This window comes from Salvia miltiorrhiza, chromosome 6 (assembly GCF_028751815.1).
Source record: "Salvia miltiorrhiza cultivar Shanhuang (shh) chromosome 6, IMPLAD_Smil_shh, whole genome shotgun sequence".
NCBI lineage: Eukaryota > Viridiplantae > Streptophyta > Magnoliopsida > Lamiales > Lamiaceae > Salvia > Salvia miltiorrhiza.
In genome coordinates, this window is record NC_080392.1 from 18020056 (window position 1) to 18079362 (window position 59307).

A 59307-nucleotide genomic window follows, 5' to 3' on the forward strand; every position below is an offset into this window, starting at 1 on the left:
CAGAAATCCGATTCAGACGAATCAGGCGGCTACGGAAAGCTCTCTCGAAGACGAAGAAGTCGTATTTCTGGGCGAAATACGATTTGAGGACGTTTGAGGCTTCAAACGAAGGCTTGAAGCTGACTGACCTGTTCAGCGACAGATTGACGAATTCTTAGGAATTCTTCAGGTATTTTCTAACTCCAACGTGCAGTTGTTAAATTCATAGGAGCATGTTAGGATTAATCGTTGTATGATAAATTAATAATAATCCAAGAAACGATCATCGGGCAAACGGAGCATTAATTCAGTTTAATATTCCTTCAATTGGTATCAGAGCCCAGGATTAATTTCTTAGCTCTATTATTAATTTATGTACGATTAATAATGTGCGTTGTTTTTACTGCTGCTGTTCTTCGTGGTCTGTTGATTCGTGGGATACGTCGTTTTGACGTTGTAATCGTTTTTCACCACGAGAAAATCCGTGGTTAGATTAGAATTTCAAATTATATTTGTTTTTTCCGTTGTAATCTGTAAAAATTGAAAATCGTGACGAAAACGACGACGAATCAACATCGAATGGACGGAGGTTGGAGAGCCGAAGGCAGGGCGGGCTGTACGCCGGGCTGCTGCTGTGCGCCGGGCTGTTGCTGTGCGCGCCGGGCTGCACGCTGGGGCTGCTGCTGTGCGCGCCGGGCTGCACGCCGGGGCTGCTGCTGCTGCACGCCGGGGCTGCGCACCGGGAGGCTGCGGCTGCACGCCGGGGGCTGCTACTTCTGCACGCCAGGGCTGCGCGCCGGGAGGCTGCTGCTGCACGCCAGAGCTGCGCGCCGGGAAGATGCTGCTGCACGCCGGGGCTGCGCGCCGGGAGGCTGCTGCTGCACGCCGGGAGGCTGCTGCTGTGCGCCGGGCTGCCGTGTCGGGCTGCTGCTGTGCAGCGCGCTGGGAGCTGTGGCGGCGCCGCCTAGGGGGTCCCAAACCCTAGGTAGGCGCGAGTTTCTACAAACCCTAGGGGGCCCAAACCCTATTTTCAAAGACGGGCCTGTTTTGAAGTGTTTCAGGCCGAGTTTACGTTTTTGAGTTTTATTTCTTTTTCTTTTCTGTTCTTTGTAATAGATTAGAAATATGGGGTTCCACGAATGGGTCACGAAGAACTTTATTGTTTTAATTCTGTTCTTTGCATGTCGTGGTGTTAATCCTTTATGCTCGTTGCATGCTGTTTTTGTCTTTGCTTGTTAATATGTGTTTATTAACTGCGCTTAGACAAGCATGCTAGGTTTATCGTTTTCTTAAGCATGTTTTAGAGCATGTTTTACATGTTGCGTTCTAGATGAGCATGTTTAGGATTATGTGTTGAGCATGATCAAACCTTTTGAAAGAAAAAAGGACTAAGCTGTATTGATAATTTTATAGATGATTAAAAATTATTTAGTTTTCCACATGCGGTCTCTAGACAAAATGATTGACAATGTGAGTAAACGTCCACCCCACGTGGCTTACTTCATGTTTGTTCTTTCATAAGTTTGTCAGATGAGATTTCTATAAAAATATTTAAATCCATTAAAGTAGTGGGAGTTATGCAGTAAACGTCCACCCCACGTGGCTTACTCGTATAATTTTTCACGAGTACTTTAGATGATGGATTTAAATAAGACAACTAAGAAATTAAATTGAATGCGGCATGGTCCGAGTGAGTATGTCAAAATTCGAGAATTTAATTTCAAAGTTAAATTGTGGTTATTTCTAATTAATTTTATTCTTAAAATTATGTAGACCTCCACATGCGGTCTCTAGACAAAATGATTGACAATGTGAGTAAACGTCCACCCCACGTGGCTTACTTCATATTTGTTTCTCATAAGTTTGTCAGATGAGGTTTCTATAAAAATATTTAAACCATTAAAGTAGTGGGAGTTATGCAGTAAACGTCCACCCCACGTGGCTTACTTGTGTAATTTTCACAAGTACTTTGGAGAATGGTATTAAATAAGATAACCAAGAAAATTAAATTGAAAGCGACATGGTCCGAGTGAGTATGTCAATTTCGAGAATTTAATTTTCAAGGTTAAAATGTGGTCATTGCTTAGATATCATATCAAGTACAATGTACAACTCCCCCACGGAGTCCCTTCTTGATGATGATATGGTCTAGTTAAGGTGTCAACTATTAATTTCTTTTGTCAAAAGGTTAAGTTGACATGGAAATTAAATGACTAGGTGAATAGTCTGGTTGAGGGGTTCGTGTGTAAACGTCCACCCCACGTGGCTTGCACATGGGATTCTTTGAGCGGTTGGAGGTTTCATTAATATTGTTTTATCAAAAGGTTACAATATTATTGTTACGAATTATGTGCTTTATGTTCGTTACTTTCAGATATGTCTATGTCTCCTGTTTCTTTATTCTTGCACAAAGTCTTTTAACCGGTCCACATATATAAAATGGAAACGCAATTTTGGATTTTTATCTTATCACAAACTAACACAATTTTTGTGTTGCGTACTACTCCACGTTCTATTGGTCCGAATAATGAGTCAACTGATGAGAAAAATGAATTACATAAAAGGTGACATAAGGCGAATAATGTGGCTATATGCTATATTATGAGTATAATGTCACAAACCTTGTAGCTCCAACATCAGGGCATGGACGATGCTATTAGCATCATGCTGAAACTCAAGAAAGTGTTCGGAGAGTTGGACTGAGCTGCTCATTTAAATTTGATGAGAGTAATCTTGTTATTTTTATGAGTGAGCCCAGCTCAGTGCACGAGCATGTCATGCAATTTTTTGACGGACTTGACTTGCTCAGTGGGAGTATCGACGGTGAGGCAAAAGTCGATATTATCCTGAACTTTCTTCCCAAGTCTTTTAATTAAGAACTTCCGCCTCAATGCTGTTATGAGCAAGAAAGATAATACTTCTTTTGAGTTGTTGAATGCTCTAGTTACGGCTAAGGAAGTTGTGGAAAAGAGATGTGCAAGCACTTGTTATTGCCAAAGGAGAGCCATCTTCTTCGTCGAATGACGGGAAGAAGAAGGGTCCAAGGGGCAAGAGAGACAAGGGAAATAGTGGGAGTAGTGGTGTGATAAGATTGAGTATTGGAGATTTCTTCTTTCAATACTCAAGGCAAAGGGTTAAGGTACTTCACTTGCTATAGTAACTGAGACATGTCAGCTCGTTTTCTACTCAGTTGTGAGTAGTGGATAACGAGAGAAACTGATAAGGATCGTTGCACCTTGCATGGCTTTTAGGCTGACAAGGAAGCTGAGAAGTGATGAGATGATTGTCTTCGTAGGCAACGTGACTAGAGTCGCAGTTGTTGCAATTGGAGACTTGTCTTTAAGTTCTAAAGACATAGTTTAGTTTTTTTAGAGTTCCTTATCATGTTCCAAAATTTTGAATAGATGGATCTTATGTCATTTTTGATAGTGGTGTTCCTATCATAAGAAATGACAAAGTTGTCTATTCTGGTATTTTGAACATCTCTCTTCATACTATAACTTATCTTCAAAATACCTTTATATTGCATTTACATCATCGAACAAAAGAAAGAGAAAAGTTAAGGCTAATCTCTCATGAGGATCTTACACATTTATTGATACCCTAGATTAGGTCACATCTATCTTAACAGGATCCAAAGGCTCGTGTCTAAATAGTACATTGGATTCAATCCAAGTTGTACCATTTGGAACCTGCGAATCCTGTATAGAGGAAAAGATGGAGACCGGGTCATTCATGACAAGGGGATAAAGGGCCAATAATGTGTTAGGAATGATCTTTTCTGATTCATTGTCAGTGTTTGGGATTCCAACCCAGTTTACTACACCGTGTAATCCCTATATAAGATGGTGTGGTGGAGAGAAGAAATAGGTCACTCTTGGAAAAATATGTCCGATGATGAGTTATGCATCTTTGCAATTAGTCCTAAAGAATTAGAAGGTGGTTATTAGCAATGACACACGATTCTTAGAAGTGGACTATGGGAATAATTACTAATCCAAGTCAGATAGTGTGCTTCAAGAAATTGAAGACATTAGACAGGCGATTCCATCACCCAAGCCAAGTGTGCAAGAGTTTTGTACCACAAGACACTGCACGCACTGTTGACACACATGTGCCACTACACATCCATTGTAGTGGGAGGGTTGTGGGACAACCCGATCGATTTATGTTCTTGGGAAGATCTTTGGATTCAGTCCCTGGTAGTGAATATAAGAGAATCGACCCAGATATCTACATGGAATTAGTGGAAGACGAGAATGTAGATTCCTGGCACGCCTCAATGGAGCCATCCATTAAGAATATGGGTGTATACTAGAAAATCTTGCTACCAGGAGGCAGTAAAGCTTTAGGTTGTAAGTGAGTATACAAGATAATGACAGGCCCGAATGAGCAAGGTCGTAGCTTTTGAAGCTAGACTGGTGGCGAAAGGTTGTGCCCAATGTAAGGGTATAGGTTATGATGATATTTTCGCCAGTGCCATGCTCAGAACATTCGGATCATTTTACCCATAGCAGCTCACTTAAACCATCGAGGCCTGGCAAATGGATGTCATATACATTACCTTGGAAAAGGTAAGGACATCCATGCAACAACCTGAAGGTTACGTGAGGGAGGGAGAGAAGCATCTCGTGTCAATCGCTCTCGTGTCATCGGTGATGTGGTTTATCTTGCATTTTATGTAGATAATATCCTCCTAATTGGCGACAATATGGAGCTGTTGTCAAGACATAAAGTAATGGTTATCCGAACAGTTTCAGATGGAAGACTAAGGAGGTACAGTATACATCTTTGTGATCAAGGTTATAAGGGATCACTAGAAAAAGATGTTGGGCTTATCTCGAGTGTCTTACACTGATACTGAGAATACTCGTTTTAGTATGAATACCGCCAAGAAAGGATTACTACCTTTTAGATATGGCGTTCCTTGATCTAAAGACTATGTCTTAAGATCCTATTGAGGTTGAGGAAATGAAGGCTTTTTTTTTCTACATTTCCGCAGTAGATAGCTTCATGTATGGATTACTATGTACGAGATCTTATATTTGCTATGCAGTTAGCATGGTTGTAAGATATCAGTATAGTTCTAGTTAAGACTGAACTATGGTAAATTATATTCTCAAGTCCTTGACTAGAGAATAAGGGTGGTTTACCAGTTAGACAGTTTAGTTCCCTTTTTGGATTATACGGTTTCGGATTTTCGGGCTGACCGGAATAAAGAATAATTACCTCGAGCTATGTGTTTTCCTTGGGAGGTAAAACCTTTTGGTTTGACCACTACCTCCAGGGTCTAAGAGTGATTCCTAGTTTGCGTGAGAGCATCACCTTCGTGGTACCTCAAGTGCAGTTGCAAACTCTAAGGAATCCAAGAACCATAAGGGGTCAAACACATGGAGAGTAAGTACCAAGTTATACGATTATTCGTAAATCGAGGTTATGTGCTCAAAGAATAAATTCTCACATATTGGAGAAACCTACTGATCTTTTCACAAAAGGCTTATCGCAAATGGTCATTGAAAGATGGGAATGCGATTGATGCCAGATTGATGCCACCCACTTAGGAAACATTAAGTATAAGTGGGAGAAGTGTTAAGTGATTGGTAAATAGACGCATTGTATACTAAAAGTTTGCTTTAGTATAAGTGGGAGATTGTTGGATTTGTATACTGAAAGCAAGAACGTTTTATGCTTGTATACAATGTTTCCTAAGTTCACTATCTAATCTCCTATCTGATTGTGTTCATGATTGCATATGTATGTTCTTTATCTCTATATAAGTAGATTATATGGTGTGTTGTAGATCACAGAAGACCATATAATTGGAATAACCTTAACAGATATAATATGATCACAGCCGAAATAACTCTAGGACAAGTTACTGGTTTAGGCTGCAGTATAGATGGAAGTAGTTTGTCTTGGCTACTTGTCTATACTGGTACGTCATTACGTATTGATAGGACCACAGTTTGAGATGTATTCTTCTATCTGACTTAAGTGAAGAATCAAGATATCGGTGACTTATAAATCTTAGATATATATATTAATTCGTATATCACTTTGACTTACTATGGGTGAAAGTTATATACTAACTCGAGTACTCTGTATCTTGGGTGATAGCGGTTAATATATGATATTTGATTATCTGTATTAGTACCCGTATCCGGTATAGGATAATGACATCCCCTTAAGGAGCTCAATAAGGTTTATTACGCTAAACCCTGCAGGTTGATTAAGTTCAGGCGTAATAATAAACTTTGAGTGGTACTGCTTAAGGAATTATTAAGAGATTAATTAATTTAAGCTGTCAGAGCTCTAATTAATTAATGGATGTCGGATATTTTAAATACGGAGATTTAATAAGTCTAAATATAAGCCCCGACTCATCACCGGCAATAAAGGGGTAAGTCAGTATCGGTTCTCTAGTGGAATGAACTGATATTTATAAATTAATTATGGTCTGGGCTGACCATAGATAAATTAATTTATTTGAGGCCCATCTTTATTCCTTGTATCTGGTCCCTGGGCTGGCCCAATGTCTCCTAGCCCAAGTAGGGCAGATTTTCGGCCCTCACCTAGAAACTGGCGCCTCCTCTCAGTTTTCTGTATTTTTAAATACAGTTATCAGCTCTCAGGAAAACACATTGATAAAAATTAGGGTTTTTGAGAGCAGAGAGAGGCACAGGAAAACGTGAGGTGATTTCTGTCTTGGGAATTTCCATAGCTCGTTGTCCATCCAACGTTGGGAATTGAGCGGGATACAGTCGAGAAGATCAGAGCTGGAGTCAGATTTTCGCAGGAAACTAAGTTCTGGCAGTCTCCGTACAACGGCCATAACTTCCTCCACAGAAATCCGATTCAGACGAATCAGGCGGCCACAGAAAGCTCTCTCGAAGACGAAGAAGTCGTATTTCTGGGAGAAATACGATTTGAGGACGTTTGAGGCTTCAAACGAAGGCTTGAAGCTGACTGACCTGTTCAGCGACAGATTGACGAATTCTTAGGAATTCTTCAGGTATTTTCTAACTCCAACGTGCAGTTGTTAAATTCATAGGAGCATGTTAGGATTAATCGTTGTATGATAAATTAATAATAATCCAAGAAACGATCATCGGGCAAACGGAGCATTAATTCAGTTTAATATTCCTTCAGGGCGCCGTTAATGTTTTGGAGAATGGGGCTGGAGCACGCAATGAGTTTTTCTCAGACTCCGGGTGAGCTCGAGTCTGGAGTCTTGGGGCTAGCGCTCTGTTTGTTTCTCTGTGGTGGTTGTTCTTTGCCATCGACGTTGAGTTTTTGTTGTAGACAACTGAATTGTCATTGTGGAGTTGGTTATGAGCATTTCTGCTCGTTTTTCTTTCTTTAGTTAAAGTCCTTGGCTGTTCGTTTTGCTTTCCATTTGTTCGTTGTTGCTTTGGAGAACATAGGGGCCAGGTGTGCTTGGGGGTGATGCGTCTTCGACTTTTGGGCCATTTGGCCCTATTTTTCTCTTTATTTGTGTCGGTACAGGTCTGTCAGGGGGAAAAACAAAGTTGTGGAGGAAGGAAGATCAGTAGAGCAGAAACGGAGGAAATGCGGTCAGAATGGGCATTACCAAGCCCAGATTGCTAAGTCATGTTTACCAGCATGGAGCTTCGGCCAATAAGTACCTCTCCAATTCAACTTGGGGCATGGGAACCTGGAGCAACTACCTGGTATGAGCCACACCGATAAGAGCAATCCGTCTGATCGTTACCAGGAGAAGCAGACAGCCAGAGCCATAAAAGAAAAGGTCAATCTCGGAGATCTCGAAGAAACAACTGAAAGAAAGAAGAAGAAACTGGAAGGATCGAAGGAATGGGAAAGGTTGACTAAGCTTGCAGCTGGACGCCATCTTCAATCAGGGTCAATCAAAGATCGAGCTAAATAAGGAAAGAAGATCCCGGCGAAGATTTGGAACCGGCGCAGCTAGGGTTAGGCCTCTACCATCCGGTAGTATAAAAGACTAACGATGTGCAGCGTGCACAAGCTTCTGGCACCTTGAAACTCTTGTTTTACTTTAGTTATCATTTTAAGTTCGCCGTGTGTGGCATCCGAAACAATTTACATTTCCGTGCTTTTCCCTATTCCGTTGTGTTTTTACTTTTGAACAAGTTCGAAGGCTTGAAGCCTAGGTACTATTTATCTATTTCAGTATTTCTTTTCGTTCTCTCATGTGTTCAATCTATTTTACATTTATGAATTCTGTTATGTGTGAGTAATTCTTTAGGTGAGGTTTTAGGGGTGGAAGTAATTGTTGTTAACATGTAAACATTCGTGAGGCACTTGTTCTTCCGGTTGAATCTCGTGGTTCCGGAAGGATCTGTTCGAAACCATGGACAGTAGGGGCCTAACGGGTGATCTCCGTTCGGTAAAACGCTGTCCATGACAAGCAAAGGCCAGGGTATACCAAGGTACAACAATCGGTATGCCCAAGACCGAGTAGCTGAGCAGCGTCAACAAAAGGCGTTGTAGATCCAGAAGGTGGGGAAAGGGTTGATGGGATACACTGCCCTTCCTCAGTCTTGGGCTTCTCTAGAGGCTATCCATCAGCTGTGACGAGGCATAAAGCCATGGTTATCAAACGAGGAAAGCAATCTCGGCGCCGTAGCATGTCTATGACTGGTCGGCTGACAAAGCCGGAAATAGTTGAGTCCAGGAGGCATGTGTCACTAAAAGCGTGGAGTTGGGGACCTCGGGAGAGAAGGTTGATGAGGGCCATACTTGGTGAGTAACGGGTATGGCTACTATCTACGGAGAAGTGAAGCACTGCCTTGTGACCGGGGATTGTGTGACCTTCGGACCAAGTGACCACAATGAGATCAACCATCCTATATGTGAAGTATAACCCCTTGAAACGCCCCAATATCTTTGGGCCACGCCTTGGGTTTGTATGGATCATAGACGGATCATCAGTGTGCCTATGACCGAATCGAATATTAACAACAGTTATGACCTAACCGAATAACCTCACCCCTTTGTTATTATTGATCTTGTTTATTTCTTGTGCAGAGTATACAGATTGAGAATTGTGACACCTCAGTTTGTCGTAGGAGAACAAAGTGGTTCCTCACTCCCTGTGGGATTCGACCCTACGCTTACCGCTAAGACTAAAGTTCTTGTTGTGAGAAGTAGGAGCGTGTACTGTCTGTACAGGGCATACACAGGTATTTTGTCCACACCGCACGACGGGTGTGTGTCAAAATTGGCGCCGTTGCCGGGGAGTGACGCGCAGCAATTTTGTTCTCTTCTCATTCCATATTCCGCTACTGGTGTATGCGTGGAACTCGTAGAGCTGTAAGAGCATTGGTGTTTGATCCTGATATTGATCGTACAGAAAGACGACTGCGCGCAGGAACATGAATAGCGAGATGCGAAGCTATGGCAGAGGCTGAGCAAGCAGAAGCCGTACCGGAGCAGACCCTCAGACAGTTGGCATACCCAACTAACCTCAACCTGAGGCCGAACGGAATCACCCTACCCGCAAATCCGTTCGCACCTCGTCGGTATGATATGAAGCCCTCATTGCTTCAGATCTTGCCGAAGTTCAATGGATACCCAGGAGATGACCCTCATACCCATCTCCAAGATTTCGAGATGACAATCATGCACCAATCAACTGATGAGCAGTAAGAGTATGTCAAGTTGATACTCTTCCCTTTTACCTTGGTAGACAACGCGAGAAGATGGCTGTATGACCTACCCGAAGGCAGTGTCACTACATGGGCACAACTGCAACAGGCCTTCTTGGAAGAATTCTTCCCAGCAGCACGAGTGGAGCGGATGAGATGGGATATCCGCAGCATCAGGCAAGATGGGCTGGAATCCTTCTACGAATACTGGACGAGATTCAAGAGAATGTTAAGCAATTGTCCTCATCACCAAATCTCTCCAAAAGATCAGGTGGAGAGTTTTGTAAAAGGCATGCAGAAAAATGATCGCAGTTTGGTCCTGGCAGCTTGCAATGGATCGTTGATGAGTAAGACTCCATTGGAGGTCTTCCAATTGTTGGGCACCATGGCAGAAGAATCACGCGATGAAGGACATGAAAGGAATCTGGAAAAACCAAGGAGAGCTGAAGAGAAGGAGGAGATGTCTAAACTGGAGAAAACTATGGAGAAAAGCATGAACGAACTCAAGGAACTTCTGTCGGGCTTGACTATACCGAAGAAGATTCGCCAGTGTGGCCTTTGCGATGCCACAGGACATCAATCTGAAAATTGTCCCAATTTTGGCGAAGATATTGTAGATGTCAATGCCATCGGAGGACATGATGGGAATCCACGGAAGTATGATCCTTATGCAAACACTTACAATCCGGGGTGGAGAGATCACCCTAACTTTCGGTGGAAGCAAGATGGTCAGCCCCAACAGCAAAACAATATGGGCGCACCAGTGCAACGTCATCAGTATAATCAGAACCAAAATCAACAACAATACCAGTTGGGACCACCTCAACACCACAACCAGAATCAGCAACAACCCCCTTACCAGCCACCACATCAGAGAGCACCTTGGGAGGAAGCCATTGAAAGCATGGCTAAGGAGAGCGAGAAATTTTGCAATGAGATTCGAGCCGGCATGAACCAAACTAACCAGCAAATTAGTCATTTGACCAAAGCAGTGGCCAAACTGGAGGAAAACGTTGGTAAACTCCCAGCCATGGGGATCAACCCCAGAGAACATGCCCAAGTGGTGTTGACCGAGTTTCCTAAGGAAGAGGAAAGGGAGGAAGAATTGTTAGCAGAGGCTGAGTTGCTTCGAGGAAGCTGGAATAAGAGTGGGAAAGGACCAACTGATGAACAAGCTGGAGGTAGCAATCCAACCGAGGCACCCTACCCGGGACGCCTGAAACAGAAAGCTAGAGAGAAGGAAGCAAGTGAAATGATGAAGATGTTTCAAAAGGTTGAGTTGAGCATACCTCTACTCGATGCTATTAGGCAAATCCCCAAATATGCCAAATTCTTGAAAGACCTTTGTTCAAGGAAAGTCAAAATGGAGGAAGAGGTCCGCTACGTGATGGGAGAAAGTGTTTCGGCAGTGATCCAACGGAAGCTACCCACTAAGCGAAAAGATCCGGGGATGTTCACTATTCCATGCAACATAGGAGGAACCAATATGGATAAGGCAATGATGGATCTTGGAGCCTCCATTAATGTGATGCCATTGGCTGTATACAAGAGATTGAATATTGGCGAGATGAGGGACACCCGTGTGGTCATACAGTTGGCTGACAGGTCCAACGCTTACCCTGAAGGAGTAGTGGAAGACGTACTGATCAAGGTTGGGGATTTGATTTTCCCAGCAGACTTCTATGTTCTAGATACCAGACCCGAAACTGGAGAGAATGCCATACTATTGGGGAGGCCATTTATGATGACCGCTGGAACTAAGATCGATATGAAAACCGAAATCTTGACATGTGAGTTCGATGGAGTCCAAGTAGAATTCAACATCTATGAGACTATGAAGAGGAAACAAGCAATGGAGACGGTGGACATGGTCGATGTGTTTGAACCCTTGGTGCAAGAACAAGGAATTACTTTCGGTTCCCGGGATACCACAGAGAAGGTGATTCAGTATGGTCTGACTGATCGGGATGCCGAACATATGGAGGACGAGGAAATGAAGGAAGCCATCATGGAGCTTTACTCTCTCCGAGAAAGCACTTTAGAAGCCGAGGTGGAGGTAGACCAGAAGATCAAGGAATTGATACAGGAGGTCTATCTAGCTGGGGGAACAGAGACAAGCAAACCGGAGTTATTGGCTCAGTATGGGCAGAACGAGAAACTGCTACCTTCAATCCAGAAAGCACCCGTTTTGGAGCTCAAACAATTACCTAAGCATTTACAATATGCTTATCTGGGGCCAGAAGAGACGCTACCAGTTATCATCAGTTCTGATCTAACCGTCGTGCAGCAAGAGCGATTGGTCAGAGTATTACGAGAGAATAGGGAAGCCATCGGTTGGACTTTAGCCGATATCAAAGGCATCAGTCCCACGGAGTGCATGCACCACATATACTTAGAAGAGGGAGCCAAACCCGTTCGAGATTCTCAAAGAAAGATGAACTCGGTCATGAAGGAGGTGGTACTAAAGGAAATTCTTAAGCTGTTGGAATTGGGAATCATCTATCCCATATCTGATAGCCAATGGGTGAGCCTAGTCCATGTCGTACCGAAGAAATCGGGGATACAAGTTGTGGAGAACGATCAAGGCGAGCTTGTGCCCACCCGATTGCAGACTGGATGGAGAGTTTGCATCGACTACAGGAAGCTGAATGATGCAACCAGGAAGGACCATTTCCCATTACCCTTTATCGACCAAATGTTGGAGAGATTGGCCGGTAATGCCTATTACTGTTTTTTATTCGGATATTCTGGATATATGCAAATTTTTGTGGCACATGAAGACCAGGAGAAAACCACTTTCACCTGCGTATTTGGAACATTCGCATACCGGAGAATGTCGTTCGGACTATGCAACGCACCGGGAACTTTTCAACGGTGCATGATGAGCATCTTCTCCGATCTATTGGAAAATTGCATTGAAGTCTTCATGGACGACTTCACCGTATATGAGAGCTCTTTCGACACTTGTTTGAAGCATCTAGAGCTCGTCTTGAAAAGATGTGTGGAGAAGAGCCTGGTCCTCAATTATGAAAAATGCCATTTTATGGTAAGGGAATGAATAGTGCTTGGCCATGTGATTTCAGAAAGGGGAATTGAAGTGGACAAGGCGAAAGTTGATTCCATCGCCAAATTGCCTTACCCGACTACCGTAAAGCACATACGGGCTTTCCTTGGCCATGCAGGTTTCTACCGGCGATTTATCAAAGATTTCGCCAAGATTGCCCAGCCTATGACCAGACTTCTTCAACAAGATGTGCCGTTTGAGTTTGATGATGATTGTAAGGAGGCATTCACGATTTTGAGAAACAAGTTGGTGTCGGCCCCCATTATTCAACCACCGGTGTGGGATATACCGTTCGAGATCATGTGCGATGCCAGCAACCACGCCGTTGGAGCAGTACTGGGACAGAAGAAAGGCAAAGAGAGTTGCGTGATCTACTATGCATCCAAAACACTGAATCCAGCACAGTGCAGCTATACCACTACTGAGAAAGAACTCTTGGCGGTGGTGTTTGCCATAGAGAAGTTGCGTTCCTACCTTTTGGGAACGAAGGCGGTGGTCTACACGGATCATGCCGCGTTGAAATATTTGATGGCCAAGAAGGAATCCAAACCTCGACTCATCAGGTGGATCTTGCTACTACAAGAGTTCAATATAGAGATAAGGGACAAGAAAGAAGCTGCGAACCTCGTAGCAGATCATTTGAGCAGGTTGCAACTGAAAGAAGATGACGGTATGCCCATTACCGATACCTTTCCAGACGAGAGACTATATTCCATGAGCATCCTGGAGGAAGAAGAAGAACTGTATGCTCTAACCAAGCAGGAGCCCTGGTATGCGGATATAGCTAACTATCTGATTACCAAAGAGTTACCCTCAGGATTGACAAGATTCGAACAACGGAAGTTACTCGTGCAAGCACGATACTCACTACAAGAAACTGCGCGATCAGCGACGGAAAATTCCGTCGCTGATCCTAAAATTTCTGTCGCTATTTTTGATCAACGACGAACGGCCGACGGAGGCCGTCTGTCGCGGCAAAGCTGGTCGCTAAACCAAATACCGACGGAATTTACGTCCGTCGGTAATTCGCCGACGGAAATAACGACGGCTCCACCGTCGGCGAAAAACGACGTCGAAATCGTCGTCAGTCGTTAGCGACGGAAACAGCGACGGAAAATTCCGTCGCTATTTAGCGACGGACAGAAAATCCGTCGGTATTTGCCTGTCCAACTTTAGCGACAGATTTCGATTCTGTCGCTGATTTTAAAAAAAATAAAAAAAATAAAATTTGCTCTACCCCAGCTTTCGACGCCCTGTTATACACTTTTATTCTACTGGTTCCCATGGATTTTAGTAGAGCGACTCACTTTCCTACTCATTTATTCTACGCTGATGATATTCTCATCTTCTGTAAGGCGTCCCGCAGGAATGCACGCAAGATTAAAGAAGTTCTGGACTTCTATGGTGGAATGTCGGGCCAAATCTGTAATGCTCAGAAGTCTCATGTGTTCTTCTCTAAAGGTGTGTCTCCCGCTATGAAAAGCGGTATTGTCAGTGAGCTCGGTTTTGGAGTTGGCAGCCTCCCTGTTAATTATCTGGGGGTCCCTCTTTTTGTCGGTCGAATGAAGGCCTCTTACTTGCGAGGGATTTATGATAGAATTATTCAAAAGTTTTCTCGTTGGAAAGGACTACATCTGTCTATGGCGGGAAGAATTTGTCTGGTCCGCTCGGTCATTCAGAGCTCGGTCACTCACTCGATGTTGGTGTATAAATGGCCTAATTCCTTGATCTACGCGTTAGACCGACATTGTAGGAATTTTATTTGGACTGGTAATACCGAGCAAAAGTCTTTCTGCCCGGTGAGCTGGTCACGGGTCTGTGCGCCTAGGGAGGAGGGTGGCTTGGGTGTCAGATCGTTTTCTAGCATGAATAGAAGCTTTCTGATGAAAACTGCTTGGCGGCTTATTGAAGGGAAAGATTACGCTTTGGCTATCCTTCGTACCAGATACCTTGATAATTTTTGTCATGCTAAATGGGCTTTGGCTTCTTCCCCTTTTTGGACGAGTGTTCGCAGTCAGGTCGATCAGATGGTGGGGAATTCTTTTTCTTTTATAAGTACGGGAGCCAGTACGTTGTTCTGGAGAGATGATTGGCTCGGCTACAAGCTGGTGGATAAACTTGGAGTCCCCGATTTCATGCACATCTTCCTGAATCAAGCGGTGGAGGATTACTTTTATGATGGGATTTGGCATTTCACGGAGGATTTCATCGTTCAATTTCCGGATGTGGTGGTGGATATGCTACTCATTCCTATTGGTGACGACGAAGATGTTCGCGTTTGGAAGCCCTCGGATACCGGGGCTGTTACCTCGGCGATTGCTTATGCGCATATCAGTCCCTCCTTCCCCAAAGTTGCCTGGGGGAAATGGCTGTGGGAACGATTTATTCCGGATCGCAGATCGCTGACCTGTTGGCGGATAATTCATAACAAGATGCCTACGCTTGATTGCCTTCGTAGGAGGGGGATTCAGGGCCCCAACCGTTGTATTATGTGTAGCAAAGAGGAGGAGACTTTGACGCACCTTTTCTGGGATTGTACTGCTATTCGCTCGGCATGGGAGGAGTTGTTGGTTTGGTTTGATAAACGTGATCTGGAAAGGAGCACGGACATTCACTCGTTCCTCGTGGCCTCGTGGCATGTGGATTTTAGCCCTCTGGTGTCGGCTTTTTGGAAAGCGGCTATAATAAATATGCTTTGGAAAGTTTGGGACTGTAGAAATCAAGTCACTTTTGATGGAAAGACGTTTCATCCTAAAATGCTCTTGAGCTTCCTGAAAGTCGCGTTTAAAGACATGGACTCCCAATTTTCGAACCTTGGTTATTCGAACAACTCTTGGAGTGATTACTCTATTCTTCGGCGCATTGGGGTGGCGACTCGGGCAAGGCCTCCCCCGATGATGATGGAGGTCCATTGGTGGCCTCCGGTGGGAAGTTGGATAAAAGTAAACACGGACGGATCGGCTACGGGCGCACCTGGTCTCATCGCAGCTGGTGGGGTGTTTAGAGATAATTGGGGATGGGTGCGAGGTTGTTTCCATTTTAAAGGAGGTCAGGGCTTTGCTTTTGAGGCTGAACTTCTGGCGGTTATGCATGCGATTCGCATTGCTCATCAGAGGGGTTGGAAGCATCTTTGGCTGGAAGCGGACTCCACGTATGTGGTCAGCCTCCTTCAAAGTCGTTCGACGAAGGTCCCCTGGCGCTTCAGGGCTGATTGGAATTATGTTTTAAAGATTATATCTCAAATCAGCTTTCAGGTCTCTCACATTTTTCGGGAAGGAAACAAGCCGGCGGATTTGATGGCAAATCCGGATCGCAACGAAGGGTGGTGGCCTTATGCCTTGGAGGAGATTAAAAAGGTGGCTGCCCTTGACATGTCAACTCATAGCTCCGTGCGTGTGAAATTCTGATGGGTGCGTTCGAACTTGCTGCGTTGGTTTCTGGGGTTGGGCTGGGCGCTGGCTCTTGGTTACAGCGCTCTGTGGCTTGGTGGTGGTGTTTTTCGGCTGCCGAGGTGCTGTTTTTCGCGGGGGTTCAGATCGTTGCTGGGCTGGCACGGTTTGAAGAGGGCGGGCTTCATGCTGGATGGCTTCCTTTTTGGCCTCGAAGGTTTGCTTTGGACATGCTCGGGCGTTCTTTTGCAGGGAAGAGAGCTGGAGCAGTGGTGGGAAGGGCAGCTTAGCGGTGGACAAAGCTCCCTCGAGTTTGGACTGGTGCGTGGCTTTTTTCGGGTTTTTAGTCGAGCAGTTGGCGTGCTGCTTTCGCTGGTATGTCTTCGAGCAGTTGGTGTTCGGCGGTTCTGGGCTTTGGTCGAGCAGTTGGTGTGCTGTTGTTTTTCGTTTGTGCCTGTGCCTTCGGCGTCGGCGTTATCCCGTGCCTTTTTGGTTTCTGTTTTTGTTTTTGTGTTTGTTTTGGGGCTCTTGGCGACGGCGTCTCACCGGCCTTGCTGCCTTTCTTTCGGTTGTTCGGGGGAGAGCCGGGTTTGTTTGGGGACGATGGTTCGGCCGGAGTTCCTGAAACTTTCCCTTCCGCTCTCTCCTCTTGCGGTTTTTTATTGTAGACGGGTACTCTTTTTCCTTTCTGCGGTTTTTCCCTTTGGGTTTTCCGTGGAAAGGTTTTAACGAGGCTCGGCCCTTAGTCTGCTCTCTTGTGCTTTCAAGGGTTCTTTTAGGTTTTTTCTTTTTCGTTTTCTTAATAAAATCGCAATTTAATAATAATACACCAATCACCAAAAACAAAAAATCAATAAAATATTAAAATTCTAAATCATACATATAATCATACATAACAAAATATTCAAGTGTTAAGAAAACATAATAGAAATAGTCAAGTACTCAAAATACAGAAATACAACATAATAATCAAGATGATGGTCCGGTGGGTGGAGTGGGTCCCGTAGATCCAGATGGAAGCCTAGCCAATATCTGGTCGAGCATACGCTGCTGAGCGTCCTCGAACATACGCTGCTGGTCCTCGAACATACGCTGCTGAGCCTCAAATCGAGCATCGGTCTGCTGTTCTTTCTGCCTCATCTCCTCCTTCTGACGTGCTATCTCTGCTAAGGCATCCTGCAACTGCTGCTCCATGTCCACAAGTCGCTGTGGATCGACAGTATGACCATGGAACTGAGATGTACCACTCGACTGCTCACTGCTCCTATAACTGGCTGCAAGTCCACCGACTCCAAACATTCTCTTTTTCCTGTCGAGTCCACCAACAGCCTCCACATACACCTTGTTCATATCGATCTCTGGTGGATCAGAATCATCATCCACAGGCTGACTCTGAGAAGCAACTAATTCCTGCATCTTTTCCTACAATAATATATATATCACGATTTATATTTAAGAATTAGAGCAATAAAAATAATACTTAAATACGTTTAGAATACTTTACTACGTACTCCAATCTGTCTCGACTTCTCGTCTGTATAAGTACCATCCTTGTTCTTATGAAGGATCTCATAAGCATCGTAGAAACAGTCAGTCGGCTCCACACCTTTCCTTTTAGCCTTTTAAAAAATGTAACAAATATAAATATTATTAATATGACTATCAATGAAAAAAAATAATATGAATAAAATTTCAACGTACCACGTCTTCAGCATACTGAAGAATAGACCTCGAACCTCCTTTGTGCTTCACTTGACCGGTTCCAGGACCTAAAGGCTCAGACATCCTACACTTTTTTGCTATCTCTGATTTGGCTTTGAATTCATCAGAGTCCCAATACTTAAGCCAATTAGGCCAGACTTCCTCGTGAATAAAAGAAGGCCTCTTGTCGTTCTTTTTTTTCTTGATGTCGAAAACAAAATCCTTATACCTCCGCGCAGCAACCTCTAACCAAAGCTTATAGACATCTGCCTCTATCGCCGGATCCCATGTGAAATGTTTCTATTCAAACAACAAACAAAATAAATTTATAAACATTAACTAATATGTATATGTATTTTATTAAACAACTAGAATTAAATTATATTCATACCTTAAATTCCTGAAAGTACGATGTCTTGATAGCAGGTGGAGTGAGTTTCCAATTGAAACCTTCTGGATTTTTGAACTTGCTTGAAAATCGAGATTCAAAGCTCCATCAGGTAGAAAACGTCGATACATCCACTCACGATTTTCACTCATTTCTACAATTTTAGTTCATTTAAGTGTGTTAGAAATTTTATATGTACTGACTTTTAGAGTTTTAATAATCTCTAAGTCTATAGAACATCAAAAGAAACTATGATAATTATATAACACATGTTCAACACAAATTCTATAAATCAAACACAAAAACACATACGCGGCTCCAAGCCATCACCACAGCAACAAAATGGGATGGAACACAGCCATCCCCCAACCTAATCTCCATTTACTACCTAGATACATGCTCATCTAAAATATATATAAAAAAGAATAAAAACACTTAGATACATGCTCATCTAAAATTTTAAAATCTAACCATGGCTACCATTTGAGCCATACTAACAAAACAAAAGATAATGTAATGAAAACTTACTTGTTTTGTTACTAGCTTTTCTTTTTGTTCACCTTAGCTTCTTTTTTTCTTCCTCAAGAAGCAATGGTAGAGTGAAATACTACAAATGAGAATTAATCCAAAACAAAAAAAAGAATTTAATAATTATTCAAGAGCCAAAGTATATAAAATTATAATTTAATAAAATAAACAATCAAGTTTATTTTTCTTAAAAATAATATCATTCAATCAAGTCTATTTTTCTTCATCTCATTAAAGAAAATTTACAGTAAAAAGACATTTTTAATCCAATAAAAAAGACATTTTCGAAGGGAAATTTTACAATACTATAAAACTATTCAATGTTCTTGAAACTATTTGTGAGCATATTATAATTATGTGAGTGAACATATAAAAATTTAATGCAATAAAAATATTATATGTTAAGCATTATATAATTTAATTCAATAAAAAATACAATTTTACAGAATATTAATACAAAATTTAAACTAAAATATAATAGGATTTCAAATAATTAATGAAAATTAAAAAAAAATTACAAACCTAGACTTGAAGGAATCGGAGGCAGCGGACGGTTGCTGGTGGAGGAGGACGTCGGCAGGTGGCTGGCGGCGGAGGAATCGGCGCAGGTGGCTGCGGAGGGCGGCAGGTGGCTGGCGGATTGGGCAGTGGAGGAATCCGGCGCCGGTGAGCCCTGTGGATCCTGGCAGCAGAGGAAAGGACGCCGGCGATGTTGCTGTGGAGGCTGGCGACGCGGCGCGGGCAGCGGAGGACAAGGCGCCGGCGAGGGCGCTGTGGCAGCGGCGACGGGAAAACCTTGGCTGAACCGGAACGCAAGGGAGAACTCAGAGGCGGCGGAGGGGGAGAACGTCGGTGGCGGATGGGGAGAACGGTTGGGGCGAGGTGATGGGCCGAACGGGGTTCGTCGCCGGCGATTGGATTCAGAGGGAGGAATTTTGAAGAAGAAGGGTGATTTCGCGAAAATGGAGGCGCGGAAACTAAAATGGGGGGCTGCCCAATTAAATCCGGATTTTAGGGCTTGCCGATGGATTTTGCGACGGATTTTTCCGTCGCTGTTACCGACGGAACAAAAATCCGTCGCTATCATTTAATTTAATTCCGAAAAAATTTAAAACAAATTATTACCGACGGATTTCAGTCCGTCGCTATTACCGACGGGCATAAATCCGTCGCTATTTATTAATTTAAAAATTCATATAATTTAAAACGAAATAATAACGACGGAATATGGTCCGTCGGTACATGTTCCATCGGTATTCCGTCGTTGATTCCGTCGGTAATGTCGAGAAAAAATGTCCGTCGGTAAATCCGTCGTTATTTCAGTCGTAATGTCTAATACTGTATTTCCGTCGTCGATTCCGTCGTCGATCCGTCGGTAATCTGTGACGGATATCATTCCGTCGGTAAATCCGTCGGTGTCCGATAACTTTTCTTGTAGTGACTATTACTGGGAGGATCCATATCTCTGGAAGACTGGAGCAGATCAAGTCATACGGAGATGCATACCTGAGGATGAGCATGCCCAAATTTTGGACATGTGTCATGGAACAGCAAATAGCGGACATTTTAGAGGAAAGCGCACGGCCCACAGAATCTTGGAGAGTGGATTCTACTGGCCCACCATATTTGCGGATGCAAGGAAATGGGTACAGAGCTGCCCGAAGTGCCAGATGACTGGAGGTATTACCGCAAAGGATGAAATGCCACAAGTTTCGATCATGCCGGTCGAAATTTTCGACGTATGGGGGATTGACTTTATGGGACCCTTCCCAAAGTCAAAGAACTACGAATACATTTTGGTGGCAGTGGATTACGTATCAAAGTGGGTTGAAGCCAAGGCAACCGCAAGCAATGATGCTCATACCGTGGCAGGTTTCCTGAAGGAGCAAGTGTTCGGGAGATATGGTATACCCAAAATTCTAATCAGTGACCAAGGGTCTCATTTCTGTAATGCCATTATCAGAGCGCTAACCAAGAAGATGGGGGTGACACACAAGGTCACCACTGCATATCACCCCCAAGCAAATGGTCAGGCCGAGATTTCCAACAGGGAGATAAAGAGCATCCTGGAAAAGGTAGTGCACCCCAACCGTAAGGACTGGAGTGACCATTTGGGGGACGCGTTGTGGGCATATAGAGCTGCTTTCAAGACACCGATTGGAATGTCCCCGTTCCGTTTACTTTATGGGAAAAGATGTCATTTGCCTGTGGAGATCGAACATAAGGCGTACTGGGAAATTAAGCAAATTAATCTCAGTACGACCCTAGCTGGAGAAACAAGAAAGTTGCAGCTGAGTGAGTTGGAAGAACTTCGGTTGGAGGCTTACGACAATACGGTGCTCTATAAGGAGCGAACCAAAAGGGTCCATGATGCCAAGATCAGGAAGAAGGAATTAGTGGTGGGACAAAAAGTCCTACTCTTCAATTCACGCTTCAAGATGATGGCTGGGAAGCTTCGCTCAAAATGGTCAGGACCATTCGTGATCAAAGAGATTTTTTCAAACGGAAGCATTGAAGTATATGATCACAATGGAGTTGATACGTTCGTGGTGAATGGGCACCGCCTTCAGCCCTATCACGAGCTTGCTGAAGTAGAAAAGGAGAAGGAGGAATGCCACCTTCTCGACCCTGAGTACGAGTGAAGAGTGAAGGAAGGTCGAGCTCAAGACAGGAAACAAGAGCGCTTGCTGGGAGGCAACCCAGTGTGGTTACTTCGGTATGGTCTATACCGAATTTTCTTTTATTTTAAGTTGTTATGTTTTGTTTGGATGCACTAACTTGCAGGAGAGATGGGTCGGAGAAAGCACAGAGGCGGAGGCCCAGTGGTGATTTCAAACCCACTTTGCGTTGCAAAGTGTGTAGGTGGAGGATTTGGAGTTTTGCAAGCAGAAGAGGGCTAACCGGGGAAGGATGACGTTAGAAAGGCGGAGGCAGCAGTCTGACATGATGTGACGGAAACGTTTGGGTTTCCGAAGGAAAATTTGAATTTCAAATTTTGGGAAGATTATTCTTTCCTTAATTCAAAATCTGCCATAACTGTCACCCCCACTTCCCTTAAACACTACCCCCACTTCTCCCAAAAACCCTAAATTTCCATAACTGCTACACACGATCTTCACCACTTTCCACCGCCTTCAATTTCAGTAACTGCTCGTACCACTTTAAAAACCACCCAGTTCCATAATTTCCTACGCAAAACCCTAACCTCTCAAGCACCTTCTCAATCCTAAACACCCGCAATGGCGAAAACCAAAGGCGAGACTGGTTCCGGGAGCACTCGAGTTCCGGCAAAGAAGAAGGTTGCCAAGCCCCAACCTCCAACTAAACGGACCACCGGACGAACCGTATCCGAGGAAACATCTACCAGAGCTACAGAAGATCCGGTCGCGGTCAGTCAAGCGGAGGAGATAGGGCCAGAAGATGTTCCTGTGGAAGAGGAGCGTGAGGCAGAAAAAGAGGCGGCGGAGGAAATGGTCGAGAAATCAGAAAAAGCCATCGAGGAAGAACAAGTCGCACCTACCCCACCAGTGAAAAAGCCTAGGAAAGCTCTTAAGAAGGAAACTCCCGCTCGAACTGCCAAAGAGCGGGAACCCACTCCGATTCCCCCTGAACCACAGGCACCATCTCTCGAAGAAGGAAAGACGGCAACGGCATCCGAAGAGGGAGAAGAAGAAGGAGAGGAGGCCACGCAAGAGATTGAGATGGAGACCTCCACCCCTCAGAGCAAGGTGGCGAGAGTCGGAGCAAAAAGGAAGTTGGACGTCACCAAGCCCCCTCTGCCCACGAAGACCAGACCGGCGGCGGCCGGAAGTAAGACGAAGGGTAAGGAGGTTCAGAGCAGAACTAGGAGAGCAACCCCTGCTGAGAAAGGAAAGAGCAAGCAAGTTGAGGAAGATCCGGAGAGAACTGAGACCGTGGATAGCTCTAAGTCTGAGGAGGTTTTGGCGCCAAAGAAACCCACCTCCAGTACAGCCACTACTGCAAAGCCGAAACTTGCAAAGCAAAAAGGGCTGATACGCACCACTACTTCAGGAGTAGTCATACCGAGAGACAGCCAGCGGTCTGCAGTCCTACAAAACAGAGAAATTACCCCTTGGTACTTTCTAGTTACTGAAGCTTTGGAGGATTTGGGAATCAAGGAGAAAGTAGAGGGATATTTTGAGGGGATTGGTTGGAAGAAGGTACTGGAGTGGAACCCTAAAGCATACCAAAAGTTAACGGAGGAGTTCATGGGAACTGTCGAGTTCAAGCCCAAAGGAAACTACACAATTGAGACCCCAGGAACCTTGCGGTTCCAGATGCAAGGTAGGATATTTCCGCTCTCGATCAACGAGCTTAACATCCACCTGGGGGTGATTGAAACCACAGAAGTCTACGATGAGGAGTACAAGCAAGCAGAAACCATAGCCGCACCAGAGTGGAGAAGTCGGATTGACCATTACTGGTCGCTGCTGTCTACCGGAAGCAAGTATGTCAAAAACATCAGCAAGTCAAATGAGATCCGGGACCCCGCCCTGCAGATCTGCCACAGGTGGCTGGCCTACAACATCTACGGCCGGCTGGAAGGTTCCAATGTGGTCACCCAACAGGAAGTCTTCCTGTTGTGGTGCATGATGGAGAGGAAAAAGGTGAATTTCGGGCTCACCGTGGCACTTCAATTTCAGTATGGGGTGACCCATACCAACAAGTTCCTCTCGCTCTGCTCACTGGTGACCATCTTGGCAGAAAAGCTCATTAAGTTCGACGCAAAGAGCTCAGATGATGCAGCCCTGGCCGAAAGTCGCTTTCTGGACTTAGGCAGGTTCGTGCGCTGGAGGGTGGTCGAGGCAGACGAAGGTGGGAGATACAGTCTGGTATATCCTGAGGGAGCAGCAGCAGCAGCTAGACCAGAACGAGGAGGCCACTGGAGCAAGAGGCACCCCGCCTTCTCAGCAGCGAGAGTGTAATGTTGTTGGCAGAAATGAAGGAAGTAAAAGACGAGCTGCTGATGCTGAGCGCGGAGATCACAACCCTGAGGGAGGCTATGGATGCTGGCTTCAAAGCAATCATGGATCGGCTGAATGCGGAGGCAAGATCCTCCGACCAAAACGACTAAGTCTTTTTCCCCTGAACTCGTAGATTAGGTTTTATTTTATCTTTTTACTTTTCTTGTTTTAGTGTCTGTTTAATCTGTGTTAGTCGAGTCTACTTGCATTGTTTGATGGTGAAGGATTGTGCATGCTGATTTCAGTCTTGGTATGAATTGGTGGATTGAGTATGAAATCCATGATGGTAGCTGTGAGGATACTGAGAGTACCCCACCGGTGAGATCAGGGCCAAATTGAAAAAATGCATGTTTGTGGTGAGAATTTGATGTGACTAGAAAATCTTGACTTTGTTTGAGGACTCATTTTTGCTAGTTCATGACTTGTGTGATTTGGGCACGATTCTTTGATTTAGGGCCCCAGATTTTTCTTTGATATGTAATGCGAAAAATAATCCCTTGTATGCCAACTTGAGCCGAATTCATTCTTTCTTGAGCTTTGTTAATGCTATATCTAGGAGAAATAATTTATGAAGTGAATGAAATGGTGAACAGGGAATTATAAGAAAGAAAGAAATCTGGGCACAAAAAAAATTGGTGAATAAAAATGATTGCCCACAAATAGAATCAAAGAAAAATGAACCCCATTGAAAGCGGGAAATTAAGGGTTGGTTGTAGCTGTACTGAACGCGTATACTGAGTAAGGGTGATACTGAAATTAGTCACTGAACCATATATACCTCACCTTAGCTCCGTATACCCCATTACAACCCAACAAAGACCCTTTGATGAGTCATACTAGTGTGCTTAACTTGTAGTCTTCAATCAAACTCTTAGAGGAACTAGCACAGCAAATCATGAGTGTAAACACTTAACCCGGTGCTTGAGCGAAAAGAGAGACTACCATCACACTTTATGCATGATCATTACTCTGGTTTGTGGTCTGTTTGAACTGAATGATGCATGTTGGTATGATCTGATCCTGAAATCTGTGCAAGTTTCGTGTCTTTTAGTTTTATTCCTTTTCTTTCAACCTTTTCGTCCGTGTCTTCTGTGAATCCACCTACATACTTGAGGACAAGTATGCTTTAAGTGTGTAGGTGTGATGCGTCTTCGACTTTTGGGCCATTTGGCCCTATTTTTCTCTTTATTTGTGTCGGTACAGGTCTGTCAGGGGGAAAAACAAAGTTGTGGAGGAAGGAAGATCAGTAGAGCAGAAACGGAGGAAATGCGGTCAGAATGGGCATTACCAAGCCCAGATTGCTAAGTCATGTTTACCAGCATGGAACTTCGGCCAACAAGTACCTCTCCAATTCAACTTGGGGCATGGGAACCTGGAGCAACCACCTGGTATGAGCCACACCGATAAGAGCAGTCCGTCTGATCGTTACCAGGAGAAGCAGACAGCCAGAGCTATAAAAGGAAAGGTCAATCTCGGAGATCTCGAAGAAACAAGTGGAAGAAAGAAGAAGAAACTGGAAGGATCGAAGGAATGGGAAAGGTTGACTAAGCTTGCAGCTGGACGCCATCTTCAATCAGGATCAATCAAAGATCGAGCTAAATAAGGAAAGAAGATCCCGGCGAAGATTTGGAACCGGCGCAGCTAGGGTTAGGCCTCTACCATCCGGCAGTATAAAAGACTAACGATGTGCAGCGTGCACAAGCTTCTGGCACCTTGAAACTCTTGTTTTACTTTAGTTATCATTTTAAGTTCGCCGTGTGTGGCATCCGAAACAATTTACATTTCCGTGCTTTTCCCTATTCCGTTGTGTTTTTACTTTTGAACAATTTTGAAGGCTTGAAGCCTAGGTACTATTTATCTATTTCAGTATTTCTTTTCGTTCTCTCATGTGTTCAATCTATTTTACATTTATGAATTCCGTTATGTGTGAGTAATTCTTTAGGTGAGGTTTTAGGGGTGGAAGTAATTGTTGTTAACATGTAAACATTCGTGAGGCACTTGTTCTTCCGGTTGAATCTCGTGGTTCCGGAAGGATCTGTTCGAAACCATGGATAGTAGGGGCCTAACGGGTGATCTCCGTTCGGTAAAACGCTGTCCATGACAAGCAAAGGCCAGGGTATACCAAGGTACAACAATCGGTATGCCCAAGACCGAGTAGCTGAGCAGCGTCAACAAAAGGCGTTGTAGATCCAGAAGGTGGGGAAAGGGTTGATGGGATACACTGCCCTTCCTCAGTCTTGGGCTTCTCTAGAGGCTATCCATCAACTGTGACGAGGCATAAAGCCATGGTTATCAAACGAGGAAAGCAATCTCGGCGCCGTAGCATGTCTATGACTGGTCGGCTGACAAAGCCGGAAATAGTTGAGTCCAGGAGGCATGTGTCACTAAAAGCGTGGAGTTGGGGACCTCGGGAGAGAAGGTTGATGAGGGCCATACTTGGTGAGTAACGGGTATGGCTACTATCTACGGAGAAGTGAAGCACTGCCTTGTGACCGGGGATTGTGTGACCTTCGGACCAAGTGACCACAATGAGATCAACCATCCTATATGTGAAGTATAACCCCTTGAAACGCCCCAATGTCTTTGGGCCACGCCTTGGGTTTGTATGGATCATAGACGGATCATCAGTGTGCCTATGACCGAATCGAATGTTAACAACAGTTATGACCTAACTGAATAACCTCACCCCTTTGTTATTATTGATCTTGTTTATTTCTTGTGCAGAGTATACAGATTGAGAATTGTGACACCTCAGTTTGTCGTAGGAGAACAAAGTGGTTCCTCACTCCCTGTGGGATTCGACCCTACGCTTACCGCTAAGACTAAAGTTCTTGTTGTGAGAAGTATGAGCGTGTACTGTCTGTACAGGGCATACACAGGTATTTTGTCCATACCGCACGACGGGTGTGTGTCAGGGGCGATGGTTAGGCCAGAGCTCCTGAAGTGATCTCTCCCTGCGTTCTCGTTTGTTGGTCTATTTTTGTTTCAACTGTATTTTAGACGAGTACTCTTTTTTCTTGTTATGGTTTTTCCCTTTGGGTTTTCTATAACAAGGTTTTAATGAGGCTCAGCCCTGAGTTTGTTTTGCTGTGCATTTAAGGGTTTTCTTAGGTTGTTTTTTTCTTTTTTTTGATCTTTTAATAAAATCGTAATTTAATACTCTCTCCATCCCTAAAAATTGAGACCCAAAGGAGATGGCACGAGTTTTTTAAAAAAAGTGTGGTAGTTGTGTTTAAGTGGAGATTATATCCCACACCTTTTAGTAAATAGTGAGAGAGAAAGTTTGTGGGGTCATTTCCAATTAAAGAAATGTCACAATTTTCAGGGACGTCCCGATATAGTAATAAAGTCACAATTTTCAGGGAGAGAGGGAGTAATATACAATATCACACAATCATAACCTTATAATATGTCGAGATGATATCCAAGATATGTTGTAAATTACGGATCGGTCTCGTTTCCGTCGGTATTTTTATTTTGAAAAAATATTTATTTATTAATTGTTATTATTATTATTATTATTATTATTATTATTATTATTATTTTATCATTCTAGCTTATGTAAATACGAAGTGCAACTGCAATGTTCCAAAATATTCAAAATCGAAACGAATACTATAAATATGCAGAATTTAGGACGATGGGGGAAGACCTAATCAAGTAGGGGATCGAGGACGACCCGACTGCCTCATATATTGCTCAAACATAGCCTTCCGCTCCTCGAGGGCTGCACGCCTTGCTTGTTCTTCAGTCATCCACTGCTCGAGGGCTACACGTGTTGCTCGCTCTGCAGCCAGGCGCTCCTCTACTTCGGAGATTCGTGTCTCGTACATCTGCTGAGACATCCCCGAAGTGACAGTGCAACTAGTAGACCCCCTACTAACTGGCTCACACAGGCACTTCCAGTGCCGTACTGCCATGACCTCCCGGGATGTACGATGTCCAAGTAGTGTTGGATTTGTATACTGAAAGCAAGAACGTTTTATGCTTGTATACAATGTTTCCTAAGTTCACTATTTAATCTCCTATCTGATTGTGTTCATGATTGCATATGTATGCCATTTGTCTCTATAAAGTAGAGTATATAGTGTGTTGTAGATCACAGAAGACCACATAATTGGAATAACCTTAAGAGATATAAACTGATCACAGCCGAGATGACTCTAGGACGAGTCGTTGGTTTAGGCTGCAGTATAGATGGAAGGAGTTTGTCTTGACTACTTGTCTATATGGGTACATCGTAACGTATTGATAGGATCACAGTGAGATATATTTTTCTTCTTTTTTGAAGTATAGATAATATACTTGGAACGAATAAATTATGATTATTTAAGATTTCATACATAATTTATTCTCTATCATCTATATTTGCTTTTATTTTTTGATGAATTTGTTATATTCATTATTAATTAATAAAATTAATTGGTATTTTAACTATTGACAATACAAATTTGATAATGTATACATTTTCGAACTTAGGTTTTTAATTGAGTAATTAATGTGAATTATTTTATTTTAAAAATACTTCCTTCGTCCACGAAAAAACTTCATTGGAGGGAGTGATACGAGTTTTAAGAAAAAATTGTTGAATGTATTAAAAGTGGAGAAAATATTTTTAAGTGTATTGAGATTTGAAAATATATTTTAATTAGAATTGAAAGTGATAAAAAAGTGAAAAATAAGGATAAAGCAACACTTCTAAGACTACCCCCAACCGTGACATTTGGGGAAAGTCATGCGCATAAGACAAAACAAGTTGATAAAAAAAATTGCAAAGTCATGGAAATTGCTCGACCTGGGGGATCTGTCGTCCCAAGTCACGCATCTCCCTTTTTTCTCTTTCCATGCCACATGTCAAATTTTAACTGGTGGATTAAATATTTGGATAAATAAAATTTTATAATGTTTTATCTTTATAAAAAATATATTAAAATTATATTAAAATTTTTCTTATTTTTAGCTCTATAAATAGAGCCTAATTTCACTATATTTTCACACCCAAACAAAAACTCTCTCTTTCTTCATTTCACTATATTTCTATTATGGATCCAAATTATCCCAATTATTATTTTCCAAATTCTCAAAATCATCAAAACTCCCAAGATTATCCTAATCCTCAAGATTCTGCAAATTTTTCATCTTATCCGACTCCTCCTTTTTTTTTCAAATTTCGAAAATCACCAAATTCTCAATTTTATGAATCTCAATTTTCTCCAAATTTACGTCAAATTTCTACCTCTCAAAGAATTTCCACATCAGAAAATATCTCTCGTAATTTGTTTATGGGTGTTCAACGCCCAAACAAAAATCAGAAAGAGGCAAAAAATGTAGCTTGGTGTGTGAAGGAAGATGTTGCCCTTATGTCATCTTGGATCTATGCTAGCGAAGATAGCGTTCGAGAAAAAGATCAAAGAGGGGAATCACTTTGGGCACGTGTTCATAAATTGTATCACAACACTCAAGCAAAAAATCCAAATGAGCTCAACGAACGAAGCATTGAATCGATGAAAGGTCGCTGGAAACGTCTTAACGAAAATGGAAACAAATGGGTTGCTACTTGCAGGGAAGCAAATGCTCGTAGAAGGAGTGGCATGAGCGACAACGATGTTGAGAAAGAAGCTCATTCCATTACGAAGCAAGTGGAAATAAGTTTCTAGACTTGGTTGTATTTAATCAAGTTATGAGTAAACATCCCAAGTAGAATGTTCATGATACCACCCATGTTTTTCGTCGTCAAAGTGAAGATGTTGATGACCAGGAAAGTGGTGGCAGTTCGAAAAGATCAAAGACTTCGGAAGATGGGGGATTTTCTATCCCTTCTAATCCAGAAACTCCAACATCTGAACTGTCAACTGCGACTCGTCCCATTGGAAGAGATAAGGCAAAAAGGAAAGAAAAAGGTAAGGTCTCACAATCTGAATCTACTCATGAATCTGTTGTTGCTGCAGAACTTCGTGCAATGAGACTCACTAGAGATGCCGAAGCTGAGTTAATAAAGACTCGAGCGCGAGAAGTTACAAAGAAACGCAATGAAGATGAAAGAAAAAATGTTGCTTCAATTGTTGGCGAAAGAGCACTTATCTCCAGAAGATGAAGAGATGAAACGTCAACTAACTAAAATTGTGTTTGGAGAGTGAATGTATTTTAATCATGTGCTTTCTATGTAATTTTAGTTTATGTACTTTATATTTTTGTGCTTTTAATTTGTGTGCTTTCTATTTGTCTGATTTTAGTTTTCGCAAATTGTGTTATGTACTTATTTTATGTTTAATTAATGAAAAAGTGTATTTCATGTAAAATTGAATAGCATTGGATCCGTTTAGCTTCCCAAAGCATTTGACCAATTCTGACAAAGCTTTAAATGCATTCACATGCACTTGTCATTTTTTCCTATTCACATGCACTTGTCATTTCTTCCAATTCACATGCACTAGTAATTTCTTCCAATTCACATGCATTTGTCATTCTGACACAACATTATTTCCAAAGACATGCGTATGTCATTTTTGCCAGCCTAGATCAATGCAACCGTATCAATTCTAATCTAGCTATCTTATCCCACTTTTCAATATTATTCTATAAATGCCAGATGAAACATATCTCAATAAAACACAAACACATCTCACTCTTTGCTCAAGTATACCTTTACCCTATTATTTTTCCATTTCTCATACAAATATGTCTGTGAATGAAAACTCTTCAGTTGATTCAGACTCAAGTTCTGATGTTTTCCATTCCAATGAACTTGATGAATGGGAAGAACGAGTTTATCAACAAAATCGTCAATTTGATAGCATCATCCAAAATATGATCATAAACAATCATAATCTGATTGTAGGAAATCAAATTCCAACAGCCAACAGGAGATATTGTGATAGGGAACGCGAGTTTGGTGCAGAGCGTTTGATCAACGACTACTTCAGTGATAGCCCAACGTATACTCCAGAAATCTTCCGGTGGAGTTTTCGCATGCAGAAATCGCTATTCATTCAAATAGTGGAAGCTGTTACTGCTAATGATGAGTTTTTTCAACAGAGACGAGATGCCACCGGCAGAGTAGGTCTTTCATCATTGCAGAAATGTACTGGAGCCATGAGGGTATTGGCTTATGGGACATCTTCCGATGTTGTCGATGAGTATCTACGAATAAGTTCATCTTCCACAAGAGATGATTTAGTCCATTTTGTGAAAGGTGTTATTTCTTGCTTCGGTGGTACGTATCTCAGAAGGCATAATGAACAAGATTTGGCAAGGCAGCTCTATGTTGGAGAACAACATGGTTTCCCAGGCATGATTGGCAGTATTGATTGCATGCATTGGGAGTGAACAAATTGTCCTAATGCATGTGCCGGCCAATATATTGGGAAAAGTGGAAAACCAACGATCATTTTGGAAGCTGTTGCTTCATACGACTTGTGGATATGGCATGTGTTCTTTGGAACACCAGGTTCGTGCAATGATATTAATGTACTCCATCGATCTCATGTTTTTAATGACGTCTTAGAAGGTCGAGCACTAAAGGTTAATTACGTAGTGAATGGTCGTCATTATGATAGGGCATATTATTTAACTGATGGTATATACCCTTCAGGGGCTGTATTTGTTCGCTCAACGCCAAGAGTCTGTCCGAAAAGATGTTGAGCGAGCATTTGGAGTTCTACAAGCTCGATTTGCATTTCTACTACGCCCATGTCTTGTTTGGAACAAAGTTTTGATGGGAAAAATTATGATGTCTTGTATCATCATGCATAATATGATAGTCGAGGATGAACGAAATACCTACCAAAATTATTATGATCCAACAAAATGTTTTATGGATACACCTACAAGAGTACAAACAGAAGATGACGAACATTTTCATTATTCTACTGAACGTATTGCGAGCTTGTCTACTTATATGACTAATAGAGATCAACTTCGCAATAGAGAAGCTCATAGGACTCTTCAAGGTGATTTGATTGAGCACATATTGAAAAAAATTGGCACTGACAATTAAATATGTAATTTGTATTTTTAAATTTCACGTATTATACTTTGATATATTTAATTTCAGTTGTGTGTTTAATTCTTGTAATCTTCCTTTGTGATTGAGTTAAATATCAATTATAATATATGACAACTTTTAATTATAATACAATTATATTTTTTTTAAAAAAATATTTATTTTATTTATTAAATATAATAAATAAATGTTTAATTTTAATTTATACTCCCTCCGTCCACTAATTCAAGGCCTACATGAAAAAACACGGGTTTTAAGAAAAAATGTATTTTTATTAGTTGAGTGGAGAAAGGGACCCACAAAATATATTGTTTATTGATTGAGTGGAGAAAGGGACCCACAAAGTGTATTATTTATTAGTTGAGTGGAGAAAAAGTGTATTGATTATTGGGACCCACCAATTAAAATATGAATAAAAACTTACTAAAAATAGATAGGCCTTGAGTTGGTGGACGGACCAAAAAAGGAAAGTAGGTCTTGAGTTAGTGGACGGGGGGAGTTTTTTATTTTAGATATTAAGATAATTTTAAAATAAAGTGAAAAGAAAAAATATGTAGGTTGTGTTGGTGTCACCATTGGTAGTAAAAATTATGTTAGGTTGTGGGTTGTGTAGGTGGATGAGAGAGAAATGAATATTTTATTAAAAAGTGGAGTAAGGTTAGGTTAGGTGAGTGTCACGACTATGGGTAGTCTAAATATCTCTTTACCCTTATTTTTCACTTTTTCATCACTTTCATATTTACTTATAATATGTAAATATGGGTAGTCTAAAGGTTATTGTAATATGAAGTTTTTTTGTGGATATCACAAAAAATAGGTAAGAAGTTTTTTTTTTTTTTTTTTTTTTTGTGGATATCCAATAAAAAAAGTATGAAGTTCTTTTGTGGATAAAAGGAGCAATTAATTCATATTAGCTTATATTGTAAGAATGTTTATAATTTATATTTATTCATTTAAAATATCGTGCAATACATCGCACCGGTATTATTGAATTAACAATAAACATTGGGCATGTTTGTTTGGCACGGATTCTGGCCTGGGAAAGTAATCTGATTCCAAAATATTAAATTCCTGTGTTTAGTTAAATTTTTATGAGTCAAGGAAAGTAATAAGAATCCTGAAAACAAGGAAAGTAGTGCAACTTTCCAGGATTCTTATTCCCTAGCTTTTCTTAGGTATTCTTTTTCCTCATTATTAGGATTCTTATTTATTTGTATTATTTTATAATAAAATGTAAATTATGATTTTTATTTAGTTGGAATTTAATGTTTCTATTATTATTATTATTATTATTATTATTATTATTATTATTATTATTATTATTATTATTATTATTATTATTATTTAATTAGTTCATAATTTATTTTAAGCAAATTATAATGTAATTCTCGTAACTATGTATCAACTTTATATTATTATTATTATTATTATTATTATTATTTAATTAATTCATAATTTATTTTAAGTAAATTATAATGTAATTCTCGTAACTATGTATCAACTTTATATTATTATTATTATTATTATTATTATTATTATTATTATTATTATTATTATTATTATTATTATTATTTAATTAGTTCATAATTTATTTTAAGCAAATTATAATGTAATTCTCGTAACTATGTATCAACTTTATATTATTATTATTATTATTATTATTATTATTATTATTATTATTATTATTATTATTATTATTATTATTATTATTATTATTATTATCATCATCATCATTTAATTGATTAATTAGTTCATAATTTATTTTAAGCAAATAATAATTTAATTCTCATAACTATGAATCAAATTAATAATAATAATAATAATAATAATAATATTTTAAGCAAATTATTATTATTATTATTATTATTATTATTATTATTATTATTATTATTATTATGTAAGAAAATTTGAATTTAATTTTAGAATTATAAATCATATAATTAACCTTAATAATGTACTTTGTTGTTACTAAAAAAATTATAGAGAAATTTATTATAAAGATTAAATTACAATTTATTTCTTATATATATTGATTAATTATATTTATTTAATGATACAAATCCAGAATACTAATAAATATTTTTGGTATTTCCAAACACTGGAAAATGAATCTATTAGGATTCATTTTCACGGAATCATTTTCCTGGGAATAACAATCTCAATTCACATTACTTTCCTGGCAAACAAACATGCCCATAGGGATAGATTATATGGGTCGGCTGATCAGGCTTGGCCCAAGCCCATAGATGTAGTTGATCGTGCCTGTGCTAGGCTTTTAAAATTTAATTTGGCCCATGATTGCATGAGCACTGCGCCTAGGCCCTGGCACCAGCCTAGGCTGGGCCTTCACTGGTGGATCGAAATAGGCTTGTCTGTAAGTTCTAATGAGTTTGGTGGACTTCAAGAAGGTGGTCTTTGTATAGATTTTTTTTTTCCCCGTAAAAGTTTAAATTTGTAATCTCCCCAATTCCTTTTGTACTAAAGTATTTAAACAAAAATACCTAAATTTAAATGAACATGATATATGAAATGAGGTTTTGAACTTTTTATTGAATATCGCCCGTGGTACACTTACAATATAAAGTGAAAGTATAAATAGTACATGAAAATACTTTATGGGCCGTTTGATTGGAATGAATTCTGTCTTGATTTTTTTTTATATTTCAAAATATTAAATTTCAGCGTTTAATAAAAATATAAAAAGTAATAATAATCCTGAAAGGATAATTTTATTCATAGCCCCCATTTTACTCAATATAGCCCCTCATTTAAAATAATTATAATATTATTTTAAAGGGAAGGGCTAAAATAAGAGCATTTCTTAAGATATAAAATAAGAATCATTTTCAGCCCTTAGATCATCAAGATCTACGGTTGATTCGTAATCCTGTTTGATGAATTTATGGTCCTGAGTTCGAATCCCGAAGGTAACAAAAATTTATTTTTCACAATTCATACCTTTATACAGCGAATTCATACGTGTTCTACATAAAATTCATACATTAAAAATTGCTCTTATTTCTTATTTTAAGATGTGCTCTCACGGTAGCCCACCCCTTATTTTAAAAATATTATAAATTTACTATTTTATAATATGTTCATGATTCAACACGTATTTATTCATGCAGGGACTGTGTTTTGATTCATGGAGGGACTGTGTTTTAGTTATGCTCATGGATTATTTTGTTTTTCATAATTTTTATTTCTGGAATATGTACTTGAATATATTTCCATCTACATTAAGCTCTTTATGATCTCTTTCATATCATTGCAATTCATGAATTTTATATTATGTCTGTATGAATTCTTCACTTAAACAATGCCAATTTCTCTAAAATTTATATTTTTTCATTTTACTTGGCAGAATCGCGACATAACATGAGTCATCCTAATATTTGAATTCATCATTCTTTAAGATGGGCCTCCAATGTTGCACTTATTCACTAAAATGTATAAATATTTATCTGTCAATCGATGAATTAAACAACTCATGATCGACATCAAATCTTACCAACGCATGAATTTAACCAACAGATGGTATGAATTTTTCCTGTTTCAGATTTAACTTTATGGAATAAGAAATATATATATCATGCACAGTGTAGCACGAAAATATTTCAATCACATCAATTATCAAACTACTGAAATGGCGTCACTCCCTGGAATAAACTAATATGTAATCATTGCAAATCTTAAATTTCCTATTTAGTTGTTGCTTGAAGCTACAATAATTCATACGTAAACCAAAAATAATTCGTACGTAAATAAAAAATAACTCGTACGAAAATAAAAAAATAATTCACGCCTCATCAGCCCCAGTTGAACGCCGAACATAGCACCGCCGCCAAATCCAGACGCCGAGCAGCAGTGCTGCCACCACCACTGCTCACGCCTCTTCACATCACCTCACACCAGGTATATCTCTCACGCCTCTCACATCAGGTTTCTTCGTCGTTCATCCGCGCACCACCCGTGTCTGTCGCTCCTGCACATAGCGCCGCCGCCAGATCCAGACGACGAGCAGCAGCGCTGCCACCACCACTGCTAATGTTAGGTCCGGAGGGTCTCGAATAGGTGTATGGGGAGGGGAATACACCTATAGGCTATTTTTGAAAATGAAACTTTGAATACAAACTAATTCAACCTTTTTACTAAAAAGAGTTTTGTCAAAATAAGGTTGACGACTGATATTGAATACTCTTTAGTAAAGAGCTATCAGTTAAGTCAAAGACTTTAACTAATACACGTAGGCTTCAGTCGAGTTTGATAAACAGAGAGATGTTATGAATCTTACTGACTATCAGAAGATAGATCAGTTAGACTAATAACACATGCAGCGAAAAACTTTTATTTCGAAATAGCCTATGATTTTAATCACGTTGTCAGCAGTTAAGTTTCTCTTTGCAACTAATCAGTTTTCAGTTTAGGAATGCAGAAGCACAAGTAATAAGGTAAATACTGAAAGCTGTAAATAACACAGAGATTTTTACGTGGTTCAAAAAATATTTCCTACATCCACGGTTGGTTGATCAGACCAACAACTTCACTGAGCATGTGCTTACGGGTGCACAACAAACCAATGCGTGTGCTTACGGGTGCACAGCAAACCTGAACGTGTGCTTGCGGGTGAACAACAAACTGAGACAACTGAAGAGCCTATCTTCAGTACCAACACACTGGGTTGAATTTATCACTCCTAGCGCACACTGGGCACTAAGATCTCACGGAGACAGAACACTGGTCTGAACTCTTTTTCGACACAAACACTCAGTTCGGTTCGTTGAAAAGAGGTTTGAAAACTTGCCAACTAAACCACAAAGAACAAGTTCTTTGTAGTCAGTTTTACCTAGGCTTTGGATATACAATATTTGCCTAAATTCTAAGATAATGTATGTAATCAGCAGTGACTGATTTTTGGGCTTTGTGATTCTCTTCTTCGATTCAATCTTTGGGAAGGCTTGGTTTTGCTGAGTAATGAATTCGGCAGCGTTTCAGCTTATGTTGTTGAATCGGTGAAGATTGAAGTGATCCTCGAGCATAATTTATAGGAGACGTCTTGGACAGATCCGTTGGCGGAGATGGTCTTCAAGATTTATTCCGTTAGAGAGTAATTTGAACTTGGGTTGAGGCTTCAATCTTCGAGGTTCCTTGTTTGGTGAGAACGGCTACTTTGAAGAGCAGGAAATGCGACATCTCTAAAAAGGTAATCACTAGAAGGAATGACCTCTGCAGAGAAAGGACGATCATGAGATCTCTGCATTTAATGCGGCTGTACTTCTGGAGTGCGTGGCTTCCTTTAAACTTTAGAGGTTCAGTCCGAGGAAGAATGTTTAACTGATACTTGACTTTGGTATCAGTCCGATGAATCCACGTGGCGCGCATTAAGTAATCAGTTGAAGCTGATTCTTCGACTGATAAGTCAAATATCAGTATTTGAACTTGCCGTAATCGTTACATCAGTCGGCATCTTCAGTCATTCGTTCTTCAAACTTCAGTCTTCAGAACAGCAACTAAACTAGAAAACGAATTCTAACACAACGATGGCTGAGTTTCAACGCTCGCTTAAAACTTCATGGATTTCAATTCTCGTGGTTCTTGGCCGGATTTCGCCGTGTGTATTTTTTGGATGAAATCCATGAAAGTCATTCCGGATTTTTAAGTCAATGGAATAACGAATACACCTAGATTTGTATGGATTTTAAAAAGTCTTGAACGAATACACCCAGATTTATATTGACTTTTAAAAGTCTTGAACGAATACACCTAGATTTCTGCAGACTTTTAAAAGTCTTGAACGAATACACCCAGACTTTTAAAATTCGTAGAAATCCATCAAATTCCAGAACGAATACACCCCCTAAGATATTTCATTAAGTTCCCAACATCTTTAATTCTCGTGTCGAAAGTTTTGAGTCACTTATAATGGGACCGAGAGAGTATTTAAACTCTATCACATAAAATTAAATTAATTAAAAAAATAATTTTATTATATAAAAATAATATAAAATAATTTAAATTACAAACAAAATAAATATAAAATTATTAGCTATCGAATTTCAACGGATTACACGCTAATTATCTAGAATAACTAATGAGGCATTTGCAAAAATGCCCTTTTCTTATAAACACTTGTAAAAATGCCCTTTTTCATAGTGAAAAAGGGCATTTTTACAAGTGTTTATAAGAAAAGGGCATTTTTGCCTATTAACACATAACTAATTGCCTAGAATAAGAATATGAGGGGTGTGGATGTGGCGGTGGTGGTGCGCGTGTGTGGGGGGTGGGTGGGGTTAAGAGGCAGCAGGAAAGCAGGCAAAAAGATGAAGACGAGAGATGAATCCCACTAAGAATTGTCTCGCCATGGGCCGACCCAGCACAATTTCGTGGGCGACAACACACACATTTCACATTTGTTGATGCACACATACGAAATAGTTTAATGGGAATTCTTAATTATAATGAGAACCAAAAATTCTTTTCAATTTTTTATTTATTAAATTTACGTTAAGTCGAATTTCATGAAGAGTAAAATATCTATTTATTTTCGAATGCAATGAATTATAAAACGAATATAATAATTTTATATTAAGTATAGTATTTTCAAAAAAAATATAGTTCACGTGATCATCATCCTTTGCATATATATATATATATATATATATATATATATATATGGTGTGGTTCTAGAGAGAACTACATTATTTGTGAGAACGGGAGAACCATCAAATCTAATGCATCCACTGTAAAAATTAATTCATTCGCTGTTAAAATTAATGCACTAAAAAAATAAAAAATAAATGCTCCCTTCAGGATTCGAACCCAGGATCTGCATTCATCCAACAAGATGATGCATCCACCGTAGATCTTGATGATCGAATGGCTGAAAATGGTTCTCCGGTCTTCTTTTATTTATGGTTCTTTCTTGAACCTCTCCCTATATATATATATATATATATATATATTGAGATATAGAATGTGGTTTATATAAGAACCTTCTTATTTATGAAAATAATTATTCCTTCCATCCCATAAAAGCATGACCAAATTCTTTTCAACACGAATTTTAAGAAAAATTGATATTTTATGTGTTAAGTATGATAGATGTAAAAGTGAAAAGGTGAATATAAGGAAACTGATCAAGTTTCGTGGGACAAACCAAAAAGAAAATTTAATCATGCTTCGTGGGACGGAGGGAGTAAAATTTTTTACTCGACAAAAATCGTGAATTCGCTATATACACATATAATTTAAGATATTGGACGTATAAATTACTGTAACTCTCAAAATAAAAAATTTCATAATTTATTGCACATTATGTATAATTTACGACATTCAGGGCGTGTTTGCATTTTATCCATCTAAATAAAAGGATGATATAATGAGATAAAAATTTATCATTTAAAGTGAGAATCACATTTTTTTTTTTTATCTTATTTAGGTTGAATGATAAGTTGGTAAAAAGTTATACCATCCTCATTTAGATACAAAATTATCTATATTCGAAAGAAAAATATGTTGTCCGAAATTTATATCATCCATCCGAATTTTTTATTATTATCAAAATAAACGAAGTATAAGATAGTAGCTGAAGTTTATTCCTTTTTTTATACCTTCAAAACAAACCCACCCTTAATGTATACTATTTTTTTTTTTCTTTTTTGAGGTGGTCTTGGGTACATCCGGGTGTACCGTACAATTGAGTTACGCATGCACTTAAATTTTGACCCGCACTCTGATTTCAACTTATATACTGATCCAATCCATATAAATTAATACTCTCTTGGTCTGCCAAGATTATGTAAAAATTACTATATCGGACGTCCGCCAAGATTATGTCACTTTCCTTTTAAGACAATGGTCCCACCATCCTCTTTAATATTTTATCCTTACTAACACTCTTTATTTACAAAAAAATCAACTCCAAATTCAATCTTCAATCACACATCTCATAAAGTGGTGGGACCCTTTATCCACTACATCAAAATTATCACAAATTTTATTAAATCTTGTGTCCAAACAATTTTACATAATTTTAGCGGACGGAGGGAATATTATTTTAGCGATCAAACCGCAATCGGTACACTTAAGATTTTGTGTTCTTTTTTCGAGGAAACCCTTAATATATAATTTACTGAAACTATTATTGTTCTCCTGTAGGAAGATGATCATTTGGACATTTTTATATAGATATATACGTGTACATATTTATCTCTCAAAGGCCCCTAGAGAGATGAAGATAGTCCATTTGGTTTTGATATGGACAACTACAAGAGTGACGTTTGGGAGTTTTACGTTTGGCAATCTGTCAAGTCGTGATTCTCCATTCCTCCTCGGACTGGGAGTGGGTCACCACCAAGGTCGACTGCGTGCTAAACTCCCACTTTATATTTCTTGCCTCTATGAATTCTAAATAATGTAAATATTCTCTCCGTCTCGTAAAGCATGATCAAATATTTTTTTGGTTTGTTTTATGAAGTTAGATCAATTTTTTATATGGTGAAAAATAATATTTTATTCATATTTTCACTTTTACATCTACCACACTTAACACACAAAATATCAATTTCTTAAAACTCATGCCGAAAAGAACTTGATCATGCTTCATGGGACGAATGAAGTATATTTTATGTATTTTCTAGAATATGAATAATTTTTTTATAACAAACACACTACAAGAAAAAATTTAACAAAGCGAAATTATCTCGATAATTAATTAATATCATTAGAGGTTGAATAGCGATCGAAATGACTTTTTTTAATTCATTTAATGACCAAAAATTTCGTTCGATAGTTAATATTGTTATTTTTTATTTTATTTTATATTATTTAAAAATTGATCATTAATATTATATTTTATTATTATTTTAAAATTGATTATTATTATTATTTTAAATCATTCATTAATTCGGATGTTAACATTTTTTTTATTATTATATTGTAGTCGACCGTTAATATTTTTTTTATTTTAAAAAATCAATCGTTAATAGGTGCTAGTCTTTTTTATTAAAATGCAATTTTATAAAGGAACGAAAAAAAAGGAAAAAACGAGAACGAGAAAGCTAAACCCTTGAGAGCACAGAGATGCAAACTAAGGGTCGGGTCTCATTAAAACCTCCTACAGAAAACCCCATGGGAAAAACCGTAAGAGGGAAAAAGAGTACCTGTCTAGAAAAAGAAAAAAAAAGAAGAGCGGAAGAGAAAGTTTCAGGAACTCCGGCCTAACCATCGTCCCTAAACCATCCCGGCTCAGGAAAAAGGAACAAAAGCAAAACACAAGACGTAGCCAGAAGGCCGGTGAGACGCCGTCGCCAACTGACCAACGAAAGAAACACACAGAAAGAGCGAAAGGCCGGTGATACGCCGTCGCCCAATGCTCTACCATCGAACCGTGAGGAGTATGGCCGGTTAAACTCCGTCGCCATAAACAATCCCACGACCCTAAGTCCAAAAAAAGAGGGAACCGAGGAGAGTCAGCGAAGAAAATCCAGTTTAGGCCGGTGAGATGCCGTCGCCTAAACCGAGATTGCCGAAAAATCCTCATCCAGTAATCAAGCCGGAAGGTTGTTGGACCGGTAATATGTCGTCGCCTCCAACCTTCCCTCCGCCTACCCGCCATCAGCAAACATCGAGACCAAACGAGAGGTCCCCAACGAGCATGCAAAGTAATGCGGCCAGTTATACGCCGTCGCCGCAAAACTTCCTTATGCCCTCCATCTCCAGACCTCCCGTAAAACCTCCAGCACCTCCAGTCTGCCTGACGTCCAACCTAAACGGGAGCTCTCTCAACGCAGCAACTGCACAACCACCACGTGTTTGATAAAATGTCCGTAAGCTTAAACCCAAGGCGGAAACCTTTCGAATGCCAAAACTCGCTCTTATTCCGAACAGAGGCCATGAACTCACGTAAATTCAGTAAAGAGCACCATCCATGACCGAATAAAACCTCCACCCAACTCCAAAACAGCTCCACATAGGCTAATCCGCCAAGTGTTTGCCGAAAGTCCCCACCCAAGAACACAAACACCCTATTTTTGCCGTACATAGCTATGCACCGATAAATCCCTAATGACAGCATCATGAATCAGCGGAATATTGTGAGTCCAACATCCCTCGGGAGTGTGAGGAATAACCATAATGTCCGCAGGAACATTCCCTTCTCTAAAAATATGAGTTATTCTAAATTCCATATGATCAAGAAACGAAAGAGCTCTTCTCCACATAGCTTGAAATCTCCAAGGAACTTTACTTGATTTAGTCGGCAGAGTTTTAACCATGTAGGCAGAATCCGCTTCAAACCAGATCTTGGACCAGCCGGAATGATGAGCAAAATCGATAGCAGTAATAATACCTAAAAGTTCCGCCTCAAAAGCATACCCCGTACCTCCTTCCACATGGAAACAACCCCTTACAAAGCCTCGCCAATCTCTGAAAACTCCCCCTGCACAAATACGACCTGGCGCCCCAACCGCCGAACCATCCGTATTTGCTTTAATCCAAGCAAATGCAGGCGGCGACCAATAAACCGAAGTGAACTCCGGCGGCGGCCGTTGATGAACTTTAACACCTACCTTTCGAATAATTAAGTAGTCCGCCCAGGTGTTGTTAATACAACCCAGCTTGGAAAAAGAAGTATCCACCTCCAAGAACGTCGACTTGATAAAGCTAAGGATAGCACGGCTCTGAAAATAAACGCCATCAAAATAACTTTTATTACGCGCATTCCAGATCGCCCAGATCACCGAAACAGCTCCAAGTTTCCAGAAAACATTAATTTGCGAGCTCCACTTTATTGACCAAGAAAAGATGAGAAAACTATGAATGTCAACACAGTGTCTCCCCTCCAGCTGATTGAACCAACCCAGGAACTCCATCCAGACAGGTTGAACTTTGTCGCACGACCAAAAAACATGACTCATATCTTCTGCCTCGTGAAAACAAAGGAAGCAATAGTTGGGTGAAACCAGACCTTGTTGAATGAGTTTATCCCGCGTAGGCAGCCGGTTTAGAATAACTCTCCAACAAGTGATGGACCGACGAACAGGGATGTAGTTTTCCCACAACCAACGACCCCAAGAGACACAAGGGAAACGATGACATTTTGAAACAAAAGCAAGGGCAGACGTAACGTCCCCATGCACAGAAGGTTTCCATAATCTGACATCCTCCTCATCGCCGATTTGCAGGAGTAAAATATCACAAACAATGTAAGGGAATTCTTCAATAAAATCTTGCGAGAAGTGCCAGAATCCGTCATAGAAATAATTTGCCACTGTTTGATTTAATCTTGAGCGCATAAAATTCGGCAAATGAATCCTATCGCCGATGTTGTAGCCGAGCCAGTCGTCATGCCAGAAGTACACCGACGAGCCTTTTCCAAGCAGACAGTAGGAGTCTTCAATGAGGTCAGGTATGAGACGCCTAATTCCAACCCAAATCGAGGAAGTTATGAAATCCGACTGTGGCCTATCCACGTCATTCAGGTATCTGCTTCTCATCAGATCGAACCCAAAATGGCTTCCCACAATCACCTTCCAAGCAAGTTTCATAAGAAAGGATTCATTCATCATTTTAAACGAGCGAATCCCAAGACCTCCTTCCTTCTTAATCGCACAAACACGCTCCCAACTAACAGCACAAGACGGTTTTTTGTTAATGTTTCTCATCCAAATGAAATTTCTGCAGGATCTATCCAACTCCTTGATAAGAGAGCTAGGCCATTTATAGAGCATCATCGTATGCACGAGAGAGCTCTGAATGACCGAACGGACGAGGCAAATACGCCCAGCAATAGATAGCTGGGAGCCTTTCCAACGAGAGAATTTGTTGATAATTCTATCCTTTATAGCAGCGAGATGAATAGCCTTAGGTCTTCCAACAAACAAAGGGGCTCCCAAATAAATTAAAGGCAGTTGTCCCACACGGAAGTGAAGAATCCTGCCAATCTGTCTTTGATAACTTAACGGGACTCCTTTGGCGTAAAAAATATGCGACTTTTCCTGGCTGCAGATTTGTCCCGAAAGCTCCCCATATCTCTGTAAAATATTACGAATCATTCGAGCATTCTTAGTTGTAGCCTTGCAAAACAAGAGAATGTCATCAGCGTATAACAAGTGAAAAGGGAAATAGCTCGCACGGCTCATTTTCATCGGTGTTAGACAACTATCTTCGACCGCCTTTATGAACATACAGCTAAGAACGTCTTCAGCAATGCCGAAAATAATAGGCAAAAGTGGGTCTCCCTGTCTTACCCCACGAGAGCAGGCAAAGTAACCAAAGAGTTGCCCGTTGTACAGGATAGAGAGGCGGGCAGACACAAAGATAGTAGAAATCCAATCCAGAAAACGCTGGTCAAAACCCATAGCCTCCATAGCACACCGAATAAAACGCCAGTTCAGCGTATCAAAGGCCTTTTTAATATCCACTTTACAAGCCATATTTTTGCCTTTGCACGAACGATTCATGCAGTTAATGCCTTCCGAGCCGAGCATAATACATTCATGAATCAATCGACCACGGATAAACCCAAATTGATTCGGCGAAACACACTCGGCCGCCACAGCAATGAGTCTAGTCGCCAGAATCTTAGAGAGGATTTTAAAGAAGAAGTTGGACAGGACAATAGGTCTTAAGTCCGCCACCATTTCGACCACCTCTTTTTTAGGTATAAGAATCAACGTGTTGGAATTAAGGCCATGAGGTAGATAATTCTTGTTGAAGAACGTTCTAACAGCTAAACAAATATCCTCTTTGATGATCTCCCAGCAATGTTGAAAGAAGACTCCTGTGAAGCCATCAGGGCCGGTTGCACTATCACCCCCCAAATCAAAGACCGCGGCCTCAATTTCCTCATCCATCGGGATGCAAGTGAGAAGAGTATTTTGCACTTGAGAGACCGAATTATTCACCAAATACCTCACATCATCAGTTGTGACCGCATTACCAGCCGAATCGACAAACAGATTGGAAAAATAACGAACAATGTGTGCTGCAATCTCATCTTGATCAAAAGAATCCGTCCCATCAATTTTTAACTGCGGAATATGGAGCTGCTTAGTTATATGTATGAATGAGATTGCATAATGAAGAAAAGTTTGAATGTATTAATAGGTGCTAATTATATCAATAATATACATCTTTATTATCGATGATCATTTAAAAGAAATTTCAAAGTTAATCGTATTTAACTTAAAGCAACGAGAAAAGACTTGTAAGATAATCATCAATTTGGAGTTGGATTATTATAATTAAAAATATTTTTTTAATGATCGAATTTTTTATCGTTAGTTTATTGCAAAAAAAAAATCACCTCCAATTTTGATCAATTTGTCAAACTTTTGGTTTCGAACAAATTCATGTTACTCGAGACTTTAATTCGAGAAATTAAAGATTGGATTTTCATGGGCTCGAGAAGAGTAATATTTTGATATATAATTTGATGTTTAAACACTTAGTTCTGTTGCTGATTACTTCTATGATGGGGTGTGGCATTTCACCCAGGAATTTATTAATGCTTTCCCTGAGATTGTTGGTGATATTTTGGTGCTTTCTATTGGCGAGGAGTCTAACACTTGTTACTGAAAACCTTCTCTTCATGGCACGGTAACTGCTGCTCTTGCATTTGCTAATCACTGTCATCGTTTTCCTCGCGTAAGCTGGGGGTTGGATCTGGAGGCCCTACATTCCAGTTAGACGTTCTTTAGTCTGCTGGCTGATTCCTCATGATCGTTTTCCTACCTATGATTGCCTGATTAGATATGGTATGATCATGCCCAACCATTGTGTCTTTTGTTTCTCCTCGGGTGAAACTATGGATCATGTTTTATGGTCTTGCGGCTACGTTAGACCTATTTGGATGGAGTTCTAGAGTTGGTTTCAGTTAACTGAGGCTGCTATTGCTGTTGATATGCATAGTTTTTTAGTTAGGGCCTGGGGTTATAAGTTCAGTTCTCAGCTGGATTATTTTTGGCGAGCTGGCATTATCACTATTTTATGGGCCATTTGAACTCAGAGGAACTCTTGCATCTTTGATAACAAAGAGTTTTGACCAAAGATGGATCATCCAATTTGTCAAAGTTGCTTTTAAGGAGATGGAGAATAACTTTAATCTTGGTCATATGAATAATTCTTGGAAAGATTATACTATTCTCAGATCGATAGGCGTTGCTACTCGTGCTCCTCCTCCACCGGATTTCATCGTTGTGCATTGGTGGCTTCCGGTGTCTCCTTGGATTAAAGTTAACACGGACAGCTCTACGATGGGGGCACAAGGAAATATTGCGGCTGGTGGTGTCTTCCGTGATAATTTTAGTTGGGTTCGTGGTTGTTTTCATTATAAGGAAGAAGTTGGTTTTGCCATTGAAGCAGACCTCCTTGCTGTTATCAAAGCCATTCTCATTGCTCATGATCGGGGTTGGCTTCATTTATGGGTTGAGTCAGATTCTATGTACATTGTTCATCTGCTTGAGAAGCGTTCTGCCGCAGTGCCTTGGCGTTTCATTGCTTTATGGAATAAGGTTCTTCGTCTCCTTCCTGATTTTACTCTTCAGATTTCTCACATTTATCGGGAGGGAAACAAAGCTGCAGATATTATGGCAAACTATAGCAGAGAAGAAGGCTGGTGGCCTTATGCTATTGAGAAGGTTAAAGTTGTTGTGCGTCTTGATATGGCTACTCACAGTCATACTCGTATGCGCTGATGGTTTGTTTTGGTGGTTGTGGTGTGGGAATGTTCCATATGGTTTTTTCTCAGTTTTCTGGTGCGCTAGATACTGGGTCATACGGGTTCCGTTGGATGCGTCGTGTCAATGTTTTTGCCAACGACAGGAGTCTTCAGGCAAGACCTTTTGTTTGGTCTTTGCTTCCGCCGTTTCCTTCGTTGATGATGGTGGAGCTGCCTTTTGGTTTGTTTTGTTGCTGCTTTAGTTCTTGTCCAGACCGATCGGTTTGGCCTTTCGGGTTTCGGTTCTTTCCTCTCTTCTTGGGGATTGTCTGTTCATGTTTGTTTTCTGTGGTTTTGTTTTGCTGTTTTTTGTTAGGAAAACGAGCCGGGTCTGCTTCAGGACGATGGTTAGGCCGGAGTTCTGGAAGCGGTCCCATTTTCGATTTTTTCCCTCTTGCTGGTTTCGTCTTAGACGAGTACTCTTTTTCCCTCTTTAAGGTTTTTCCCTTTGGATTTTCCTTACAGAGGTTTTAACGAGGCTCGGCCCTTAGTCTGCTTTCAAGGGTTCTTAGGTTTTTTCTCTTTTCTTTCTTTAATAAAATCGCAATTTAATAATAAGAATTACTTTCGTTAGAGCACCAAAATATATATAGGATGTGCTTATATTGAGGAACCCCCTCCCCACAGAGTTAGAAGTTAGAATAAATATACTCTTTTGATTAACTTATAATAGATGATTCAGATTAAATCAAATTTGTCATTTAATAATTAATAGTATCAGTAGTAAATTGTATTTTTCGTTTATATGCAAAGAGAGAAAAATCCGCGATTTGATTATTCTTCATTCTCTGGCATAAATAAATCAGATGAATTTAACTTATGCTCAATGCATTTTTCAATATATTTGAATGAACTTATAATTATTTGTGTCGAATTTAGTGTGCGTGGGAGATTGTCTAGACGACTTTATTTTGAACTTATAGTTATTTTGAACTTTATCTTAATGAATTTATAGTTATTTTGATGAAACTTATAAAAATTTGTTTTAAACTTTATGCTAAACATAAGAATATATCTCACAGTCATTATAATTTTGTTGAACATAATAAATACTTTTAATGGACTTTATTTAGAAACGTAAAGAACGTAATAGAGAAGAAATAATTGCTTATGAATTCCTAACATATCTTCCATAAACGTATATTCCATAAACGTATCCTCCAAAATTATGCAAATTTGATTAAGATATGATATGGTCTGGCAGCCGTTAGATTGCATCAAATAAATGGTTAGGATTATTTCTCAATTCTACAAACATTTGCCTCTTTCAGTTGAACCTCTCTCTCTCTTTCTCTCTCTCTCTCTCTCTCTCTCTCTATATATATATATATATATATATATATATATATATACACACACACACACACTGTCACGACCGGCCTTAATTAAGGATAATTAATCCGGGAAAACCATGACTGGGGAAGGGAAATTAAGAAGCGGGTTTAGAAAGGGGCGCATAAAAGAATACTCAAAGAGCTTGAATACGTGTGAAATATTCCTTAAAAAGGAAAAAGGCATAGTTCGCATAAAAAGGGTACTCAAAGAACTTGTATACGCATTATATTCCTTAAAAGGAAAAAAAGGCATCGTTAGGGCTTGGCTAAAACATTATCAGAGTTTGCAACGGAAGGCGTAACTGAAATAATCAGTGTTTACAGCGGAATGCATAACTGAGATACATGTATGAAGACATGTATCCTTTCTGAGCCTACTTTAAGTTCGACAAAAACTCCACTCAGCAACAACACTTCATCGCCCATCACAGCTCAACCTGCACAATCATAAACATTGAAGGGCTAAGTACAAAAGTACTTAGTGGGCAGTTGCCAAGCATATAACATAACATCATTAACAATTTTACAATATCGCATAAGAGGCATGAGTTTCTTTCATATCCTTTACTCATTAAACATTTCCAAATTCATAAATAGCATAAGGGCATTCTTCGTCATTAACAATCATAAACACGCATCGTGTCGTGGAGAAGGCCTTTTCCAACGAACACGGGCATCGCACCGTGAAGGGGAGCCTCCCTCAGCGGTCACGGCATCGTACTATTGAGGGAGGCCTCCCCCAATAGACGCTGTAACACAGGCATACTGGCATCGCGCCGCGAGAGAGGCCTCTCTTAGCGGACACGGGCATCGCGCCGTGAGGAAGGCCCTCCTCAGCGGACACGGCATCGTACTGTTGAGGGAGACCTCCCCCAACAGACGCAAGCATCAAATATAAGCATAAACTTATCAGCGTAAAACATTCAAGCGTAAATAAGCGTAATCATTTAACGTGCATCATAATAAAGCTTAACTCATTTAAGCGTAATAAAGCATACCACACTTGAAGATCCAATTTGCATTTTAAAGCATAACACTTGCATAGCATTTTATTTACGCGTAAGAAATTGCCCACCTGATAGCAAAGTTTTGCTAAGGTATTCTAACTCCTTGTGTAGTTCTTACTCTCGCGCTTGACCTTAATCACGAGAATATAAAATAAGACATTGCCTCGAGGAAAAATTCTTAATTAATGAGAAAGCGTAATTTAACTATGCATGAATCTGGTATGCATGAACTAATACTCTGAGCGATAATCGGGAATTCTACTATTAATCATCGTTAATAGATTTAGCTAATTCTCGTCTAGCGCGGTCGAATAAAACTGTGATTCTTCCTTCCTCATCGGAATATTCTAGTCGTGAAATAAACCTCGCATTTGTACTTGATTGAAAAAGGACTAACTCGGCTTTAAACGAGGTGTGACCTTGTAGAAATTATCGGGCTTTTCGATAGAAGCATCATTACTAGCGTAACCTCAAATAATTAATAGGCTCAAAAGAGAGTAGCCAATTAATTAAATAAACCAGTGGCTTAAATGAAATAAACAATAATGGCTTGCTTTAAAGTCGGAAGTCCAAAAACATTAATTAATAAACTGGGCGGCTCATTATTGATAAATAATTGGGCTCCATCAAAAATTGATACTGCTAGGCTTAGCTCAAAGGAGTAACTTCAGCTCAAGCTTTAAAAGAATTAAAGCCCAACTTAAAAAGTCTTCGACCCAAAACAATTAAAATAGGGGTCCAAATAATAATTAATGTGGACTTAAAAGAATTAATCTTAGCCCAAAAAGGCAATTTAATCGGCCAAAATGATGAATTAAACTGGCCCAACGAAATATAAATGGGACTAGAATAATAGCCCATCATAAAATATGCATCAGCCCAACTCCTTAATTAAATCGAGCCCAATAGAATTAATGAGAAGGGCCAATTAAATAAAAGATTGGCCCAATTCGAATTTAACTGTGAAAGCCCAAGCAATTAAAATCAAGCCCGAACTTAAAAGTCTTTGGCCCACAACAATTAAAAGGTGAGGCCCAAATAGAAAAGCCCAAACTTAATTAAAATAGCATCAAGCCCAACTCTCTCTCTCTCTCAAACTATCGGTCCTCTCTCTTTTCTCTCTCAAGGAGCCGATACTCTCCCTCTTTCTCAAGTGCCGATCAGCCTTCTCTCCTCTCGGTCAATTCTGGTCGGCTGCACTTCCTCCGGCCGTTCAACTGTTATCTGCTCCGGTCAGCTTCGACCGGCGACGCGTCCAACCCCGGCGCCGTGCTCTCTCTGTTCTCTACTACTTTTGCGGAACCCAAACGAGCCCTGAAATCTCAGGAAGTAATCGCCGCTGTCGCACCTCCATCTGGAATCCGGCGGGCGGTCGTCGTCTGGTAGCGGCGCCGTCCAACTATCGTCCTCATATCCCTCTCCGACGTCGAGCCCTAGATTTCAGAAAAGGGAAAATCACCCCTGTCGAGCGATTGCTGCTCCGAGCCCTGGTGTCGGCCGTTCTCTCTCGGCCATGGTTCCAGTCGGCCTCAGTGATTCTCCAGCTCCGACGCCCTGAATTTCTGGCGAGTCGTCGCTGCTGTCACGCCCTTGTCTCGAAGCCCTAATTTCTTCTGAATCTGGAAGCGTCGCTGTCGCAGTTCTCTGGCCATCAATCGGCGAAACCGGCGTCGTCTCGCCTCCTCCACCGAGCCGTTCAGGTCTCGATTCAGACGTTAAGGTGGGCAGGGAGTCGAGCCCTGTCTTCCTTGAGAGAGGAAAATCGCTATCGTCGCAACGGGGAGGCCAGCGAGCGGCCGAGCTTCGTCCGTCCTCTTCTCCTTCTCTCTGGTCCGCTCTACGCGAGCTCCGCCGCGAACGGCTCTGGCGAGTAGGGAAAGGCCCGCTGTTACTGTTTTTTTCGGGGTCGACTGGTTCGAGCCACGCCAAGCTGCTGCTGGGTTCGGGCAAAGGGTACGCCTCCGCTGCTGCTACTCCAGAATCAGCGAGGGCAATTGGTGAGGTTGGGACTTGGGAGTCGTCTGGCTTTCACTGCTCGGTGCGCTACTGTCCCCGCGAGTCGCCGCCCACTCGACATCTCTCGACCCGACCCAACAGGGCAGTAGCCCTGCCCCCTCTAAAGCTATGTTCTCGTGTCTACTTTATGCAAATTCTCGTTTCATTTTTAAGCTTCTAGTTGCTAAGGTGAATGATGTTAACAAGATTCATGTTTGATATCCATGTGCTATGCTTGGGTATTATGACAGTGTATGTGGCTTGAATAAATTGAGAGAATAAACTGAGATAGTATATACCTTGAATGTTCTTGTGTTTTTGGTTGGTAGCTCTGGTGTTCAATGGATAGAAACTGAAATAAATTGGTTATTTGCTTAACAATTGCAGGATGAACTTAATCAAAGGAGAAGAAAGCATTGAAGCCAAGCCTTACCTTGAGAGCTTCGGCTGAAATGAATTGGAACTGATCCTCTGAACTTTTGGATGAAAATGAAATGAGAGTGAATATTGCATTTGTTGGGTGGGGAGCAAAGGGTGGTGGCTGATAGTATAAAGGGAATGAATAATTGAGTGGAGTTGGTGGAGTGGAGTTAGTGGGAAGTTTGGTGGTCGGCTCTTTCATCTAATTTCCCTACTTTTGAATTTTCTCTCTTATTGACTAATGTGCCTACACTTGAGTGAAGGCATTAAGTGAGCCACGTAGAGTCCAATCCTTTGTAATATACTAAACGATTTTCCCCAAGCTGGGAACTAGCCTGTAATCTATAAACTGTAAATAAATACTGGCTTCGATTTTAAATCATCGCATTTCTGTATCTGCTTGATATTTTTTTTTTCCTTGCCTGCTAACTTAATAAACTGTAATATAACTTAAATTAAATCCGTAGATTTAATCTGCGTTGCAGTCGGAATAATTCATCGACTTCAATGCACTAATAAATATAACTGCTTCTGTTTCTCGATTAATAAATAACATGACTTTGCTAAGTCAGTTATAACTTGGAAATAATAATTATCGAATGGCTCAATAATCATCGTCGCGTTTTTCTCATACGTTATAAAAGTATAAAGTTAAAATAATAACTCCGTTTCTGATAAAAAGAAAAATCAGGATCATAAACTGGATTTATTAAAAAAAATATTGCATTTACTAGTTTTAATCATAATTAAAAGAGCGGGCTACTACATACTACCCCTTTTAACAAAAATTTCGTCCCGAAATTTGCATATCTCTGCTAAAACAGTTCGGGGTATTTTTCCTTCATCTTGTCTTCAAGTTCCCACGCAGTTTCTCTTGTCTGTGGTGTCTCCATAAGATTTTCACTGATGTGATTGAGGCTGATTTCGCAAGTGTCTACGTATTGCTGGCAAGGGGTGCGGGTGTTCTCAATTGCTGAACCTCGTTATCTGTTGGGGCATTGCGTGGAGTAGTGACCCTTTTGTCCACAATTGTAACAACCGTTAGTTCCAGTCCGACAGACACTCCTATGCATCTTACCACAATTTGGGCAAGGTAAAACTCCTTTCTGACCTTGGTTACCCCCAGTTGACTTGAGGTTAGTCTGTGCCTCGTACCTTGGTTGAATAAACTGTTCGGCCCGTTCATTTTCTTGCCACACTTTCTTACTGGTCTGATTGATATTGTCTTCGTTGTTGTCCCACTTGCGCTTCCCTTTGAGAGTATGTGAGACTGCTGGTAAGTCGTTTGGCGTCGAGATAAATGGTGAGGCTAACTTGTCCGACGGCATTGCAGCTTCAATGTCAAGTGCCCTGTTCAGAGACTCCGTGTATGAGAGTCCTCCGTGGCTTGCTAGAGCCATCTTAATTTCGTAGCGCAGTCCGACACAAAATTTCTCTGCCATCTTCTCCTCTGTGTCCACTTGTTGTGGAGCAAACCTCGACAGGTTGCAGAATTCCTTGTCGTATTCAACCACATTTTTCTTTCCTTGCTTCAACTCGTAGAACTCAGCTTCTTTCTTCTTCCTATAGCTTTTTGGAATATATTTATCATATAATCCTGTCTTAAAATCTTCCCAAGTATAAATTGCCCATTGATCCGGTGTCAGAATTTTTCGACGTGCTTCCCACCAGAAGTCAGCCGATCCTGTTAGTTGGAAAGAGACGCAAGATAGGCGCTCCTCATCAGTACAACGTAGAAAGTTGAAGATACGTTCCATTGCACGCACCCAAATCTCAGCTTCAGCTGGTTCACTTGTTCCGTCAAACGTAGGTGGATTTTGCCTTAAAAAGAGTTCTTCGACTCTCCTAGTCGGGGGCGGAGGGGGTGGGTTATGTCCTCGAGCATCTTGTGGTTCTTCTGGTACAGCGTTATGATTTCTGCGATTGTTATTGTTTCTCACAGGGCGTCCTCTCTTAAGGCGGCATTCTGATAGCAGGGATGTGCCAATTAGTACACTCTAGCATAATCTAATACAAGCCTCAAAAGAATTCTTGTACATGTTAACTTATTCTAACTTGTAAACAAGTCATAACTCCAATGACAACATTGATGTAGTAAGCTCTAAGGGTCCTTAGCATCTCATATCCATGAGTCATATCAATTCTTAAGCATATAATATCTCATCATCTAAACTGGATACTTAGGCATAAGTCATGGAGATTTATAGCGACTATAAAATCATGAGCTTAAAAATTATTCTATACGCATCACTTATCTTGCTGCCTTCACTATAGCCACCAAAAGATACAATCTAATTTCTTCTATGTTTGCTTCTATGTTCTGTAGTAGTGGTGATCTCATAACTTAATAGCTCTATGTTCATATGGATTCATTCCATAGGCATACTTAATCGTGCTTGCGTAAATCATTTCATTCAATAACAACATAACATAGCTATTGACAGTTACTCACTTTGTTATTACGATAATTCTCACTTTTTGTAAACATTAACTCAAAACTTAGAAAAGCATACCATTTTGCATCGTTGAGTGTGATGCGATGAAGTGCTGAGCTTTGTCGATTGAACTCTAGACTCTTTAGTGATCCATTCTAAGTTTGGCTTAAATAAACTCTTAGGCTCAGAGCAAACGAACTGCTCTGATACCACTCTGTCACGACCGGCCTTAATTAAGGATAATTAATCCGGGAAAACCATGACTGGGGAAGGGAAATTAAGAAGCGGGTTTAGAAAGGGGCGCATAAAAGAATACTCAAAGAGCTTGAATACGTGTGAAATATTCCTTAAAAAGGAAAAAGGCATAGTTCGCATAAAAAGGGTACTCAAAGAACTTGTATACGCATTATATTCCTTAAAAGGAAAAAAAGGCATCGTTAGGGCTTGGCTAAAACATTATCAGAGTTTGCAACGGAAGGCGTAACTGAAATAATCAGTGTTTACAGCGGAATGCATAACTGAGATACATGTATGAAGACATGTATCCTTTCTGAGCCTACTTTAAGTTCGACAAAAATTCCACTCAGCAACAACACTTCATCGCCCATCACAGCTCAACCTGCACAATCATAAACATTGAAGGGCTAAGTACAAAAGTACTTAGTGGGCAGTTGCCAAGCATATAACATAACATCATTAACAATTTTACAATATCGCATAAGAGGCATGAGTTTCTTTCATATCCTTTACTCATTAAACATTTCCAAATTCATAAATAGCATAAGGGCATTCTTCGTCATTAACAATCATAAACACGCATCGTGTCGTGGAGAAGGCCTTTTCCAACGAACACGGGCATCGCACCGTGAAGGGGAGCCTCCCTCAGCGGTCACGGCATCGTACTATTGAGGGAGGCCTCCCCCAATAGACGCTGTAACACAGGCATACTGGCATCGCGCCGCGAGAGAGGCCTCTCTTAGCGGACACGGGCATCGCGCCGTGAGGAAGGCCCTCCTCAGCGGACACGGCATCGTACTGTTGAGGGAGACCTCCCCCAACAGACGCAAGCATCAAATATAAGCATAAACTTATCAGCGTAAAACATTCAAGCGTAAATAAGCGTAATCATTTAACGTGCATCATAATAAAGCTTAACTCATTTAAGCGTAATAAAGCATACCACACTTGAAGATCCAATTTGCATTTTAAAGCATAACACTTGCATAGCATTTTATTTACGCGTAAGAAATTGCCCACCTGATAGCAAAGTTTTGCTAAGGTATTCTAACTCCTTGTGTAGTTCTTACTCTCGCGCTTGACCTTAATCACGAGAATATAAAATAAGACATTGCCTCGAGGAAAAATTCTTAATTAATGAGAAAGCGTAATTTAACTATGCATGAATCTGGTATGCATGAACTAATACTCTGAGCGATAATCGGGAATTCTACTATTAATCCTCGTTAATAGATTTAGCTAATTCTCGTCTAGCGCGGTCGAATAAAACTGTGATTCTTCCTTCCTCATCGGAATATTCTAGTCGTGAAATAAACCTCGCATTTGTACTTGATTGAAAAAGGACTAACTCGGCTTTAAACGAGGTGTGACCTTGTAGAAATTATCGGGCTTTTCGATAGAAGCATCATTACTAGCGTAACCTCAAATAATTAATAGGCTCAAAAGAGAGTAGCCAATTAATTAAATAAACCAGTGGCTTAAATGAAATAAACAATAATGGCTTGCTTTAAAGTCGGAAGTCCAAAAACATTAATTAATAAACTGGGCGGCTCATTACTGATAAATAATTGGGCTCCATCAAAAATTGATACTGCTAGGCTTAGCTCAAAGGAGTAACTTCAGCTCAAGCTTTAAAAGAATTAAAGCCCAACTTAAAAAGTCTTCGACCCAAAACAATTAAAATAGGGGTCCAAATAATAATTAATGTGGACTTAAAAGAATTAATCTTAGCCCAAAAAGGCAATTTAATCGGCCAATATGATGAATTAAACTGGCCCAACGAAATATAAATGGGACTAGAATAATAGCCCATCATAAAATATGCATCAGCCCAACTCCTTAATTAAATCGAGCCCAATAGAATTAATGAGAAGGGCCAATTAAATAAAAGATTGGCCCAATTCGAATTTAACTGTGAAAGCCCAAGCAATTAAAATCAAGCCCGAACTTAAAAGTCTTTGGCCCACAACAATTAAAAGGTGAGGCCCAAATAGAAAAGCCCAAACTTAATTAAAATAGCATCAAGCCCAACTCTCTCTCTCTCTCAAACTATCGGTCCTCTCTCTTTTCTCTCTCAAGGAGCCGATACTCTCCCTCTTTCTCAAGTGCCGATCAGCCTTCTCTCCTCTCGGTCAATTCTGGTCGGCTGCACTTCCTCCGGCCGTTCAACTGTTATCTGCTCCGGTCAGCTTCGACCGGCGACGCGTCCAACCCCGGCGCCGTGCTCTCTCTGTTCTCTACTACTTTCGCGGAACCCAAACGAGCCCTGAAATCTCAGGAAGTAATCGCCGCTGTCGCACCTCCATTTGGAATCCGGCGGGCGGTCGTCGTCTGGTAGCGGCGCCGTCCAACTATCGTCCTCATATCCCTCTCCGACGTCGAGCCCTAGATTTCAGAAAAGGGAAAATCACCCCTGTCGAGCGATTGCTGCTCCGAGCCCTGGTGTCGGCCGTTCTCTCTCGGCCATGGTTCCAGTCGGCCTCAGTGATTCTCCAGCTCCGACGCCCTGAATTTCTGGCGAGTCGTCGCTGCTGTCACGCCCTTGTCTCGAAGCCCTAATTTCTTCTGAATCTGGAAGCGTCGCTGTCGCAGTTCTCTGGCCATCAATCGGCGAAACCGGCGTCGTCTCGCCTCCTCCACCGAGCCGTTCAGGTCTCGATTCAGACGTTAAGGTGGGCAGGGAGTCGAGCCCTGTCTTCCTTGAGAGAGGAAAATCGCTATCGTCGCAACGGGGAGGCCAGCGAGCGGCCGAGCTTCGTCCGTCCTCTTCTCCTTCTCTCTGGTCCGCTCTACGCGAGCTCCGCCGCGAACGGCTCTGGCGAGTAGGGAAAGGCCCGCTGTTACTGTTTTTTTCGGGGTCGACTGGTTTGAGCCACGCCAAGCTGCTGCTGGGTTCGGGCAAAGGGTACGCCTCCGCTGCTGCTACTCCAGAATCAGCGAGGGCAATTGGTGAGGTTGGGACTTGGGAGTCGTCTGGCTTTCACTGCTCGGTGCGCTACTGTCCCCGCGAGTCGCCGCCCACTCGACATCTCTCGACCCGACCCAACAGGGCAGTAGCCCTGCCCCCTCTAAAGCTATGTTCTCGTGTCTACTTTATGCAAATTCTCGTTTCATTTTTAAGCTTCTAGTTGCTAAGGTGAATGATGTTAACAAGATTCATGTTTGATATCCATGTGCTATGCTTGGGTATTATGACAGTGTATGTGGCTTGAATAAATTGAGAGAATAAACTGAGATAGTATATACCTTGAATGTTCTTGTGTTTTTGGTTGGTAGCTCTGGTGTTCAATGGATAGAAACTGAAATAAATTGGTTATTTGCTTAACAATTGCAGGATGAACTTAATCAAAGGAGAAGAAAGCATTGAAGCCAAGCCTTACCTTGAGAGCTTCGGCTGAAATGAATTGGAACTGATCCTCTGAACTTTTGGATGAAAATGAAATGAGAGTGAATATTGCATTTGTTGGGTGGGGAGCAAAGGGTGGTGGCTGATAGTATAAAGGGAATGAATAATTGAGTGGAGTTGGTGGAGTGGAGTTAGTGGGAAGTTTGGTGGTCGGCTCTTTCATCTAATTTCCCTACTTTTGAATTTTCTCTCTTATTGACTAATGTGCCTACACTTGAGTGAAGGCATTAAGTGAGCCACGTAGAGTCCAATCCTTTGTAATATACTAAACGATTTTCCCCAAGCTGGGAACTAGCCTGTAATCTATAAACTGTAAATAAATACTGGCTTCGATTTTAAATCATCGCATTTCTGTATCTGCTTGATATTTTTTTTTTCCTTGCCTGCTAACTTAATAAACTGTAATATAACTTAAATTAAATCCGTAGATTTAATCTGCGTTGCAGTCGGAATAATTCATCGACTTCAATGCACTAATAAATATAACTGCTTCTGTTTCTCGATTAATAAATAACATGACTTTGCTAAGTCAGTTATAACTTGGAAATAATAATTATCGAATGGCTCAATAATCATCGTCGCGTTTTTCTCATACGTTATAAAAGTATAAAGTTAAAATAATAACTCCGTTTCTGATAAAAAGAAAAATCAGGATCATAAACTGGATTTATTAAAAAAAATATTGCATTTACTAGTTTTAATCATAATTAAAAGAGCGGGCTACTACACACACAGAAAGGTTCAACAGAGAATGCCAAATATTTAGATAATAGAGAATTCGTGAAACAAAAACGAACAGATCTATAATTTTGATGAACAAATCAATGTACCGCATGAACATAAATTTGCCCTGGGTTCGAATCCTACTGGTGGCGAGTTTTTCTCTATTTTTACTAAATACGTCTGTTCATTACTTATGTTGATTTGTTCGTAAAATGTATAGATTTGTTCATGATGAACAAAAAGATAATTCTCTATAGAACTCAACTCTATGTGTGTATATATATATATATATATATATATATATATATATAGAGTGGGGCTATAATAAAAACACATCTTTTTGTAAAAGCTAAAAACGGCTGAATTCTATGTAGAACACGTATGAATTAGCTGTGTAACTGTATGAATTGCGAAATTCATACGTGGTTAATTTTTATTGTTTATTAGTTATGTCTTAATAATAAACACCTTAATTTTTTTTTATTTTATTTAACACAGTTCTTCTTCCCGATATATACCAAGGCACACCAATATGCGTTGTGTGTGGACACCAGTAAAGGGATAGTGTTTGTCATAATCCGTGATGCAGATTTTAACGAACATGGTGTTATTGAGACGCACGAGCTGCTGTGCGATGTTTATGTAAGTCTACATTCAAACTTTATTATAATTACAACCCTTTTACTATGTAAACTGAAAAAATGATTATATATGGCAGCAAAACTTGTTGACGGACTTCCTATATTACAACAATGAGGCACTTAAAGCATCGTGTGTGGCCAACTCTACAACACAGGTGGTTAAGTTCTTTACTGCAGATGGTATGCATAAATATGATGGATCCGTATATCTGATGAGTATTATGGAGTCTTTCAAGGGTGATCCTGTATCAGTTCGGAAATCTGCTTTATTGAATGCATCTCCACAACATCTTTAGGTAATGAGGATTAGATATTGTGCAGCAATAATTGGATGGGTACGAAATGCAGTGCTGAACTCAGTTATAAAAGATTCAACCGATAACTATGACCCTCTGGTAGTGAATGATTGTGCGAAAGTTGAGCAGTTATTGATGGGTTGATTTTACTACATGGTAGTTAAACAAATATCAATTGGTGTCATGTTTTATGTTTTGAATTTTATTGTGATTGACAGTTTTTGGAGATGATTGCACTTTTTGTTGAATTTTATGATATGATAGACTTGGATTTAATCGTAGTTACTATAACGAATGACATTTTTTTTTTCATTCTGTATATTATTGTTGGAACTGTCAGACAAAAACCAAACAACTTTTACATAGATTTGTCATATCGTCAGTACCTTAATATTGATATCTATTGAGTAG

General features: G+C 40.4%; 3 protein-coding genes across 3 annotated transcripts; 2 read left to right on the forward strand and 1 right to left on the reverse strand.

The window, feature by feature from the left end:
• Positions 1-16929: 16929 nt before the first annotated feature.
• LOC130990595 (uncharacterized) lies at positions 16930-18549 on the reverse strand. Its single transcript, XM_057914818.1, has 5 exons — positions 18467-18549; positions 18172-18271; positions 17781-18080; positions 17591-17698; positions 16930-17501 (listed from the first exon to the last, which is right to left on the reverse strand). Exons 1-5 carry the CDS (start codon positions 18547-18549, stop codon positions 17049-17051), a joined length of 1044 nt encoding a protein of 347 aa, XP_057770801.1. The 3' UTR covers positions 16930-17048.
• Positions 18550-28963: 10414 nt separating this feature from the next.
• On the forward strand, positions 28964-29775 carry LOC130990596 (uncharacterized). The gene is made up of 2 exons (XM_057914819.1): positions 28964-29330; positions 29426-29775. The coding sequence occupies exons 1-2, from the start codon at positions 28964-28966 to the stop codon at positions 29773-29775; spliced, it is 717 nt and encodes a 238-aa protein (XP_057770802.1).
• A 584-nt stretch (positions 29776-30359) lies between these two features.
• On the forward strand, positions 30360-31007 carry LOC130990597 (uncharacterized). Its single transcript, XM_057914820.1, has one exon. It carries the CDS (start codon positions 30360-30362, stop codon positions 31005-31007), a length of 648 nt encoding a protein of 215 aa, XP_057770803.1.
• Positions 31008-59307: the final 28300 nt, after the last annotated feature.

What these genes read in the sequence shown, in the direction of transcription:
- LOC130990595 (XM_057914818.1), bottom strand. Translation starts at nt 18,549, where the DNA reads ATGGAGATTAGGTTGGGGGATGGCTGTGTTCCATCCCATTTTGTTGCT. An exon ending in AGCCGCGTATGTGTTTTTGT is followed by an intron (nt 18,272 to 18,466) that starts GTTTGATTTATA and finishes TACCTGATGGAG; the next exon opens with CTTTGAATCTCGATTTTCAA. An exon ending in TTCAGTATGCTGAAGACGTG is followed by an intron (nt 17,699 to 17,780) that starts GTACGTTGAAAT and finishes ATTTTTTAAAAG; the next exon opens with GCTAAAAGGAAAGGTGTGGA.
- LOC130990596 (XM_057914819.1), top strand. Translation starts at nt 28,964, where the DNA reads ATGGGTGTTCAACGCCCAAACAAAAATCAGAAAGAGGCAAAAAATGTA. An exon ending in TACGAAGCAAGTGGAAATAA is followed by an intron (nt 29,331 to 29,425) that starts GTTTCTAGACTT and finishes GTCAAAGTGAAG; the next exon opens with ATGTTGATGACCAGGAAAGT.
- LOC130990597 (XM_057914820.1), top strand. Translation starts at nt 30,360, where the DNA reads ATGTCTGTGAATGAAAACTCTTCAGTTGATTCAGACTCAAGTTCTGAT.